Raw genomic sequence first — 72,089 nt, 5'->3', positions numbered from 1 at the left:
ATTTTAGCTTCTAAAGTCTGGGTGTTATGATTTAGATGTGGTGTTCCCCAAAAGCTCACCTGTGAGACAATGCAAGAAGGTTTGGAGGAGAAATGATTGGGTCATAGTCTTAACCTAATCAGCTAATTGATCCCTGATGGGATTAACTGGGTGTTAATCAGAGGCAGGTGGGGTGTGGCTGGAGGAAGTGGTTCATTGGGGGTGTGGCTAGGGTTTTCTTATATCTGAAGAGTGGAGTCTCTCTCTGCTTTCTATTAACCATGTGAGCTGATTTCCTCTGCCACACTCTTTGGCCATGGTATTTTGACTCACCTTGAGCCCCAAGGAATGCAGCCAGCCTTCTATGGACTAAGACCTCGGAAAACGTGAGCCCTCAAATAAACCTTTCCTCCTCGACAATTGTTCTAGTCAGGTCTTTTAGTTGCAGCAGTGAAAAAACTGACTAACCTACTTGTTTCCTTATCTCTTCAATTTCTACCCATGTCTAAAATTCATTGCTTCCTTACAGCTAAAAGGCTAAATGGACAGAAATGGTCTGGTTTGAATGAATTCAGTATTTATGGTGGTTAACTAACTGGCTCCAATAGCCCCAACTTTGTAGTTTCTTTTATGACTTCAACTTTTTATTTTATTTTGAATGTCTGGTTTTTTATAGCATCATCTTTCCTGATCATTTTGCTCCTCTGTATAATTTGACATAGAAGCTTGATTATACAAAGTACTGATAGAAGCAACAAAGATGAGCATAGAAACCTGGAATTGTGTACTTGAGGTATTACATTGGAAAGAGAACTTAATTGTTATATCCATTTTTTCTTAAATAGAAGTGTTTTTTTGTTTTGTTTTGTTTTGTTTTTGGTAGAGTAATTTTAGGTTCACACACACACAAAAAAAAAAAATTGAGAGAAAGGTAGAGATTTCCCATATCCCCCCCCCCTTTTATAACTTCCTTATCACCATGTAAAACAATCATCTTTTCATCTGTGACATTTAGGCATTCACTAATTTATTCAGATTATTATGAATACTTGTCAACCAAGTAAAATCATAAATTTCTTCCCATCTTCTCCCTGAAACTGTTCTTACTAAGATTTATTTAATTCTCATTCTCTTTCTCTCTCTCTCTCTCTCTTTTTCCTTCCTTCTTTCTGTACCAGGGATTTAACCCAGGGGCACTTAACCATTGACACACATCCCCAGCTCAATTTTTATTTTTTATTTTGAGACAGAATCTCGGTAAGTTTCTGAAGCTGGCTTAGAACTTGCAATCCTCCTGCCTCAGTCCCTTGAGCTGCTGAGATTTACAGGCATGTGCCACCACTCCTGGCTCTTAATAAGATTTCTTAAATACCATATTCTCATTTCTTTTCCTTCCTTATTTTACTGAATGTAGATTTGATATTTACATTCCTTTGAATCTTTTTTCCCTTAACTTTCAAAATCTCATTCCCCTGTCCTCTGGTCACTCTGATTCAGAATTCTTTGCTTGCTCACCTTCCTAGTGCCTTTCCAGTATCTTTCGACTCTGAGTTTTTAAATTCAAGACAATGGGCTTCAAATAGTTATCTTGAATTTTAAACTTTCTCCGAGGTCCAGATCCCTGTTTCCAACAGTAGCCTACTCCATTCAGATTTTCTACAAGACCCTTAAGTTCAACACAGATAAAGTAAATTTTAATACCCACCACCACCAAAGGTTTCTACCCTTCTAATGCTTATTTTTAATACTAGAAAGCATCTGTTCTAGTTTTCTGTCACTATAAGGAAATACTTGAGAAATTTATAAATAGAAAAGATTTATTTTGGCTTATAGTTTTGGGAGTTCCAGTTCATGATCAATTGGCTCCATTGTTTTAGACCTATGGTAATGCATAGCTGGAACATGTGGCAGGGCAAAACAACTCACCCTATGAGCCAGGGTACAAAGAACAGGAAGAGGAAGAGGAAGTGGCCAGGGTGCTTAAACTCCTTCAAGGACACATCCCTAAATGATCTATGGATCTCTCACTAGGCTCATTACCTCCCAATGGTACCACACTGGGTATGTTAGTCAGCTTTTCATTAACTGATAACATACTTGGTAAGATCAATTTAAGAGGAGAAAATGTTTATTTTGGTTCATGGTTTAGGAGGTTTTGTTCCATGATTACCTGGCTACATTGTTTCAAGCTTGAGGTGAGGCAGTATATATGGCAGAAGGGAGTCAGGGAAGAAAGTGGTTTACCTCATGGTAGATGGGAAGTAGAAAGTGGAGGAAGGGAAGGGGCTGGGGACAAGATGAACCCCTTCCAGGGCATGCCCCTAGTGACCCATTTCCTCCAATTAGGCCCCACCTCCTAGTTTCCATCTCTTCCAAATAATGCCATCAAATTATTAGCCCAATCACTTCCACAGATCTCTACCTCTGCACATTGCTTTACTAGGGACAAAGACTTTAATACAAGAGTCTTTGGGGTACACATTATATCCAAACCATAATACTGGAGACCAAATGTTTAACATGTGGGCCTTTTGGGGGCATTTATTATCCAAATTAAAGTACCATCTATGCAATCATGTAAGAAAGAAATGGGAAAGGGAACTCATGCTCTTATTTCCTGTGGAGTTCGTGTTTGAGTTTGAATTCAGCTCTATGTATTCTACTTACTATTAGTGTGACCTTGGAGAAGATAGTTGCCTTAGTTTCTACAACTGTAAAATGGGCATTTTAATAAAATAAACCCTTCCAGGTTACTCTGAGCTTTAAATATGTTAATAAGATATGAAGTTCTTAGAATGTATCTGACAAAGAGTGAATGCAATTAAGGGTTAGATATTATTATTATCATTTTCTCCATTATTACTTTAAGTGTATTCTGAATCACTGCTATTGCCTTGGGGGACTTCATGATCTTTGTCTTGGATTGCTGAGCTACTCACTCCTCAAAGTTTCTCTTATTTTTGGTCATTCCCGTTCTTAACTTTTATACTTTGTTCTACCACTTGACTGACCCCTCAGACTCTGTAAAAAGTCCACCTGATAAATCAATGGATGTGTAACTGATGTGATTCTGCAATCTGTATATGGGGTAAAAATGGGAGCTCATAACCCACTTGAATCAAAGTGTGAAATATGATATATCAAGAACTATGTAATGTTTTGAACAGCCAACAATAAAAAATTAAAAAAAAAATCCCATTTTTAAAAAAGCAAAATGAAAAAAAAAAAGTCCACCTGATAATTTGCTTTAATTGTTTGCATATTATTCTAGCTGAATAATACTAATAAGGAGAGAGATAATGTCCTGCACATCTTTGTATTTCTAGTGCTTGGCATTGAGCTAACATAAAGCTTTGTTAAAATAATGAATGAATGGTTGTTTATTTAGGCCTTAAGATGTAATGCAAAGCTTAAATTTTCAATTATCAAATTATACTTACTAAATAGCATACTGAACAGATTTTTTTAAAAAAAGGTCTATGGTGCTATTACTCTATATGCATTCAAAGCATATAATGCATAATCCAAGTTATTAAGTTTGAATTTCCTACTCCATTTTGAAGACTATTACACAGATTGCTGCAGCAAGTTTCTAGGTCTAATCTTAACACTCTTTTGTGTAAATAAATGATCTTTGTTTAATCTTTTACTATTGGACAAGGCCAATTAGAAGCTACTTTTTATTGTTTTCTTAAGAGAATTAAGAATCCATGATAGGCTGTCTCTAAACTTGTAATTCAAAAACATAACGATTGTTGAGACGAGCTTTAGAAGAAAAATATTTAACACCTCCTTCTTCTCCAGAGCACCCAGGACAACACACCAGAGTTCTCAGTAGATAAGGTATATGCTAAAACTTATAATCCATGTTTTATTATGGTTTGTTGGCCACTAATTGACTGTTAATCTTTTGAGAAAATAAAACAATTGGTGAAATCTTTATAACTATGATGATCTGTTTTGAAAATACTGGCTTCAAGCATAATTTCTTCTGAATTTCTTCTATGAATATGCTATAGCTGTGCCAAAGAATTCATTAATTTAGCAGTATAAGCATAAATTCCAAGACATCTTGGGAAAATTTGTCAGATTATTTGATAATTATTGACTTCACTTCAAATTTTGATATGATCATAAAATTATACTCAGAGCAATACTCCAGAACATTGAATGAATAATGGGTTTTATTGGGCTTGAAAATTGATTGGGGCTTTCTGAAAATAGAATCATATATTTTTCTTTTGTGGTGAATCATTGTTTAAGATTGAAAAGTCAATTTTCCATGGATTTAGATGCCAAGAACATTTGCTTCTAAATGAATAGGGATTTGTACATAACTACCTTAATTATAAATACTAATTTAAGTTTATCAAATTATCTATTCTGTGTATTAGTCAAAACGGGAATAATCATTATGTCTTTTGAAATAATTTAAATTTTTGTTATTTTGTTTCTGTGTTAGAATATTAAGTTTGTTCCTGTTTATGCTTTGGTTCTTTACTAAATTATATGTTTCTTAATTGAGGGACTCTCTCTGGTATGTCTTTATATTGTCATCCCACAATGCTTTTAACATATATCCAAAAAATCAGTTTCCATTTAGATGTATAAATTTGCTGTTTATATTTCTTTAATTCTTAGAACAACACTATGAGATAACTATTATTAGCATATTTTATAAATAAAAAAATCAGATGTTCAATAAGTTGAAAGAACTCCCTATTCTGTTTCACCTGGGCAGAAAATGCAGAGCATGAATTACAGCCCATGATTACTCTGCATTGCATATTGATTATTACTACAGGCAGGAAATTTAAAAATATATATAAGTTCTAGAAAAATCTTTGGGTAAAGGATACTCAGCAGAACAATCAAAAACAATTCCTTGGAAGCTATGATATTCATTTTCTCTGCTATACAAGGATTTATTACTATGGTGGATGAATGAGAGGGATTATTCTCTACTAACCTGGCTGGATTTAGAGACTAAGGTAGTTTTGATATTCCAGCTAAGGTTGAGAGATTATGAAAGTGTTAGATTTGATTGGATGGGTAAAGCTACCTGAGTTCTCATTGTGTAATGGTGAGGAGCAGTAGGAGGTGATCAGTGGAAGCACTCCTTTAGGAAGGCTGTTGTATCTTAGTTCCTGGTGGATTAGTTAGACTCATACTCAGCAGGTATGATGCTATTACAGAATCTAGTTCCCAGATGCTCCAGACCACCTTCATGAGAAGAGTCAGATAAGGCTGGGCAAGGTAAGACAACATACAAGTTGACTTTGATTCATGTCAGAGTCTCATTTCCAGTGGAGACCACGATCTTCACATCAGAATCTCCCACTGAATTACATTCCCATCATGTAGACACGTACACTAAGATCAATACCCTTTATAGTGATTGTTTCAAGGATATGCCCATAAATCAGGCAAGGACACTCAGACTGACTTGTAGTCTTCTTTCTTTAAACCATGGAAAGATAAAACATGTTATTATTAGCAAGGGTATTTAATTAGGACATTTTTCATTGTTATAACAAAATAGCTAAGGCAGGCCAACTTCAATAAAAAACAGAGGTTTATTTAATCACAGTGTTGGAGGCTGAAAGTACAAACAGCATGGCACAGGCTGGCCAGGCTCCCCCTTCATTGCTTCATTGTGGATAGCAATGACTGACCCATACTTGAATGAGGGCAAATGACCACATTGCCCAATAGGAATCCAGAAAGAGACCAGGGTTCCACAACTCCTTTTGAGGGCATGGTTTCACTAGGCCCTGACTCTTAAAAGTCCCACTGCCTCTCAGTACTGTGACCCTGGAACCATCTTTCCAACACACAAAGCTTTGTAGGAATACACTTAAGCAATTGACAAAGCATAGCTGTAGTGTAAGTTAAAGTGTCTGGGGTCACCATATCAACAATCCTGAGAATATAATCAATACAGAGAAAAGCTGATTGGTGAGAAGAAACAGAAGAGATGGAAGAAAGGAAGTAGGGAGTAGGGAAAGAAGAGCCTGAGTTTTCTTATATTGTTTGAATACCTACTTCTAGACATTTCTGTTGTGCTTCTAAAGTTTTTAGGTTCAAAGACTGTTTTGTTTCTTTACTTTGGTTTTATAATGTACAATCCTCATTGTAACATTGGAGAAGTGATTTCATGTGCTTATAATATAAACAGAGAAAATATAACAATAAAAATAAATAACATCAGCCCAACATAACTGTAAATGATGAAATAATATAATACTTACGAAAATTAGAAGCAACTGATAATTGTTATTGTTATTTTTAAGTGTTATCTGGATTCTTTGTATTTTCTGGGGGCATACAAATATGTCTAATATTGGAAAGGGAATAAAACTGTCATTTTGCAGATGATAGGATTGTTTAGTTAGAAAATCTCCAAAATAAAAAAAAATAGTTTTAGGGAAAATGAGGTTTAAGGAAAAGAATTAGATACAAAATTAAAGAATATACATTGCTTTTTTGTGTCTTATGTTCGTCAGCTTTTCATGACTAAAAAAACACCTAAGATATTCAACTGGAAAAGCAGTAAGGTTTATTTATGTTCATAGTTTTAGAGATTTTAGTCCATGGTTGATTGGCCCTGTTGCTTTGGGGCTTGTAACAAGGAAGTACATTATGGTGGGAATGTGTGGTCAAACTACTCACCTCATAACTGGGAACAGAAGAGGAGACTGGTGTTCTATAATATCCTTTGAGTGCACAGCACCCATCACCTAAAATTTTCTACTAGGTCCCACCTCTTAAAGGTTTCTGTCAATAGTGCCAAGCTGAGGACCAATCCTTTAATACAAGGGCCATTGGGTGATAGTCCATATCCAAACTATAGCATGCTTCCAGTTGGTATACCTCTGCTAACACCTGAAATTTGAAATCAAATAGAAGGTACCACTTGCTGTATTTTCAGAGATTATCAAATACCTAGATAAATCCTATATATAGTGTGTAGGACCCCTATAAAGAAAATTTTAAAACTTTATTGAAAGATGTGAAAAGTATCAGTTAATATTAATGTTTAATTTAATATTTAATCATTATTAATGTGTAGTTAATATTTTGTAATTATTTAACACCATGCTTACAAATAATGTGAAGTTGATATTCAAACCCCCCCCAAATGAATTATTAATTGAAAGTAATTTTAAATCAAAATACCAACAGTGTTTTTCATGAATTTTGATAAGATTTATATGATAGAATAAATGTATAAGATTAAGAAGGAGATTACTCAGGAAGAATAGGAAATGGAATTTGCAATATTCAATGTCAGAACTTATTACAAAGCTATAGTCCATTAAAAGGAGTGGCAGTGGGTGAAGGTAAAAAAATGACCAGTGGAAATCTCAATCAAGAACAGTGACTGGGTGACTGTGTCATTTTAGTTAAGTTGGAATTGTGAGTCCCAAAGTTCCCATAATTTTGCTTGGAATAAAATTTCTGAACCCTTCATTTATGATACTGGTTGAAGAGCCAATTCACCCTTCTTCTGGTAAACTTTTGTTGGTTACTTAAGCCAAAAGTGGACTATTCCTGTACCTCTGTACTAACTCCTTACATGTTATAGGGAACAGACCATCTCTGGAAGGGTTATCATTGTGCCTGATTTCTAGGAAGTAAAAACAGGGTGTCAGAGGGAGGGAAAATCTAGCACAATGTAGAAAGTAAACATTTCTAGTCCAAGAGATTTTAAAATGAACTTTTGTTTTCTTTGGACAAATTATAAAGATCTACTGAGGACACACTGAAGGCATACCATAATATTTATTCATCAGTTAATAACCATAAAAATGATAAATCCAAGGCAGCTGCTTTGTTGAAAATTTTATCAACATAATATTTTAGTATGTAGAATTGAATTTCTTGATTTCTTGATGACAAAGATTTTCTCACATTCTGTAGGCTCTCTCTTCAATTCTTAATTGTTCCCTTTGCTATGAAGAAACTTTTTAGTTTGAATTGATCCCATTTATTGATTCTTGATTTTACTTCTTGTGCTTTATGAGTCTTGTTAATGAAACAAGATCCAACAATATGCTGTCTCCAGGAGTTTCACCACATAGGCAAATATATCCATAGACTGAAGGTGAAAGTATGGGGAAAAATGTATCACTCAGATGTATTGTGTAAACAAGCAGGGGTTTCTATCCTCATATAAAGTAGATTTCAAGTGGAAGTTAATTAGAAGGGACAAAAAAGGACATTTTATATGGATAAACTACATTTTATCAAAAATTATAATTAGCACACAACATAATCTTGAAAAGGTGGCCATTATCTTGAAAAGAATACCTGTTTAAACTTGACTTCGCAGAGTTGTCTACAGAACATATTTTTACCCTCCAATGTCTTAAATTCTATAAGATTCATAGTACAAAGTTCTTATTAAAACCATAATTTTACTAAACTTTAGTTGAATTCATTTAATAATTATTTAATAAACTTAAAAACTCAGAACAATGGAAAAGCATTTCATTTAGATTTTCTGTCCCTATACTCATTTATCAATTTCATGCATAGCCATGTTTTTAGATTATTATATATGCTTCCAATGCTTATTCAAATTATACATTTATATGTATGTATGTGTACATATAACACATATACACAATTATATGCATAAAATTATTTATATACAATTGTATATGTAAAACTATATATTAAGTTATATAATCTATATAATTTTATATATATAAAATTTCTACTGCCTACTCTGTCTTCACATGGTCTTTCCTCTGTGGTATGTACATATGCATATGAAATATTTATATGAAATCCATCACCTTTTTTATAGAAAAGCATATCAAGCTATATACATTGTTCCATATTTATATGTACATGTCTTTGATTTCCTTTCATATTAATACATAAAAGCCTTCCTTATTGTTTTTCTAAGTGCATAATATATTCCATTGAGTACATGCATTATGGCTTACATAATTGGGTCTCTAAATTTGGATAATATGATTGTTTTAATACTTTCACTACAATTCATGCTGTGATGAATGAGCTTGTATGTTTGTCATGTCATAAGTTTGTTAGCATATCTATATGACAGATTCCAAAGAGTAGAAGGTAAATGAATGCATTTGTAGTTTTGTTGAATGTTGCCAACTTGCTCTCTATATGTAATCATATTCTGCATCCAGTAGCCTGTTTCTTTCTAACTTTGACAACTGAATGTATTGCAAACTTTGAAGTTTGTTGATGTCACAATCAGAAAATATTAATTTAAATTATATTTTCTAATTGTATTATTCAGGTTGAGCACAATTTAATATGTTTAAGGATCATTGAATTTGCCTTTCTGGGAAATATGAATTCATACACTTTGACTATTTTCTGTCATAGCTTATTTACTAATGAGATGAGTCTTTTGTGTATGAGATGAGTCCCAATCAACCACCATTTACCCTTAATTCTCTTTTACTTATGATGATATTTTTTTGCCATATAGAAATTATCAATGTTTGTGTATTAAAAATGTTTAAGTTTTTATTCTTGTTTTTGTTTCTGAATTTTTGTTTTGGAATATTCTATATTCCTGAATTATCACAAGATCTTTCATTCTATATACTCTTTATAAAGTGTTAACTACTAGATTTCTAGGGCTGTCATAATGAAGTACCACAGATACTTGGTTGCCGCTATGGTTTGGATCTGTAATGTCCCCAAAGACTAACATGTTAAAGGCTTAATCTCCAATACAGCAGAAGTCAGAGGTGCAGTTTTGGGGAAGTGATGGGATCATGAAGGCTCAGACATCATCAATAGGTTGATCCATTGATAGCTCAATGGACTACTGGGAGGTGCTGGAGGCTATGGGACCAGGGACCAGTTGGAGGAAGTAGGTCACTAGGGGGTGTGTCCTGTTTTTTTGCCAACCCCCTTCCTCTCTTGCTCTCTGCTTCTTGCATGTCAGGAGATGAGAAGCTTTCCTCCACTACACATTTATACCCTGATGTTTCTGCCTTAGAGCCAGAAGACCATGAACAGAAACATCTGAAACCAGGAGCCAAAATAAGTCATTCCTCCTTAGGTTGTTTTTATTCACATATTTGTTACACGGATGAAAAACTGACTGAAACAGTTGCCAGTCTGTGGTGCTATTGGGAGGTGGTAGAAATTTTAGGAGATGGGACCTAGTGGAAGGAAATAAGGTACTGGGGGCATCTCCTCAAAGGGGAGTATAGGACAGGGCTCTTCCTCTCTCTCTCAGATTCCTACCAGCCATGAGGTGAGCAACTCTGCCTTGTTGTGCACCCCTGCCATGATGATCTGCCTCTTTACAGACCCAAGAGCAATGGAGTCACATGACCATGTGCTGAAATGTCTGAAACTATGAGCCAGAATAAAGTTTTCCTTGGCTGGGGCATGTAGTTTAGTAGTAGAGCAATAGTGTACTATGTATGAGGCCCTGGGTTCAATCACAGCAAAAACAAAAACAAAACAAACCACTTTCTTTCCTTAAAGTTGATTTATTTCAGGTATATGTCATAGTTATGGAAAGATAATTAGCATAATACCCAGAATACCTTCAGTTTCAAAATTATTTGTCTTTATATTTTAAACTTGATGGAGAGATTGCAAAATGTGAAGAAGATTCATGTGGAAATGTTGTGTGGAAATTTTTGATGTTGGCTTTATTGTTTTTCTTATATATGTGACATAATCATTTTTGTGTAGATTCTTTAATTTGGTGGTACAATAAAATTTACAAAGAGATACTTCATTGATCTGAGTAGATTTTCCTTGGCATAAAATGTGTTATTGCAATATGTGGAGGTGATGTAGTTCTAGTTCAGAGTTTTTTTTTAATTACATATTTGATTTTTTATTTTGTCTTGTTTTTTTTTTTCCTGGTTCAGACATTTCAGTTATATGTATGATGATTTACCTTTTTCTGTCTTTTACATTTACCATTTGTCTTTAGTATCTATTCTCCTTTTCTTTCTGTACTTTAAGCTATTATTTTTAACTTGTTTTCCTGGTTTTTGTTTTTTTTAATATTTCCATATGAGTTCTCCCATTTTTCCCTTGCTCTTTCTCCTGTTTTCTGTTTGTCATCTACTGCTTGATAATTCTGTACTTTTTTTGCATCAGTCTCATTGTCTTGGACAGAAAATACATAGCACAAATTTTTCAACAAATTTCTGAGTTCATATAATTTTTGTCTTCTATTATATCAAAAATTGCTACAATAAGATATTCTTTTATTGTTGTTGATATTGTTAATGGTATAATGTTATTTTTGAATCTTTTTTATGACTGTTTTACTGATTTTTTTTCTAATGAGTTTTGTATTTATGACAATTTTATAACTCTTAAGTTTTTATTGTTACATTGTCTTTTAGTTCCCCTAAAAATATTTTCCTGGATAAACTGTTAGCCGATGAGTCCTATTTATGTGGAAGAGGGATATACAGGGAGGCAAAAATGGTCAGGGTGTTTTCAAATACAGGATCCTAGCTCTTTGTCCCTCTAGGTGTATAAGATTCTATAAATTGCTTAAATTCATCTTTGTACAACTGTATATTTCATTGTTCCACTGTGAATAATTCCAGTATGGTGCTAGTTATATAATGATCCTGCAGTGTATGTAATTTCTCATTCCAGATTTACTCTGACCTATTTCTCTGTGACATGAAAGTTAGAAAATGATTGACTTCGATTTTAGCCCACATTTAAACATAAAAAGCAAATAAACACTAAGTAATACAGAAATAGTCAAAACCAAGCCTTGATGACTCTGTACTTTTTGGAGTCAGGTTCATTGTCTTGAGTAGAAAATTCATAGTAGCTTAAGCTCACTCCATGAGCAAAGTATTTTGGTACTTGTTAATCATCCAAGTGAATGGAAACTTTTGTGGATGCTGAAGGAAGGATGGATAAATATCATGTCAAACATCTCAATCCTTATCAGCACAAAGATTGACTTCAAGTAACTAAAAATTCTTATATTAGAGCATTCTAATTTATCATGTTTGTAATAGTTCAGTGGAAAATAATAGTACAATCATTAATAAAGTTGCAAACTTTGACATGTAATGGAATAATTAATCCTTCAAATATGTTCCCTTAAGCAAAGCTATTTGTATATTCAGTAATTAAAATATCTTTGATAGTTAATGTTATAATGGTTTAGAACAACAAAATTTAAATATAAATTAATCAAAATTATCTCAATCTTTTAAATGCATGTAAAAATAAGGTCAGCACGTGCACTGTAAGGCAAATAGTTACTATGTAACATTTCTTGGAAAGCATTTCTAATTTATAAAAGTATCTATGTTCATTCTAGTTCATGTATGTAACAATGTGGAATTATTTTGTTTATCTGTTTACTTTTCAGTTAAGAACTACGTTATCTTTATACATAAAAGGCAGAGCATTTATGGATAAACTTTACTAATTAGCTACATATATTTCAGCCTATTTAAAAAATATCTTTCAGGCCTCACTTTGGAAAATTTTGATAATTTATGAAATTAAACTTGGCAGCTCAATACAGAAAAAGCACCATACTTTATGTTCTATGACTACTTCATTAAGTTGCTTAAGAAATAGCTATTGCAATTAAACAATTTCTTGAGGAGAAGCTTTAAAAAAACACCTCAACTTTTTTTTTAATCACATTAAAGACTGAAATATTCATAAGTGTTTATCCAAACCTCAATGTATTTATTTTTGAAGCTAAAAGCTTGATGTAAATGAATTCTTCTTTTTCAAAATTTTATAATTCTTCATTTTTCATTTCATAGGAACAGAAATGCTGAAATATCATTTTCCTTTAGAGTACAATATTTGTGTTTCAGAGCCAAACCAAACTAAAGCCATCTGGGAACTTGCCATTCCTCACCTTTCAATCTATTGACTGAGTGAAGACAATGACCCACAGCTCTTATTGTTTTGACACTTAAATTCACCTCAACAACTTTGAATGAATGCCATTCATTTGTCCATGTGATTTTTATCTGTCTTTATTAAATTTGTTCCCTGTACATCTATTGCTTTATCCAACAATACTGTAAGTTCTTAACAATGTATCTTTTTTTTTTTAACTCATCTCAATTCCTAGTGTGATGCTAGTCACACTATTATACATTGATAACTACCTCTGAATTCAATAAAACATGATGGCTTAAAAGACTTAGAAGATTTAGCTTTCACTTCTAATAAAGAACATTTTAAAACATCTACTTTCAAATTCCTATTGTATGTAATTTGAACTGCACTGCACGTTATTGCATAGACCTCCTGTGTTCTCCTTCTGAGACATGTTTTCTCCTCTTTGTGCTCAGTCTAATTCTAGGGATCCAAGAAATAATGATCAACCAGAAGGATAGTGATCCTTCCTTCGTAGGATTCAGCCACTTAGAAATGATAGACTAAAAAAATTGTCAAGGAGTGAAGGAATGGAGTTGGAGAATATCATGCTATGCGAAGTAAGCCAATCCCCCAAAACCAAAGACCAAATATTCTCTCTGATAAGTGGATGCTGATCCATAGTGTGTGTGTGTGTGGGGGGCGATGGTGGAGGAACTTTGGACAAAAGGGAGTGAGAGGTGGGGAGGGTTCATGAGGGCAGGAAATACGGTGGAATGAGATGGACATCATCACCCTAGGTACATGTATGACTGCACATATGGTGCAATGCTACATTGTGTACAACCAGAGAAATGAAAAGCTGTGCTGCAGTGGTGTACAATAAATCAAAATGCATTCTGCTGTCATATATACTAATTAAAATAAATAATTTTTTTTAAAGTGAAGGAATTAAAAATTGTGACTAGTGCCATTAAGTAATAAATTGGATACTAAGAAAGTGGTAGGAGGGCCTATTTTTGATTGCATAGTTAGGAAATTATTTGAGGAGGGGAATTTAAGGGTGTTAGATGAAAAATGAAGAGCCAGCCTTGCAAATAGCTTCATTCACTCTGAGGTTACTGTCAATATTAAGATTTTCTTACAACATGTTATTACCGTAAATAGCTTTCCTCGGGACTTCTTTGATTTTTGTGTTTTTGAGATAGCTTTCCTTCACTTTTTCATTCATGTTAGTGATAACGCCAATTACCAGTGATGAGTTCTGCTCCCTCACATGTTGAAGTATAACCTTAGAGAAGCAGGCCGAAGCAAGCATATAAAGCAGAGTTTATTTAAAAAGGGGTAACACAGACTTCTCCCAAAAGTGGGCCATAGATGGTATCCTGGTATTCCCAGAAGTGAGGGCATTCTGCCTTTTTTCTCCTGCTCTCTTCTCCTTATCTTTCTCCTTCCTATATATGTGACTAGGCAGGACCATCTGCCTGTATAATTCTGGCTTCATTAGGTTTTGTCATTGAACTCTGTAAATAAGAATTAAGAACAATCAGGGGCAGTGGCACTCGCCTATAATCCCAGCAGCTAGGTGGGTGGGTGGGGGTCTGAGGTAGGAGGATTGACAGTTCAAAGCCAGCCTTAGCCAAAGCAAGGTGCTAATCAACTCTGTGAGACCCTGGCTCTAAATACAATACAAAATAGGCCAGGGATGTAGCTCAGTGGCTGAGTGCCCCTGAGTTCAATCCCCAGTACCACCCCCTCAAAAAAGAATTAAAAACAGACCCTTATTTCTACTTTAACCTCTTCCTTTTCTCTCAACAACTTTTATGTATTCATTATGTACTCTCTGCCTGGTCTCCAAATCTTTTCATGGTCTTTTTGATCTTATTACATTGCTTTTTATTTTACGTTTTTGTCTGTGTCAGGATGGCTTCTTTAGGAGCTGATGCCACCTAAGAAAGTTGCATGTTACGGGGACTATTGTACCATTTGGCAGTTATAAATTTAGTTTTTAAATCATTCCATCTCACAAATACAATACATTTTCTAAGCGAAGTGTGGGTTCCCCCCAGTGAAAGAGACTCTAGGATGGAGATTAACGGGTAGGCAATTTTTTTGGAAAGTGTTCTCAGGAGCAACATCTCTGAGGAAATGAGAAAATTAAGTCTGGGCAAAGGAAGGAGTTTAGTGGTGATGGAGTAGAGTTAAAACAAGGGCTTGAGTTCCTACTGTGCTCTGGAGCTAAGTGTGTTTTCAGAATTGACTTTTTTTTTTTTTTTTTGAGATAAGAGGTTGTTCTTTTAATATCCTTACTGTCCAGTCATTTGGTAAGGGCTGAGAACAATTTTCACATGACTTCAATTAGAAGTCCTAATCCCCAACCTCTGAAAGCATAAGCACCTCCCTCCCTTCTAAAAGGGGCTCAGACTACCAAAGCCCAGCATGGGATCTTTCCTTAGCCCTAGCACTTGTTTAACGGGAGGAGGGGCAGGGGACCTGAAGACTGTTTTCAGAGGCCACTATGTATTTTTACATACACATATTTGAATCTCATTCAATGTATAGACCTTCTTTCTTTTTTTTTCCCATAAATTTCTTACAATTTGCGGGGAGAAATGAGTTAACAATTAGTTTTAAATATTTCTACATGTATCTCAGAAATTGAAGAAATAAGCAGATATATAAGTCCTGTAACTTGTAAATCCAACAATAAATTCATTAAAAAACCCAGTGTTCAGTAAAAAGAGAATATTCATTCTTTTCCCCATATTTTGTATTGGTGTATTACAGTTGTACATTATGATGGGATTTGTGGCTACATATTTATACATGCACAGAAACAGAAAATGTATATTTTTTTAAAGAATGAAGGACGCACCCACAAAAGTTCATCAAATTCTAGGTCAAGAATCAATATTAAGTAAATTCCCAGGAATTAGCATTCTATAGATTAAGTTGGCTGACTATAATACAGAAAAGTGGGTAGCTTCAAAAGATTTTCCATATATCTACTAATTCAAAAGCATATTATTAAATAACTATTGTGTTAAGAAGGATAAACATGCAGAACTTGACTATACTTAAAATCTAAAAAGTTTATACGCCTGTAATCCCAGTGGCTGTAGAGGTTGAGGTAAGAGGATCACAAATTCAAAGCCAGCTTCTACAACTAAGCAAGACCTTAAGCAACTTAGGGAGACCCTGTGGTGTGGGGATGTGGCTCAGTGGCTAAGCACCCCTAGGTTCAATCCTTGGTGCCAAAAATAAATTAATTAATTAATTAATAATAATAAATATGCAGCACACAGCTAACTAGGATTCATAATACAGATATGAATATTGAAAAACAAGAAATATTTTTAAATAAGTGAATTACAAGTTCAATTGTAAAAGTTGGAACAAAATCAAAAAGCTACAAAAGAAGAAAGTTAATTAAATGTCAGAGGAAGAAATAAATAAAATAGTGAAAACATTTTTTTTAAAGAGTAAGAAAACTAAAGACATTTTTCCAAAAAATTAACAAAATAATGACATTAGTTAATTAAACAGATTATAAGCAATTAATTCAATTATGAGCAAAAAATGAAGCACATTGATGATAAAAAGTAACTTTCAAAATGACAAATTTGAAAATCATGCACTAGCTATTTGAAAAAAATGGTGAAATAAAATTCTGGAAAATATTAAATTTTATTTTAATGAACTATTTTCCATTAAGAAATTTCCGGAAATGAATGGTTTCATAGGCATATTGTTTCAATTTTCATATATTAAAAAATTACTGCTTATGCAAATTTTTCCCAAAGAATATAAATATAAAATATCTGCTGTCCATTTTTGATGTTAGTGTTGATTCTAAAACATATACAGACATCATATAAAAGGAAGAATTACAGTTCTACTTCAAATGAGAAAACAGATTCTACTATTCTAAATAAGAACTCAATTTGATTGTTAAAATATAAAAATTAAAAAATTATAAAGTTTAGTATAGAAAAGGAAGTATAGTTTGACATGAACAAAGCATTTATTACAGCTGGCCAAAAGAATTTGGATTTTATTTTTTTTTTGTTTCTGAAAAATATTAAGTTTTTTATAGGTTTCAGTAAGATATTAAAATGTAGAGTTTTTCATTTGGAAAAATCACTCAATTTATCATTTTTCTGTCATTTCAATTGAGTTGTAATAGGACTGAAAGCTTGGAGATCATTTAGTAAATGATTGCACAAATCCATGAAGTCATAAGTAGGAATTTAACTGGTAGTATCCTTGGCTATGAAAAGGATGACAAAGGAAATGAGTTTGAATATATATTGTTGAGAGCCACAGCCAAGTCGGAATGGCCCCTGGCATTTTGCCAGAAGTAATGGTTGAGAGGTGAGCCATTAAGATGATGCTGGCTTGATTCAATTGTATATTAGACCTTTACTATCCGCCTCAGCCCTGCTACTTTGGAGTTCTCCTGCTTTGGAGTTCTCTTGGGGATTCCTGGAGAGTTCGCATTGGTTGGGGAAGTGCCAGAGGAGGGATTTCTGGTTGGTGGTTCCTGAAGGAGCTGCGTGGGCATTTGGGAGAGTTCCCAGAGAGTGTGCATGGAATGCTGTTGCAGTTCAGGCAATAAAGTTTCCTGTTTGTAGATACAAGTGCTTTGTGGCGGCTTGGTGATTTGTGCCCAGCTGGACTGCGGCAATATATGATATTCTATCATCAGGCTTGGACTATGTTTTATATTTATGCTCTTGAGGTTATTTACATATGTTGTGTCACTTTGGTGAAATTAAGCTCTAAGGGTGTGTTACTATGTATCTATTCCTAACTCAGCATTCAGTAGTACAACCCTGGTAGATCTGAATCTTCAACTGTTATAGGAATAGTTATAGCATAGAAAGGAGAAGGCACTACACATCAGGAATTGAAATCATTGTTTTACTGATTATCTAGACCTGAAGTTGGCAAACCATAACCTGTGAACCAACTGCCTATTTTTAGATTGGAACTTATTCATCCCTTTATTTATTGCCTATGTCTGTGTTGGCACACAAATGGCAAAGTAGAATAGTTTTGACAGAGGTATTGGCTCCCAAGCACAAAATATTTATTCCATGTCCTTTTAAAAAAAAAAGTCTGCTCACATTTACATGAGGAAAATGACCAAAAATAAAAGAGACACAAATAGCAGTGGCCATTAGAAATTTTATCAGAACTATATTTGCAAAATTAGGTGGTAGACTAGATTTGATGTGGCTTGCTGTCCACTGGTCTAGATTTAAGAAATAGAGAGAAAAAAGGATAAGCCCTCAAATTGTGCATATCATAACAAATTGAAAAATTACTATTTTATTATTCAAACATTATTGTCTGATTCAACAAAGAAGTTTCTCAACACCATTTCCAAATGAATGAAAGTGTACTAAACATTTTTATTGTTTTAAGTTCATCTTATTAGTGTAAGCAAAAATATGAACCACTATTCAATGAGCAAAAAAGACAGTTTACTCAATATCTTTCATATATCTAGTATTTTCTCAAAATTTTATACACAATATGTTTTTACCTTTCTGGGCATGGTGGCGCATGCCTATAATCCCAGCAGCTCTGGAGGCTGAGACAGGAGGATTGTGAGTACAAAGTTAGCCTCAGCAAAAGTGAGGTGCTAAGCAACTCTGTGAGACCCTATATCTAAATAAAATACAAAATAAGGCTGAGGGTGTGGCTCAGTGGCAAAATCCCCCTTAGTTCAATCCCTGGTACCAAAAAAAAAAAAAAAAGTTTTTACTTCTAGATTTATTCAGTGGGCTCTACCTTATGACCTAATTACTTCCCAAAGGCCTAGCCTCCTAATACCATCGCATTGGTGATTAGGATTTCAATATATAGATTTTTGAGAGGACACAAACATTCAATCTATAGCACTGTGATATTATAATGTATGTTTTCTGTACTTCATTCTTGGTTCCTGGCTCGTAACTTCCTCCTTAAGTCAAGGCAAGCCATCATAACCAAAACTTCTCTTCCCCAAGTCAGGTCATAAAGACTTTACGAAGAAATTCTCTGACCCACCCTTGTCTCATAGTAAGTCAAAAGACCCTTTTCATTACAGGGGAAGGAATACTTAAGGGTTCAAATAGAAAGACCTTGTGAGGGTTCCCACCCAGTCTATTAGCAGGCATGCCTATGCAGAGAGGTTTCCATAAAAACCCGTAGGGACAGGGTTCTGAAAGCTTCCAGATAGTTGAACACATGGTTGTTCCTGGAGCATGCTGTGGGAACTCCATGCCCTTTTCCCCACTCCTTGTTCTATCTTTATCTACATCCTTTATAATATAACAATAAACATGTCTCCCTGAGTTCCCTGAGCCACTCAAGCAAATGAATTGAACCCAATGAGGCAGTTGCAGCAACCCCACTTTGTAACGGATTGGTCAGAAACAGATGCAAAACAATCTAGGGCTGTGACTCTAGACTAAAGTGGGGGAAGGGGCAGTCTTAGAAACTGACCCCTCAACCCTTGGGATCTGACCCTATCTCTAGGTGGATAGAATCAGAATTGATTTGAAGGGATACCTAGCTAGCATCTGCTTCAGAATTAATTGCTTCCCTGCTGGTTAAGGAAAATCCTCACACCTTTTAGGGTCACAGAAGTCTTTGGTGGGTGTGAGAACACAGGAAAAGCAGGCAATTTTTTCCTCCAACAGAAACACCTCCCTAGATGGATGTAGGTTTGTTGAAGAAAGGAATTATGTCCTCTTAATGTTTATAAAGCTCAGAGTAGCTTCCAAAACACCCAGGACCGAATCTTGTACTCAGATGCTTTATATAATGTTTCTTAAATGAATGGAATTCTCATGTCTATGTATTCCCTACAGCACTAAGTGGCCCTGAATGCATTGTTGTCACTCAATAAATAGTTGCTGATTGATTGATATGTTAGTGAAACATAAAAACTAGGAGTAGTTGAAAATTAGACATATTTTTTGAAATGCAATAAAACTATCTTCAGTTTCTAAGTATTTTAATGCTTTCAACTGTTGTTTCATCTTTTCATCACAGCTAAATTTTTATGCAATGTCATGAGGCTGTTGTCTGCTCAAATTTATAAGACCCTTAAAAATGCTGAAGCCCCATAGCAATGCCAGGATCTAGGAAATCTGCAGTCATTTATGATTAATGATGCTCTGTGTTTTGTGAGGCATTATTAAAAACAGAAGCCTATGACTTCACTGTTTCTGACAATAACTTTGAACACAGGGTCAGTCCTTCAATTTTAACATTTCTTTGTAAGATTAAAAGAAAGTAAAAACAATTGCATTGGGAGCTTCACCCAGATGTGACAAAATGGGAGACACAAGTTTTCAATCTGTTTCTTCCAATGAAACGTCACCTCATTTCATAGAATATTGATGATGAGCAAATGTTACTGAAGGGCAAATCTAGTCATCAGGAAAACATAGAGTTCAGGACTCTATCAGGCATCACATAGTCAATTCATAGAAGATGTTTAACCAAAAGACTTAAGAAGAGCTTAAGAGCCGACTCATAACAAATGCAGTTTAATATTTGTTTTTCCCTCCAGATGAATAATTGGAAAGAGACTTATCAAGCTTAAAAAAAATCAAAGTATTTAAGGTTCTATCAAAAATGTAAGCAAATACTGGATGTTTCCTGGAAAAAAAAAGCTGTATAATATAAGAACATTTTTATTCAATTACTTAAAAATAGTCATGTGTTCCTTCCAGAACACACACACACACACACACACACACACGCACACACACACACACAAGGGAAGAATACAGTTTGATTCTAAATCAAAATTTCAGATTTAAGGACCCACAATTTTTTTCCCCTCTATGGAGAAGATACATATCTCTTTTGTAATAGACTGTTTGATTAAAATTATTGGCTTTCTAAAAGGAATCCATGCTTTTACCAATATATATATATATATTATATATATATATATATATATATATATATATATTTAAAATATGTCAACTCTGCTTACAGACAAACTTTACAATCTACAGGAAATAAAAACTAGTTTCTTAAAAAAATCTGTATGCAACATCATCACACTGAATCCCATCTCCACTATCATCTGAAAGGACTTAATTGTCAGGTAATTTGTGAGGATAATCTGAGTAGCTGAACAGTCGTACAACTTCTGTGTCCTAAGCACCTCTCTGGTTGCTAAGCCACAATCTGACCTTAAATTTGCATGAAAAATTAAGTGGAAGGCCAACAGTTGAGTTGTGGTTTTTCTCAGTTTAATATGATTTCCCTGGAGTCTACAAGGAAGGTGGGGCTGGGGGGAGAAAATCCACTGCTGGATAGGAATTGTCACTTTTCAGTACTTTGGTGAAACAACACCAAAAGGATTGTGCTGGAGCCAGCTTTCAGACAATCCTTCTCCCTGAAAAAGTGATGATGTGAGGATAGACAGGCCCAAAGGAAGAAGTAATCCAAAAATGAAAAAAGTTTTTTCTCCATTTATTACTAAACGTTAACTTCTAGTTTAAAAAAGGGGGGGAGGATCTACTTGTCCAACTTGCTTCAAAGAAGCAAAATGATGTGTCAAAACTATACAGTTAAGCACTCCTGAGCTGTAAGAACAAAGTTACTGTCACATTATGTTTCCCCTTGTCACAGTAAGCCCAGTTTAAGATAATCAGACAAGAGTACCTAAAAAACAGCATCCATTCTTAACTTTACAACTTAAAAACATCTTTTCTATTTAGCTGAACGGTATTTATGAATTAGGAAGTGTGGTATACACCTACTGAAATAAAGTTCTTTCTAGTTAATATCACAAGGAAGTGAGTTACAGGTTTTGCAGTAAAACCTCTCTCTTTTAAGTAATAAGAGTTGTGGTCTTGCTTTCTGCTAATGAAAAAATAATCCTCAATGTATAAATTTGGGGAATTGTTGCTTCTTTTTATTATTCAACTTTTCCTTACTTCTTTACCTTCAGTATTTGGCCAGTTACTTTCAAAATACTGTACATTGTAAATAGTTCCAAATGTTCACAGTGTGGATTTCTAAGTATTGGTTAAATTCCAAGAACTGGAAAATATAAATAATTGGCTCAAAAAGATTGCTGTTAGTATTTCTCCTTTATAGTTTGTGGGTCAAACAAACTAGAAGCAAATGAATAGAAATGTAAAATACTTTGATGTGGTCTGAAAAATCCTCCAAGACACATGAAATGAATCAGCAACATAAGAATTCCTGCCCCCATAAAGGAATTAGGATTTGAAAAAAGTGCCTAGACACTCAGGGCTTCTATTCTTTCACCCCTTCCCACAGCAAAGTGTTTATTGGACACTGACCATGATGAAGTATTACCCTAGGTCCTGAGTATGATGTAGTGAAAAAGAAGGCAGGCGTGGTCTCATTCTCATGAGGCTTAGAGTCTACTAATACAAAAATGATCATAAACATATGAATTAACAATAACAAAATATTTAGGAAGCGAGTCTTTACCATGGAGATAACTTTTGCCTGAGATCTGAATAAAAACAGGTCACAAGTTACATGAATATCTATACAGAAAATTCCATGCAAAAAATGCAAAAGTCCTGAGGAAATAAACTTGGTGTATTTTAGAAACTGAAATAAAGTTAGGTCTGGTCAAAGCCCAATAAGCTTGGGTAAAAGTTTTGGGAGAAGAAGTCAGCAGTGCATTTGTTGGTTTTTCATTGCTGTGACAAAATACCTGACATAAACAACTTAAAAGGAAGTGACTCACAGTTTCAGATGTTTTAGATTCTGGTCAGCTGGCTACATTGCTATGGGCCTGTGGTGAGGCAAGATGGAGAGAGTTTAGTGTTGGAGAGAAGCTCACCTCATGATGACCTGGAAGTAGAGAGAGAAAGGAAGGGGCCATGGACAAAAGAATGAACCAGGGTCAGAACCCCAAGGACCCCTTCTCTCCAACCAGATTCTACCTCCTATAGTTTCTACCATCTCCCAATAGTCTATTCAGCTATGAATCTCTCAGTGAATTAATCCATTGATGATGTCAGAGCCCTTATAATTGATCACTTCCCCAAATTCCAACATGTTGTGTTCCTGTACATGTACAATGAATACCACATGCTTAATAACATATGGCTATGTTAGAACCTTTAAACACAATAAAAATCTACAGATTATGGCTTTGTATCTAGCTTGTAAATAGTGTGGTGACACTAAGCTACCATTATTTGTCACTATTTGCTTAGAGTAAATGATAGACATAGCATCATCCAATTCAGGGGCTGTGGTTGTAGCTCAGTGGTAGAGCACTTGGGTAACATGTGTGTGGCACTGGGTTCTATCCTCAGCACCACGTAGAAAAGTAAATAAAGAAATTGTAAAAGAAAAAAGAAAAGAAAAAAGAAAGCATCCAATTCACCAAAGCAGAATGGATTGGACAAGAGACTGATCCTATTTTCCAAATTCTCCGTTTCACCACCCCATCTCTTTGTGGCCTCATAAGATGAAAGGACAATAAGGGAATAAATAAAGCAGTTAAATTATCTATGATTTGGACAAACTTTCTAAATTTAGAGTTCTTGCAAAATGATGTGGATGATTCCTTATTACACTATACCAGGGACTACCTTTGGGCCAAGGGATTTGATTATGGTACATTATTTTCCTCTTGACTGATTGGATTCTGGTTGCATACTTTGCCAATAAACTATATAGAGATTTCTCCTGAATCAATAACTTGAGGTTGATTTTCTTAATGAAATGCTGGAAGGCATATTTATTAATCAGTACATTTATAAAACTGAATTGCCTACTAAGTGTTAGCCTTGATTTTATATTTAAATAATGCCTAATTTCAAAATATATTTCACTGTTAAATAGAAAAATTAAAGAATATAACCACTTTTGATATCATAAAATAAAATAAAAATATTATACATTGCTACATAACAAAAGCAGTTCTATGATAAATTAAGAGTGAAAAAAACTTAGTAAAAAATTGTGCCCTATTTTGAATTGCATAATATAATATTGTCTTAATATCTTCCTTTTATTGATTTCTTCCTTTTACTACTGGAAAGCTAGTTAACTTAAATTCAGGTAACTAACTTAGAATTAGTTTTCAGAAACACTTATCTATTGATGAAAAACTTTATGAGTATTTTAAAATACATAAAAATTCAAAAGCTATGGTTTTCCACCAGTATAAGTCTGGGTTCAACACTTGGAAAATGGGTTGATTATTCCAATAGAATTGGCATGACTTTGTTATGTGTAATCACTCACAGTTTGTCCTGAGTCAATTAAATTTAATAGAATAATTTTAATGTTGCATTGAGGCCACTTTGCATTACATAACTATTTATTTAATACTTTGACTTAAAATTGTTGAGTTTCATTGGGACTTTAGAAGAGAAAAAAACTGCTGCATCATTTCAAACAACAACTTGAAAGAATATAGTTCAAAAGAAAAAACTTCCTACATTTCCACATTAAAATGGAATATTAAGTTACTCATCTGATTGTTTGGTTATGTAATATCAAAGCCCAAGATATTAGGGCACTCAAGGGCACTTAACTACTGAGTCACAACCCCAGCCCTATTTTGTATTTTATTTAGAAACAACATCTCACTGAGTTGCTTAACACCTCACTTTTGCTGAGGCTGGCTTTGAACTCAAGATCTTCCTGCCTCAGCCTCCTGAGCTGAGGGGATTATAGGTATGCACCACCACACCTCGCTAACAGACATTTTAATTGTACCTTAAACTTAGATTATTGGGCATTATTTACAAAAATGTCTTGAATTAAAACATAGGTAAATAATTAAAGCAGCCACACTTAGAATAAGAAGCCTCTCTCTTTTCTTCTTTGAGAAGAGCAGTGATTCTCAAACAGGGTTGACTTTGTCCCTAAAAGACATTGCTAAAATCTGGAGATTGTTTTTGGTTATCAAAACTGTTAGGGGAGCACTACTAGCATCTGATGGGCAGAGGCCAGGGCTACTGCTGGACATCCTTCATTCTGCAGACAGTCCTCTACAGGGAAGAAACAATGTATCACGTGTCAACAGTTCCAAGTCTAAGAAACCCTAAAGCAGAAGGTAGCAAAGCACCTTAGTACTCGAGAGTATATTAAGTATAAATAATGAGAATAAACACTATGAAGTCAGGCACTGGATCTAGAAGGCTAACTTTTGTGTCTTGCACATGGTAGAGACTCAGTAAACATTTATTGAATAAGCATATTAATAGCAGGTAAAATATAGTCAATTATTTCCCACAGACTACTTCAGTTTATTTACATGTGAAATAACATAGTAAATTTTTTTCTATACCAAATTAGTAATCATAACTGTGGGAAAACAGATCCTATTTAATGTAGGGAAGCACTTGTAGGATTATGTTTATGCCATACTTCAGAATGCAAGTAAATGAAGAGTTTGAGTATGTTTAAACTCCCAGTTTAAGGGACATATTGAGATGGATTTGGTACTACATACATGTAGCCATTTTATTATACTGTGAAATTACTGCTCATTCTTATGGAATAATAAAATTTGTGAAAAGGGCCTTTTTACAATTTTTAGCCATAAATGATAGAATTTTTATATACCCCAGTCAGTAATATTACTTATAAATGTATACCATACATCAGTTTAACTTGAACTTTTTTATTAAGGGGACTGATTGGAGTCAAACCATATGGTGTGGCTTTTGCCTTATGGAACTTTCAAATATACTGTGAGAATAATTATTCCTACTTAATGGAGTTACAAAAGAGAATGTGGTGCAGGACGGCAAGACATCTATAATCTAATGAAAACCCTCTGTAAACTCTCCAAAGGCTTGTGCTAGGAGTCTTGCAATTTTGTGGGTTTTCTCTTATTAAGAGACTATATAGCTGTTGAAATCTCTTAAAAGAATAAATGGATGCTAAGGATTCAAAAACTTTCAACTCAGGGGATTCCATCATAAGTATATAATAAAGAATTTTGGTCCTTTGGGAAGTCAGTTCTGTTGAGGGAGTGTGAGAGGGAGAGTGCGCAAGCATAAGTGAGCTTATTACATTTCTTGAAAATACATTTTGTATAATTTTTTCTTTATTTGGAAACTAAAACAAATTTAGACTCTTTTTTAAAAAATTTTATTTTTTACTATTATACTATATATTATAGCACCAGCCTCCAAAGTGTATTTTTGCAGTTTCTTTTCCATCTAGCCCATTTCCAAAGCTTTGTCTGTTTTTTGTTTCCAAAAGCACAGATCTGAAATTATCTGTCCCTACTACCTTCAAGCTATTGAACCCCCTCAGCAAGGCAGAAAAATTCTTTTAGACTTGCTCTATTTTTTTTTTTTTTTTTGCCAACTGCATACATATATACCCCACCACTCAGGTCCTCTCCACACAAATCTTCCCTTGTCTCTAAAAGTTCTATGGTCTTTTTTGCTTTCATGCCTTTGCTTTTTTTTTCTTGCTAGATAATGTCATGGTATCTTTCCATGCCAAATCTTTAAAATGCTTCCCTTATCTTTCTTTGGTTTCACGTTCCCATGCTCCTAAATGCATTTCTATATAGTGTTTAGTAACAAATTCTATTAAGTTTCTGGGTTTGAGTGTTTGTTTTCTCATAAACTACCGTATCTGTGAAAGAAGAATCATGTATTTTTAATCATTGCCTCACTACTGCCAAGGCCTGGCACATAGTAGGTGTTTTAAAATTTAAAGGTGAACTGTTAAATGGTTAAATAGTGAACTATTAAATATACCTGTTAAATGGCTCAGATTATACAGACTAAGAAAATCATGCAATTTGAGTCAAAGATGTAGAAGAACTGACACTCCTATACACTGCTGGTGGGGATGAAAAAGTATAATCACTTTGGAGATATTTGGTAACTTCTTAAATAGTTAATCATGCATTTAAATATGACCTGTATATTCCATTACCCGAAATAAAGCATATGTCATATAAAAATGTGTAGAGTAATGTTCCTAGGTATTTCATTTTAATAGCTTCAAACAAAAAACAATCCTGCTTCTCATCAACAAGTGCATGCAAATTTCTACCAACAAGTAAACAAGTTGATCTATCCACTCAAGTAATACTATGCTTGTATTTTTTTTTTTTTGGACAAAACCAAACATAGCTAAAGAAAATGCAATTTTCATACACAATGTAGTATACAGCCAAAAAATCCTGTCATTTGGGCAACATGAATGGAACTAGAGGACAGAGTGTTAAGGGAAGTAAGCCAGGCACAGATAATTACTGTTTGTTCTCAGTCATTTCTGGAAGCTAAAAAAGTTGATCTCATTGAAGCAGAGGATAAAATAGTGATCACTAGAGGTTAGAAAGTGTAGGGAGGAGGTAGGCAGAGAGCAGTTAGATAACAGATACCCAAAACCAGACAGGAGGAATTAGGTGTAGTGTTCTGCAGTACAGTAGGGTAACTATAGTCTTCAATAAAGAGTTATATATTTAAAAATAACTACAGAAGAAGAGCCTGAAGGTCTTCAACACATAGATAAGACAACTGATTGAGGAGATGGAAATGTGTTACTCTGATTTCATGAATATACACTGTATACATGTGGCAAATTATTATACTATACTCCATAAATATGTACAAATATTATGTGCCACTAAATATTAAAAAATAAGAAACAAGTACTTGCTGTATAATTCAATTTTTATGAAATCTTACAAAATGTGAACTTTTATTTTTATTTTTTGTAGTGGTAGGAAGCAAAACAGTGGTTACTAGGTTGGGTGGGGTGAACAGTGGAGGGTTGAGGGAAGGGCCAGGAAGGAAGGATTAAAAAGGGGCCTGAGGAAACTTCTGGGGTGATGGACATATTCACTGCCTTGATTTTGGTGATGGTTTCATGGATATAAACATATGTCAAAACTTATCAAGTTGTATATTATAAATGTGTGCAATATATTCTATGTCACGTAAACATTAAGGGAAAAACAGTGAAATCATGATGAAAAGATATATTTCCAACAATTTTACAAGGTACAATGCTACTGGCTTTATTAGGGTGTAACACGATATATAGGGTGTGTGTGTGTGTGCATATGTGTGTATGTATATATATATACACACACACACATACACATACCATACACCAGTTTAACTGGAACTTCTTTTTTATTAAGGGGTATAGGAATAGGTAATTCTCATGATTTCTCAAGCAGTTTAAAATCTAAAAGGGAAATGAGGTGAGTTAAAAAGTAATAGGTACAAGCGGGCTATACTGTAAGCAAGGTAGGAGCCCAAAGCTCCTAGTAAGGTCCAATTAATTTCTAATCCTGCTGACTGGAGGCTACAGACAGGTTGTGAAGACTATTTCTTTGGAGCCATCCCTTAAAGGATAGGTAAGAGTCCAACAAGATGGAGTTTGGTATTGTGACCAAGGGCTTAACTATGAATGAACCTAAGAGAGATGGAAAGAAAGAAATATAAACACAGTTGACTCAACAGATGAACAGGTTTGTTAAGTGAGAATTACTGATGTTGACTGGAGCAGGCTCTTAAAACACAATTAGGAATGTGGGATACACTTGGAAAAGTGTTGGTGCAAAATTTCAGGGGCTTTGATTACACATGGTTGGTTCAGAAGTTGGGAAGTTCAGACTCATACTTCAGAAAGAGAGTTCACGAAAGCTTGCACTTAAACAAAGCCAAGGGGTAAACATAAATATATTTTTTAAATCAGTTTTCCTCCACCTGGTTTAGAGAGCATTGATGTGAGAGAGCACACAACTGAAGTGTCTGGTTTTTAATTCAGTTTCAGGGATGCTGAATTTGAGGTGCTGGGGCAACAATCAGATAAAAATGAGCAACAGACATTGAATATTTAAAACTTTAAATTAAGCTGGAGGCTAGAGAGGTTACTACGAATAAAAGTATATACAAGTTTTATTGATTGAATATTTATAATATTCCAGGCATTGTTTTAAAAAAAACCCTACAATTTATATACCTGTTAGCTCATTTATGTTCTCTCAATATATCATGGAGTCATATTTCTGTCTCCTTGACTGGTTTTACCTCATATCCCTGACCCATAAATGTGAGAATACTACAGAGTTCAGTGGGAACCACTTTCTAAGTATGCTTGTGCTCTAAGTGTCCTTGAATCAAGTCTTATGACTAGAATTTGAAGACACCTACATTAATGCATGTGGATAGACATGACTGGGACTTACCATTCCTAATAGATATCTTGAACTTGAGATGGTCAAAGGCAAAGATTTGATTTCAATTTTCCCTCATCTTCTATCCACCTAGTTTGTGAGGCAAAAATGTTAAAATTAATTACTTATAAGTAATAAAAGAGTTGTCCCTAGCTTATTTTCCTCTATCATTCTTCCCATCCACTCCCTAGAAAATTCAGTAAGACCTGCCTTCAAAATATGTCCATCTACATCCATCTATTTGTCACCACCCTCACTACACTCAGTATAAACCAATGTCAGTTCCAACCTAGATTATTACAATTGTTTTTATTGTTTCTCTCTTAAACTTTTCAAATCTATGAACTGAGCAACAGAGTTGTCCTTTTAAAATATGTATAAGGTCATGTCACCCCTCTGCTAATAATCTTAAGAATAAAAAAATGCCAAAGTCCCTACCAAAACCCCAATTAATTGTCTAGATACTCAAACTGCTATACCCCTTGTTTCAACCAGAGATATACCTCCTACTCTTCCTGGAACTCATCTTCAGGCTTCACCCATAATTCTTGGCACTTGCTGTTTGTTCTGCTTGGAGAACTTTTTCTCTGACATTTCCAGGGTTGACCCCTTCTCTACCTCTAGGTCTCTGCTCAAAAAGTCACCTGAATCAAAGAGGCTTTGCTTAAGCATCTTATATAAAGGAAAATCAATCACTAGTGCATAGTAGGTTCTAAAAAATATTTGAATGAATATTCGATTTCAGTGAATAATCAACAACTTGTAAATGAGTACCTTGGAGTTTAAATAAATTTCCTAAAGTTTTATATTTAATATGTTATAAAGTAGGAATTTGAGTTCAATTCTTTTCTGACTTCAACACCATTTATCTATGAGGATGTAAACCCCAATGTTGACTTGGAAATCTTCAAAGAGAAATGTTTGAAACTAGGGAGAAAATGGAATTATATTCGCTAGATTATACAGATAGATTAGGGATAGGTGCTAGAGTAAGGATTCTTCTTCTCTCTTTCAGATCATGGATTTCCTTAAAAATCTAAAGAACCTCTTTAACCTTAGTCCCCCTGAAGCCATTGTGAACATATAGCATAGTCATGCAAACCACTGAATAAGGTTTACAGACTTTATATTGTGCTCTAACTGAAATCTACAGAAGATGGTGGGAATGGGTGAACTTGAACATGGTTCGTGAAAACTACGCTTTTAGGAAGGTTTTCAGTAATCTTAAATGGAGGGCAAGTGGGTCTTCCAGATCCAAAATTCATGACTCTGACTTTACTGTTATGTATAAATTACACAAATATCGTGGTCTCTAAGGGGCAAGCTATAAGGAACAAAAGAAATCATCCAACACCTTAAATTTGCACACAGAACTGCTAGGGAATCAAAGGTGCCCCAGTGGCTTGCCCACTGCTAGGGTGGCAGAGCAGAATCTAGATTTCAAGTTTTATAAATCCATGCTTTTTCTGCCACCCTATGCTGCTTCCTCAGAACTGAGCTGTCTTTCTGATCTGTGTGATTTTTAAGGTGTTTCAGCATACAAGATGTAGGTGTTTCTCAGCATTGAGACACATATTGAATATAGATGATGAATGATGCTTTGCAGGGGAAGTTTTCTTTTATATTGCTGAAATATACTAAAAAAATCATTATGTAACTAACTCTTGAATTTCAGGAGTTTACTTTTTGGTTATAACTGCTGAAAAAAAATGCTTGATGGTTAAGTGAGAATATAAAAATCTAGACAAGGCTTAAAGTACTAGTGCAAGAATTTCCATCAGTCAAGACACTTCAATCTGCAATTTGGTTTTCATTGTGGAGATGGCTGAAATGGTGCAAGATTGTGACATTGTGGTCAATTGCATAATTACAAGGAATGTTATGTGTTCCAGATCTTTGTAAATATAGTAAAACAGTGCAATTTCATTCACTTGGAGAATCTTAAATTACATTTAAAATGTTCAAATCTGAAGGTACTACTAGGTAGTTTTTAAATGGGTTAGTTAATTTAATTGATTATATATTTATTCATTTGTCCATTCATCCACTGATTCTAAAAGGCAGGGCTTGGCTGTTACAGTGGGAGTCCTCATACATTATTTATGGACTTTCTGAGAGTGACTGACAGGACTACCCAGAGTGCCAATGTACTCTTTGCTCCAGCTTATCAGTTAACTAGTGAAATTTAACACGGATGGTGTCAGCTTTATATTTAGAGTGTTACTATAAAAACAGAAGAAGCCACTCAGAGAATCTTGTTTAGGAGTTTTCACCTTATTTAAATTCTTAATTGGTCCCTGCAGTTTAGAAAAGGCTATTTCAGTGTGGTCCTGCTTCCAATTAATGAGCTCCAGAAAAGGATTAAGTCTGCCTCACTCAGTCTTTCCAAAATAGACTAACCTTGAATCCCACAAACTCCAAGGAAAGGTAAATATTCTATTCTGATTCAAATTAACTTAGACAGGGAAGACAATCCTAGGTTGTTTATTTTATTATAGCCTGCACTTCAAGACCCAAAAGTTAAAGTTAATAAAAGAGATAGGCATTTTGTTGAAAGTTAAATAGAAGAGATATTAGTCTAGTACACATGTTGCTTCCATTCGATTGTTGTTTTTTTTTTTTCACATATCTAACATTTACCATTTCTACTCATTCAGTAAAATGGCAGTGGTAACTTATAGTCTATACTGCTGTGAAGAAGGCTAAAATATTTGGGAGATCTTGTTTTGTGACAAAAAAAAAGTTGTTTAAAAAATTAAATATTAGATATTTTAGCATATTATGAGGTTATAAAAAAACTATAACTGTATGCATATTTTTAAGGTAACATTAAGGAAATTCATTCCCAATTCCCCTGTAATGACCTTTTTGTGGGTTTCAAAGAATTTGGGACATCTGATCCCAATCTAACTTCTTTTTGCATGAATGTTGTCAGCCATCATTCTCTCAAACCCATCCTGATGTTCTCATCCAAAATAAAGATTACATGTAGGAGAATCCAGGATGGCATTATTATTATTATTTAAATATTAACTCACTTTGGCAATTTTTTAAATGTATTTCTACCTGAGTCTAATTTATAAAGTTTATTCCTGCATTCTTTCACTTCAAAAATATTTTGGTTGTGCTCACAAGAACACATATATTGTAGTGTCTTCCCATGATGAATTAAACTCAGTAGTTTATTTACACAAGAAAGGAAGGTAAAAAATCTGGTTGGTGTCTAATTATTAAAGATCAGTTGTTTTTAGAATAATAAAAAATAATAAGAAATTCATGGATTTAGGTCAAATTAAATAACATTGTAAAAAACATAGGTTCTACTCCACCCCCCCCCAAATAAGTTACTGAGTCTAAAGCAATCAACAGAGTTGTTAATGAAAATATTTTTGAATTAAAACAATTAGACTTGTTGATCTTGTGTCTTGCATCTCACAGCAGGTGTTTAAGCACACCCCAAACTTAGATGTGCTGACACCTGTAATCAACACAAAAGGTCTCTTTTAAACTAACAAGTCACTCTACCCAGTGGAAGTATAAACAAAACCCTAATTGGAGATTTTGCTAACTATTCTCCCCTGCTGTGAACACTAGTTAGTATCTGGTGTTCAAGCAGTAACATCAACTACAATGTATAACTGGCAAAAGGCAAGAACCAAGTTTTCTGACTCCGTAGATGATACTGAGCCTACCCATTCAATAATTTCCTAATTACCAGCTAGTATTAATCATCTTGAAACAGTGCTTTAACTGCAAGAAGACAAACAAATAATAACTAATTCATATAGTGCTGATGAAGGGCCAAACTCTGTTTTAAGCATTTTTATATAGTCAAGTTCATTTAATGTTCACAAAATACATTTATGTATTTAAGATAGATACCAGTATTATTCCATGTGTACAAATGAGAAAAGAGAGGCCACATAGTAGCTTGTCCTAAGCATAAGGGCTACTAAACAGAGGACCTAAGAGTGGACTCCAGGTAGTCTGAGTCCAGTGTGTGCCTTGTCTTCTCACTAAGAGTAAATATGTAAATAAATAAAAATAACAGGCATCCATTTCATACAATTAAACTGAAAAGACTTCTTCATGCATGCTTCCTAGGTCTTACACATTCCCACGGATTCTGTGATTCATAGTTTATAAGTCAAATTATAGCACTGATTAAAATAACTGCAGGAATATAATGAGTGGACACATTAATAAAAATAATACAAACTCATGAATAATTGTTTCCTTTCATCTCAGAATACAACTTTTCTTATACTATGCCAGAACATAACTTTCTCCTCTACATTTTTATCATATGGTTGACTTTCCAAGTGCTGTAAGGCTAGATTTTTCTATTCCCTACAGTAGCTCTTACTAAGATGCAACAATGGGATTATATAGAATTAATTGAAAATAGATAGTAAAAATGGGTTTAAAGTGAAGAGGATGGTGACAGGTGGAAGTGAGAATATAGAACATTTTCTACAAGTTCTGGCACATGTGTCAGAGGTAAATCCAAATTTTGGCTTTCAGCCTGTTAGCAGACCAAGCAGAGACCATCAATTGATTTATAGCTCAGGATGAAAATTAAATTTTTGCTCAAGAACTGTTCAGTTATGACTGAAATTGGAAAATATTTTTCAAAACTCCTAGTAAAGAAGACACATTATGATATGATAAAATATATCCTCAACATACTTCTTAAAATAAACATAGTGATAGGTCCTGCATAATGATTTCACATACTTAACCTTTTAAAAAAATAAAGAGATAATTATAAATATTCTGGTAAATTGAGCGAAAAGAAAAAGAAAACCACCAAGGACAAATCTTGGAACAGAGATGCACACATAAACACATGCAAACATACAAAGAGACAAATTAAACACAGGACAAGATTATATCAAAATTCCAATTTTATACATAGAACTTTCAGTATCTGTATATTCTATTGTCTTCGTGTGTATGGTACTACATAAGCTACATATGGAGGGGACCTGCCTATTCAAGGAACCAGTTTGATGAAAACTCTACCATCTATAACAGTGGCTTAGAAAGTTACCTTCAGTGTCAATATCCAATTGGTGAGGTGGTGAGAGAAATGGTAGAGAAAACATACTGTTTTATCTTGCCCACAATGTGACTAATCACTTTTATCACTATTCCATTAGCAAGAGTTAACCATGTGGCTCATCTAATTCTTATTTGTACAGCCTTGGGAAATTTGCTTAATCCTTCTAAGTTTCAGTTTTTCTGTTTGTAAAATGGGGATAACAATGGCAATTGGCTCCCAAGGGAATTGTGAAGATTAATATATGTGAAGCAGTTAGCTCAGTGTCTGACTCACAAGAATGGTTTAGTTAATAATAATATTTTAACAACATTCTTTTCATTTTTAATATTAAAAATACATACAACCAGGCATAATATAGAAAAATATTACAGTTGCATATAATTCACATTAAAAGAATCTCAAGAGACAGGAAAAAAATACCTACTAAGAAAACAATGAAGTCTTCTCTCCAAACTCTCTATAATACTAAATAACCTAAATATTGTTTTAAAATGGAAAACAAATGTTGTGGCCAAGAATTTGATTAATTTATGAGGCAACAGGAAGACTTGCTTATATGTTTAGCTATGTAGCTACATGGAAAATACAGACCCTATGTTTCATTTATAGCACATGAAGCTAACATTCAAGTTACGAATAAAGAAGAGATTGGATAAAAGGGATGGTGATAAATTCTAACTTTCTGATTTTAAGGATCACTATAAAATATGAGTCTGAAATAATTTAAAGGTTCAGAATAATTTTTGGAAGTTTATATGCATGGCACGAAATCAATGAAGTAAGTCGGATGCATGAGATTAGCTAAAATAAAAAAGGAGAAACATGAGGAAAGATGAAATGAAGGCTGGAGTATCACTTAGGGATCAAAATAGAAAGGCTTTTATCAGAATTTGGAGAAAAGTATTGAGTTATCATATATAAACACATGAAAACACATTCATACACATAAATACACACACACATGCATATATACATGGTGGAAAGTAGGGTCACTTGATGAGATTTGAGCTTTTCCAAAGAAACTCATTCTGGATGTATTTTGTGAATGGATTGGAAAGATTTAAGAGTGAACAAGGAAAATCCAGTTAGTAAGCTGTAGGGGGAGTCTGGGTAGGAAATGCTAGTATCTTGTACAAGGTGTTTGATATTGGAAAGGAGATAAATGAAAGCATTTGAGAATGCATTGACTGCAGAAATGTTAGAACTTAGTAATGGATGGAACTTCTGAATGAGGGAGAACATTGGGAAGAGATGACCGAGGATCTGGTCCTAGGGAGTGGGTGATGATGACACAAAGATTGTGGTTGAGGACTCATAGGGGAGAGTTTGACATTGGTTTGTGACAAGTTGAGTTTCAACGGCTTTGGGAAATGCAAGTGGAGACCCTATATTATGGATAACTGAATCCATATATTAAAGATTCAAAGGAATTATTTGTGGCAAAAAGTTAATGTATAGTCATATTTATGATAAACTGAAGTTTAATCAGACTTTCTTAACCTCAGCACCACTGACATTTTGGGCCAAATTATTCTTTGTGCCTGACTGTCCTGTGCATCATGGAAGGTTTAAAACAACCCTAGGTCTGCCCACAGGTGCCAGTAGCAGCCCTCATATCATGACAACCAGACTATGTCCAGATTTTGCTTAATGTGCCACTTGGGACCAAATCATCCTCTAATGTAAAACACTGCGTAAATAAGAGTAGCTAAGAAGAGAATATAGCGTTAAAAAAAAAAAATCATACAACCATGTTGAGACCAGAAACTTCAAATTTAATTTGGTTCCAAAATATATGGCTTGGGGTATTTTCTTTAATTGGAATAATTGTCATGGATATAAGAGTGGTTAACAAAAACAAGAACACAACATTTTTTGTATATACTATTGTGAGACTAGTTAACGTAGGATCCAGGGTAGAGGACGGAATGAAGCCACAAGAATTAAAAGATTTCTAAGTGGCTGAAGATGGGATTTACTGGAAATAGGAAAGTTTAAAAGGTATGAAATATTTTAAAATTCTAATCTGGAAGTGTCGTATCCTCTTTATATTATTTGTTAATCCTGCATGTTCATCAATAAGCTTAATGGAGAGACAAGTTCTTGCTGATTTCATTTGCAAACAAAAGGCATGCTGGACTATATAGCTCCAGTATATATCTGGGCATAGATTGAACGGGAATCTTTTTTCATTTGTGCCTTTTGCCCCATTATTGCCAATACACTCCAGCTACTTCATAGAGAGTCTTTGTATCTTTGAAGGTTAATGAAATATTAAGACTTTTTTGAACTAATAATGTTGAAAGCATTTCTAGTGAAAGCAACATTTTGAGTTACATGGCTCTAGTAGCAGTATTTCCAATATATAATTTTTTATTAAACTTAAAATTTATTAAAAATTAAAATTTTTATTATACTCTTAGGTTATTTGATGGGGATATAAATTGTTTTACTGCTTTAGTTATTTTGTTGATAGGCAAAATGATTTTATTTTCTGAAAGAGATGTAAAGATAATCGTTTTACAAAATGAAACTACTGGAGGGTGAAGTAGTTAAACTGTGCAACGTTAGTTTTTTCATTATTTTCTTCACTTACAAATATTGATTGTAAGTGTCTTCTAGCCTGTGTGCATTTAACTTTCACTTGATTGTTTGTACTCCAGGATGTTTGTAATGCTACAAATCCGAGTTATTTTGCTGTATAACTTTCATTTGGTACACTTAGCATGGAAAGTTATAATTTGCCTACAACTGCCAACTCTTTTGAAAGTAAGAGTGAAGAAAAAAAAAGAGAGAGAGAAATAGAAATCTCTTTTAAAATAATTTAAAGACCCCCTGTTTCCCCTTAATTACCAGAAATTTCTAAAATCCTGGTTTCTAAAGACCATGCCATTTTGAAATTTCCCTGGCGGACAGCACTGTTCTGCTGTATTCCATGTGGTTAATGTTAGTCACATCCTTGATGTAACATAACACGAGCTGGCTAAGGTAATCCAATGTGACATATGACAGCATTGTAAGCCAGGCTGGGATATTTGAAAATATGCCATCTTTCAAAGACCATGGATAGATAGCATGGTAAACCAAGACTGTGAACTCTGCTGCTTTCGTTTTGAACAGCCTAGGCAAGTTCTGTGATAATTAGAGGGCAATTTCTAACCTGGTAGAGTCTAACAAACACTAACAAAAGTACATTTTTTTTAATTGCTTGTGAGTTTATACTTGAAACCACCTAAGTCAAACCATCAAAAAAAAAAAAAAAACCACTAAAGAGATGTGATTACACATTATTACAGGTATGAGAATGAGTGAAAATTTCTCAGATCGTGTAAAGATGAACTATCAATATGTACTAACTAACATAAGAGGCGACAAGCCAGCATTTGATACCCAGTTAAGAATCGTTTGTTAAAAGTGCTCAGGTTGAATCAAGTGTCGTGTTATTACCATTAGAGGAAAAACAACCTAGACACACAAGCACCCAGGCAAAAATAAAAGTTTTCTATATATGTTGCTGAGTTTCTCTGTAAAAAGTTGTTCTGTCCTCAACCTAATTTATTGTGCAGGCTGTGGAGAATTTGAAAACCATGTTTTCTTGTAGGATTACTTCAAGATCAGCTTCTTTGGTTTTAAATTTGTTTCACATTTGTTTAAGCAGAAAATACTAGCACTAATAATTCTTGATGAACAGTGATGAGTTACAGAAATGAAAATAACCTGCATACTAAATTCAATAGAGGATGGAAGAGGAAATTGAACATAATATGTACATCTTAGAATGAAAAGGTGAAACTGAACTACTAGGTAAAGGATCAGCAAAGCTGTTCATTTTTGTGAGATGGACGACTGAAAGTTGGAAAGAGCTATTGCCTTACTCAATTGTACTTTTAAATGCTCTAAACTCATAAAAAAGATTTCTTATCTTTCCATCCAAGTCAAAATCATCAAATTGTTCCTGCACGATCTATGAAAAACCTCTGAATAATTGAAAAACAATTCACTTTCTTGCAAATTAAAAAGTGTACATTTATATGTATATAAATACATTTAAGTAATTTTTTTCAAATATAATCTACTTCCGAATGTTAAGTTTAAGTTGACTAAACTTCTGAAGTGACTTTGGTTACAGGAAGAAAATGATATTTATTTTATTATCTTGGGTACAGTAACAAAAATTCCTAACACTTTAATATTACTCTTACAGTGTTTAGTTACGTTTTTCTATGTTTTCTCATCTGCAACTCAGAAGCACATTGTATATTATAAAGACGTATTATTTTTTTCCAATTTAACAGAAAGGAAAACTGAGACTTGAGGTTGTTCTAATAATTGATGGAATCCTCATTTTGATCCAGGCTTTAAACTTGAAGTCCACTACCTATCTTTTTATGGTGCTTATAAAATTAAAGGTTTGTTGAAGTGAGCCAAGATAAATGAGTGACATCAAAATTTAATGTAATGATAATTTAATATTAAATAGAAGATAAATCTTTGTAATTCTAATGTTTTACTTTAATAATGCACACCGAAATTATTTCTGAAGTTGTGGTTGACAATTAGATTAAAACAGGTCGTAGCTAAAAATTTTATCGTATTTTACAGTTAGTGCTATAGGATATGTTTGAATAGAAACATAATGATCCCTAATGGATCAAAAGTACAAAATCTGATACCTTAAATTTAATAGAAATAAATAAAATATATTGCCAAATTTATTTATAAAAATCAATCTACAAAGCTCATTAGAAAAATTAAACAAGCTTGTCTCTAGAGAAAACTAAAGGTAAAGAAGTATAAACTGAGAAAAATCAAGGGGAAGCAAATTATTTTATTCACTGGGTTGCTTTCAAAATTGTTATGCAAACATTTTACAAAACCAGCTGTTCATGTCTCTTGGCAATATAGTCTAGAAAGATGTTGTCTCATTAGAAGGAGATATGGGATACTAGGGGAAAATTGTAAATCTTTGTTAGGAGCCTGTTATAACTACATCTTAAGTGGATTATTTCATCTCACTGAGAGTCTGTGATAAGTATTATGATTTCATGGCATAAACTAAGTACTGAGGCTCACAGAAGTTACACGACTTGTTCAAGGTCATATAGCTAATAAGTTTCAGAGTAGGGATTAGAACCCAGTTATAAAATTGAGCATTTGAATCTGAAATTAATGAAAAATATGTCTATTAATCTTGGAAAAAAATTGAACAGATGATAAATGACAGAAATTAGAAAAATGAATAAAAGGGAACAAAGGAGTTTTTCAAACTGATGTTCTAGAATTGATAAGGGCTTATCCAGGAAGAGCTGTATGATTCAGTTGAATGATAGTTTTGTGTTATCTAGGTAAATTATGCAAATGAGGAATCTCCTAGAAAATGTGTTGGCATGCATTTTGACCTCCTAAAATACTGTAAGGTAGAACATGGGATGAAGAATCAGACAATTCTGGTCTCATTTCCTTACTGTCTGATTTACTAAATGTGTTATGTTGGGCAATTTACTTTAATTCCTCTGATCCTCAATGCACTTCTCTGTAAAATGACTATGAATTTTACTTACCTATGATAGGTTAAATTATATCTCAGTAAAACTGTTGCCCAAACCTGTGTCGCTCCCACAACAAAGTTCCATTTTCTCCTTGGATTATAGATCCTTTTCAGGTCAGCTACAACTCTGCTCCTTGTTTTCTTCTTTCTGGAAGAAGAAGCCAACCTTCCTGAGAGTTTGTTTCTTAGAGGGAAAAGGGAGATGCAGGAACACTGGATGGCTCTGAGGGATCTGCTTTAATGGTAGTTGCATCACTCTCACTGACCTTTAAATGGTCCAAGGAGGTCACACAAATGACAGAAATTAGAAGACACAGGCCTCATGTGAGTGGGGCAGAAGCATATCATGGTCTCAGTGAGAATAACTTGGTTCAAGCCTACAGTCCACCACAACACCCACAGGATTGTTGTGATGATGAGTGATGGCATCCAACAGTGGACTTCCTGGCACAGTTTCAGGCACATAGTATATGTTCTGGAAATTTTATTTCACTTTTGTTCCCAGTTTGGGATCCAGAGTCAAGCTAAACAGAGACAAAACTCATAAAATACTGGGGCTGTATGTAACAATTATCCAGTGTCCATTTTACCTATAACCTTTACTATAATAACTGAACAGTGCAATTAAGTAAATTACTCTATTTCTCATGAAAGATGACATTTCCAGAAAAATGAAGGTCATATTTGAAAAAATATCACATTAAGTTAGAAAGAATTTAGTCCTTCTATTTAGCTATTTATTAAACAAATAGTTCATAGAGGGAAAGGGAATGCAGGAACTATTAGATAGCTCTGAAGGGATTTGCTTAAATGGTTGGTCCATCATCTTTCTGGTATTTAAATTAAGACCTGACTTTTAAAAGTACACTTCTAATTTCTCAAGAATTGCTAAAGTCTTAGAAACATTTATTTTGAAACAACTGCACCACAGAAGAGAGCGTTACCCACATATGTGTGTGTGTGTGTGTGTGTGTGTGTGTATGAAACAATTAAATGAAAAACATTAATAAAATAATAAAGCAAAGCTTCATTTGGAAGGTAGCATTTGGGGGCAAGAGTTGCAAATCAATTTTGGTGAAGATTATATTCCACTATGAAATCTCTCAGGGATTTTGCAAACTTTAGGACAAGAGGAAAATTCCCTATTGAATGTTTCTGAAAAGGTCTCTTTTCTGTGTCATGTGGTCTATTCCCACAAGAGTTTTTTATGAGTAATGGATTTGGTCTTAGAGATTTTGGGATGAATCCTTGAGGAAAAAGCCAAGAATTTTTCCTCCCCTTTCTGAGATCAAAGACACCACTGTGTTTTTGGTATGAAAACGGTTTTGCCATGGTTGCCAAAAATACGCTGTTTCGCCATCAGCTGTGTAGTGGTCAAGCAATGATTGACAGCCCATGCTGTCTCTCCAGTGTGGCTAAATTTCAACCCAAAGGTAGTGCTTAACTTGTAAAGTACTTTGAGTCCCTTTTGGATAAAAATTATAACAGTACAAAAATAGTTCTTTAGCTGACAGGCAACAACACCCACTGTGTGTTACTGTCGTACAAAATGGCCCTTTGTGAATACTTGGGATAAATTTATGCCTGTGTAAGACCAAAGTACTTAGTTATGGTGATTTATTTACTGATCTTTTATCAAAATAAAATTTAAATCAAGAGAAAAGGTAATTTTGGGTGAGGATGAATTATTTAAATTCTTCCACAGAAACAAAATTTTGAAGAAATTTTTTTGTGTGTGTGGGAGGAATTTATGAGGTTAATGGTATGCCATTCTCCACCAAAAAATTATTAAATGGTAGAGATCTCTTTTCACATAATTTTAGATGAACTACACTGGAGATGCATCATCTCTAAATATAGCACAAACTCATAAAACTCTGATGTTAAATGCAGAATGACACATGGATGTTAGTTGTATATTATCTAAGAGATCCTGAATTATGTAAACTCCACTTTGATATTATTTATGTGATAAAGATCTTGAGAATCCATTTATTTATAGTGTGTGGCTTTTTAAAATTCAATATATCTATTACATTGAAAAATTAAGTAACTCATATAAATTAACAAAGGCTGATGAGAAATACTATCAGTCATTTGATGAAGGTTTTTACACACACACACACACACACACACACACACACACATACACATATATCTTCTTAAAAGAGTTCACCCTTTGATCTTAGGTTGAACATATATGAAAGTGAAGAAAGTGAAGAGCTCATTTGACTCAGGAAAGGAAGGAAGGAAGGGAGGAAGGAAGGGAGGGAGGAAGGAAGGAAGGAAGGAAGGAANGGGAAGGGAAGGGAAAAAAGAAAAAAAAAAAACACCGGAAACCTTCTCTGTTAGGAACAACCTGCTTTTACACTGTTTACAACTTTGAGATATGACGTATTCTGTAGCTTTTCCCTGAATCTCATTTCAACTAAATAAAGTAATGTGAAAGAAAACACTTAGGTACTTTATACTTTAAATCATGAAGCTAAGGATATGAGATCTTGAACGATTAGAGCTAATTGGTGACTGTACACAAAGATCCATTTCACCAGAAATCCGCCTTGCTTTTTGCTTCATTCAGTTCAGAGGCACTGTTTAAAATCAGGAGTTAAAAAAGGATTGCATGTTGTGTTAATTGATTCAGGAGTATGTTTTATGCTCACTTTTGATGCTATGAAATGAAATGCAACAGTTTGGAAGGCAAACCGAAACAAGGGGTTCTGGGGGTGTGGCAGCTTCACAGCCTAAATCAGTTTATAGTTTGCCAGGAATCCATTCATTTATTTCACCTCTGGTGTTTGGGCCTGGATTTAGGGGTACTTCTTAGAAAATATAAAATGTTTTGTGGGATATGAATAAATAATACACCAATTCAAGTTTTGAAAATTTCATTGACACTTCATGAATTTTATTTCACCCAAATTTTCCAACTTACTAATGTCTCTGCTTCAGTTTTTATGTATCTAGTCCTTAATAGTCTGTGGCTTGCAGAGGACACTTAGGTCTATATTCTGCAGTATTGTTTATTTTTTAAAGTCTATTTTGTACAGACAATTTATTGTTTTAATTGTTTTATTTAAAAATGTAATCAAGTTTTTAAGTGAAATTCATGAAAACATTAAAAAACACACTTAATCTGAAAATCTACTTAACAGTAATTTTATTGACAAATTATGTTACTTATAAAAACAATGCTGATGTATAATGCATACATACAAAAGTGAAAATTGATAAACATCTTTCTTTCAATTCCTGCTTTGTAATATTCAGGATCTGAAAAACAAGATTTTACTTTATACCAGAATGATCTATCACAGAGAAAAACATCATGCTCTTTGACAGAAATGTATGTAGAGGACTTAAGTTGCTAGGTTTTTAAGAACATTCAAATGATGGTCAGCTATTGTCTAGTTTCTTCTGATATTTGATCTTGATCATTACTGCCTGAATGATTATCAGAGGATGCCTTTTTAAAACATTTCTCTAAATTAGGAAGCTTTTAATCAGTCTTGATTCTATTATGAAATTAAGCCCTTCTATTGAAAATAACCAACATGAGTAAGGTAGAGATTTTCATGCTCTTAACAATATATTTATTTTTAAACCAATGCTATTGAGTCAGAAATTAACAAAATCGATACAATATTAGTAAGATACCTTATTAACAAGTTTAAAATATCCTGAAGTGAAACTCAACTCATTTTGTGTTTAAATTCCTAAAGCTTTGATTAAATCCTAATACATAGCATCCAGCTGCACCAAATTCATTTGATGGAAACACTTGATAATTGTTCACCTTATACCCTCATCATCTGTACACATTCTCTACCACTTTCTCCTTGAAAAAATAAACTTAAGCACCAAAGTAAAAAAAAGAAAAAAAAAACTAAACAGCAGTCGGGACACTGAATTTAAAAAAAAAAAAGTAGCAATCTCTGAAAATAAAAACAGGGACCTCTAAAATAATGTTTTATTTATCACATACAAACGTGTTTTCCTAAGAATTATTTCCAGTGTGGGCCACCATATGGAAGTAGAAATCCATCATGGGAATGAACTAAGATGGTTTGTATCACCTGCATAACTTGTTTTGTTCTATGCCTTCAGGCTTCAAAACCCGCTTCCCATATTTTTTTCCTTTCTTTAAAAATAATGTACATCAGTTTAATTTATCCCAGGTCCTGACAGAAGGATCGGATTTTAAGCATTTAATGCTGTGGTTTCAAATCCAATTTCTCAGTGTTCATCATTTCAAAAGTGGCAGAATTCAGTTTTTGAAAAGGTTTAAGAACTTGGGAAGGATTGGCATACCTTCTGAAGTCCCACACTGATGTTAAAGGCAGCACTGTACAGGAAAGAAAAGTTTGGTCTGGATTTTTCTATACCGCTCCAGGAAATACTAAACCCTCCACCTACTCCAACAAGAGCCTCTTCTTACTGATGTCTACCTAAGAAATACTTTTTAAACTCAAAAGACATATTGAATAAATCATCTATTTACAGGTCTTCTGAACTAGGACACTGATTGGCTGGTGCATTTTCCTAAAAGGAGGGTATCAATAGATCTGCTTAAGGCTTGATTCCACCGAGTGTGTTTGGAAACAACTTTCCTTGTGACCAATGGAATTTTTATCCATTCAGACACTGAAGCATTAGATCTTTGCACAGTAAATTCATTGTAGGCTCTCTTTATTGGTGGTGGGGGAACCTCAAAAGGTCAGGAGTCCAGATTGCTTCAAATAAACAACCAGAATCTCAGATGATTTTCTGAAATGGGCCCAAGTTTATTTGAACCTCTTTCTTTGGTTTGGAAATCAGGCTGAAAATTTCACAGAAACAGATTTTCTTGTGAGATCTCAGAATGTTGTGGTTTAAGTAAAGTAATAAACAAACTTGAAAAATGAAAGGCAAAATTGGCTGAACCTCACCTGGTTTCATTCTGTTAAATGCCTGAAACTGAGTGGCATTGTGCAATCTTTAAAAAAGAAAAAAAAAAAAAGATAAACAGAGTTTGGCTGTGGTCAAGCCTAGAATTATCAAGTGTTTCTCCTGAGGGGGTTTAAGACAACCCTTTGCTATTTTATCCTCCTCTGTCCTTGTACTTCAGCAACTGTCATCTATGTCCCTTTATACCTCTCCTTAACTTCTGTTTGGTCTTCCACTTTTAAACTGTTAATAAAGAAAAATTCTTTGACCACTTGAATGGAATAATTTCCATTTATTTATGGGTGTGATCTCTTTGAAATGCATGTTATGGTATTTGCATGGTATATATAACATGAAAAAAAGAAGTTAAGAGTTTTTCCAGTACTTATTATTAAATACCAGGCACAAGAGATACCCATATTGTATTATTTAATCATCACAACAAAACCATTAGGCAGGCATTTGTATCTCATGATTGATGAAGGGGTAACTTGCTGTCTTGTGCACATAAGTTACTGTTATTAGGAAGAAGCAGAAGCAAGACAGATATCTGACCTCAAAGACCATATACTTGACTACTGATTTATAAAGTTTCCTATATAATTGTTAAGGGTTTCCCAAGAGTGTTTTGGTTTATTTCTTTTTTTATCTTTTTTTAAAAAACTCATTTATTCCTAACTAAAAACTTTAATCCTACCATTCTACTTAATGGGTTATATATTTTATATGCTATCTGGAAAGAGTTCTTGGCTTATAACTGTGGATGTAGATAGAAAACTTCTGTAGTTAAGAAAGTATATGATAATATAGATCTGTAAAGCACTCTATAGTATACAAAGACCTTTTATATGTTATTTCATTCTGATTCTTCCAGGAAGTACATGGATAGACATCTTGATCTACATGTACAAATGAAGAAAAGTGAGGTTCCATAAAATTAAGAGAATTTCCTAGTCATGAAATTAAGAGGCATCAGAAGACTCTTCAAGCCAAATCTTTTACCTATGTAAACTGCTCTTTGAAAATCATGCTTCAGATTTCCACCTGGTGGCCTTTTTTTAAAATATCTTTTTAAATTTTCTCACTCTTAACCACTTTCCAATCACACTGTATTTTTTCCACAGTACTTTTGCATAATTCTGCTTTGTACATATATTTTGCTTTTGATAGAAAGCACTCTGCACACACTGATAAAATCCAAACTACTCTTGCAAAGCCCAAAATAGTCTGGACACATGATACCAATGCTGTTCTTGGGCTACCCATTTAAGTTATGTATCAAGTCTAAATTTAATCAAGGCCACATTTTATTTATACATTTCATGCATTAAACTCATTTAAACTTTTAGTCAGATTTCATTAGAAGAAATACTACCGTGCACATCATGCAGTAGTAAAGCTAATGTGCTTCAGGAATTTGAAAGGAGTTAGAGATCGGGGGTCTGATTTCAAATTTTCTTTTTCTTTCTCTCAGTGCTTGCAGCAGGTCTGTGAACGGCCACAGTTTGTTTCCTAGGACACTAATACAGTCAGCATGCTCTGTACAAATGTGTAAACACAGACATTCCCTGTAATCAGGGAGGTTGGTGTCTTAAGGCAAGATTATGTTTTTTTAGGAAATGCAATTTATGTTCAGGATTAAGTTTCGCTTGCAGACTGATAACGTCTGAGGTTCAGGGAGATGATAGGTATTGTGTCCTAACGGCCTGCTCTGCATCTGTAGGCTTGAGCCAGTCTTCCTAGAGAGTCCTCAGTCCCATGATCTCTCATAAAACCTTTTAGATCCTTCACTTCTTAGAAGGATGGGGAAAGTAAATGATAGGAAAATCATTTTAAAAACTATGCATGGTTGGTAAGTGCCAGGAAATACAGAGCGACAGGAGGAAAACAAACAGATGACACCAGGCTGAAATCCTTCTTCACAACTCAGGAAATTTAAATTTATGTCTGGCACTTTGGTGTTCTTGAGGTTGGTGTTGGGGGTAGGTAGCAAGTTAGACCCGACTCCTAGAAAGTAATCATTTTAGTCTGCTTGTGACATGGCCTTAATATTATAAAGCAAGTTAAGGATATGACAAATATTCTCTCTCATTTTAAGTAGAAGTTGAGATCAATCCGCCCAGAATTTATAAATCTTTATAAACCCTTCCATAGAAAAAAAAAAAAAAAGTTCTATTTCTTTTCCAAACCAGAAGGAAAAAAAAGTTTTCACAAGTTAAAAGGGTAGTTTCCATGCCAAAAGCACATTTCTTTTTGGCCTAATACTAAATTCATGAGATTTCTTTCTTCTTTTCCTCCCCCTTCTTCTTTCTCCTCTTTCTCTCCCCCTTCTCCTTCTCCTCCCTCCCCCTTTCTTCTTCTCTTCCTTTCCTTTCCTTTTAACCTCCAGAGTTAGAGATCTGAGGCTCCCCCAAGTCTCAGGATAAAGATCATACAGAAGGAAACTAAGGCCTTCATCAGGTGGCTGAGTTTTCTCCACATTAAAAAAAAAAAAAAAAAATCCCAATGAATTGAGGACTCAGAACTGGGACTTTTCTGACCACAAGGAAGAACGACATGCTCTTTAAAAAAAAAAAAAATCATAGTAACAGGTACTACGTGGAGAGGGGCTTTACCACAGAAACCTCAATCAGCCTGCATCATGACTTTGAGAGCCAGAGTACCGCTGGACAGCGTGAGGGGAGCATTTGCTTGTTTGTTCAAACATACTTTCTAAATTACCTGTTTGTGTCAATTAGGAGGACAGGCCTAGGGAATGCTGCTTTGACCTGATTTTCACAAAATGAGGTCTTTGTGCACCATTATAATAATCTGAACAACTAGATATGCTCTTCAAGGCAGGGATGGACAAAGTTTCTCTATTCTGGCTCCTTCTTCTATTTTCTTTGCAAATATTTAAAAGAAGAAACATTGCAGTTGAGAAAGAAGTTCCTTCACCCTTTCTATTGCCATCCCCAATAGAATTTTGTGACAGTCGATCTAACTTCTTTTCAAGACCATTGATTTAATAAGAAGAATGTTCTGGTTTTGGAGGCAGTATAACTGACGATATATATATATATATATTTGTTCATTGAGTTAATGTTTACAGCAGAGGCTGAAGTATTGAAAAAAACGAGCTGAAATGGAAACTCTGACATCGCCTTAGCTGCAGGCCTGCTGCCTTCACTGGGGAGAAAAATATTAGCCTTTGTCTAACTTACCTTTTCCATAAGGTGTAAAAAGCACCCTACACAAAGGGAGAATATGAAACCCAGAGCTCGTCTTGATTGCTTGCATGTTATTCATATACACGCCCCTTCTTGCGAACTGGCAGTGGGTGAACGCGCTGATTCTAACCATATGGCCGCAGGCAGAAGTGCACTGAGGGGTTTCCTCTGGGGTGCCCACAAGGTGTCCTGCTGGCTCCCCAGGCCGCAGAAGAAAATGAAAAATGTGAGTTCTCCCATTATGAGATTTCATCCAGATGCTCACGAGGTTATATATTAAATAATGAGCCTTGAACTTTAAAGATTACCATTTCCAAACTTTGCAGACCATATGCATTACTCCACTGGGTGGCGCTCAAAGGCCATGATACAGAAGCCAACTCAAAACGGAAATTGAAAATCTAATTTAAAAGATATCACTTAAGAGTGGATTAATTCAGAACTACTACTCTTATAATCATATTACCACTTTATAGTGTTGAATTCCATTCAGACTGTTACTTGTACTGACTGCTGAATGGTTGAAAATAATTCTGTATTACAGAGAAACTTGAGATGTGGAGTTTTGTGCTGGGAAACTGGAATTTTCTTAATAATTATCAAGAATAAAATAGTTTCTCTTCAGTGTAGGTACTGAATATTCCAACTAAAAGGATAATGTTTTTACAATCAAGTTTATTTTTGTTTCACAGTTTTTAAGAGTTTCTTGTCATACATATATCTGATACATATTTTCATATATATTCCATACATATTATATATATGTATAATATATATAATATATGTATATGTATATATATATAAATAAATAAATATTTATTTATTTCACCCAGGGCCTCGCTCGTGTCAGGCAAAGGCTCTACCACTGAGCCACATCCTCAGCCCCTTTTATATATCTTTTGAAATTCCTTGGTTCTGACCCAATAATAACCACTCCTACAACTATTTGGTTATTGCTGGAACTGGAATTTGAGGACTGTATGGGACATTCATTTCAGTGTAATGATGCTCAACTATTTTTTGCTACATGATCCATAGATTATACATAGGAAATCTCACAGAGATTTAGATTCCAATGTGCTATGCTCAAAGTTCCTATCAGATATGTGCCTTAAGTTTTAAACTGCCAAGTTGCTGATTTCTTCTTTCTTCTGGCATTAAGTTTGGTTTCCTTCCGCACATTGGCATGTACAAATCCTACTTCAGGACTTTCTTGTTGAACAATCCAGAAATAGTGACACAACTAGAACACACGGAGCACACACCAGGGCTAAACTCTCCTACTCCTCTAGAACAGAGTTACAGCCCCTACCCTTCATACACATTCTAATCACCGAACAGAGAAAGATATAGGCAAAATTGTGAAGTAAATGACGTCATTTTTTAAAATTTATAATCACCTCTTCTTTCCCTGATGTTTTCTGTACATCACATGAAATGTAGTTGAGAAAAGAAAAACACAACTGTTAATTAGGCTTGATTAATTAAAATTAGCCAAGGCTAATTTACTGAATATCTCCATATTTCCAATACCTAATTAGAAAATGGGAATAATAATCCCTAAAATAGAGATTTTTTTAGTATCAATTTGGATCAAACATAAAGCACTTAATGGTTGGGCCTGTGGTAAGGTCTCAATAAATAGTAGCTATTGTTGGGGTAAACATGAAAAAGTCTAACTCTGTTTGTATGGCACTGTGATGCATTGAGGTGAAAAGATCACGAGGTATACTTTCTGTCCTATAATATATAGAGATGAAAGCCACGCCTGGTAATGAATGCTTGTAATCCTAGCTACTTGAGAGGCCAATGCAGGAGGGTGGAAAGTTTGAGACCAGCCTCAGCAACTTAGTGAGACCCTGTTTCAAAATAAAATAAAAGGGAATGGGGATGTAGCTTAGTGGCAGAACTCTTGTCTAGCATTCATGAAACCTTAGGTTCAATCCCCAGTACCATACTTACCACCTGTACCCCAGTATATACTTTATACTCATAGATGAGTGGGGATAATCATTCACTTACAACAAGTATTTATTGAACACTAGTTATGTACCAGGATTTATTTATTTATTTTGGCAGTACTAGTACAGAGAATTGAACCCAGGGTATTTTACCAATGATCTACATTCCCAGTTCTCAGCCCTCTTAATTTTTTGAGACAGGGTTTCATTAAGGTTGCCTTGAACTTGGGATCCACCTACCTCAGCCCAGGAGTAGACGGAAATACAGGAGTGAGCCACTGTGATTACTACAGTAATTGTTTTTGATGATAACATTATAATAATGAAATACAGAGATATAAAACTTGCTCTCAGAAAGATTATAGTTCTGTGGGAGACACAAATGTCAAAATTAATTTTTTGATTACAGCTGTAATAAGTACTGTGAACAAAATTTACAGTCAGGGAAGGCCCATATTTCAGCAGAGGTCACAAAATTTAATTAAAAAGAAATATCAATCTGTACTTCTTTTACCATGCTTTCTACAAGAGCCAACAACCACCTCATGGCCGTCCTGATTCTTATGGACTTATTTTCTGAGAGTCACTCCTTGCTCTAATTTCACATTCCTACTAAAATCTTAATTTCTGTACAATCTTAATGCCTTCAATGTTTTTCACCTCTATGCCTTTTACAGATGGAGGCAGATTACTTGATTCTCCAGCGAACATCACAAATACCACAGCACCATCCAGAAAACAGTTTAAGGTTGAAACAAACTTTTATTAAAAGCTATTTGCCCAAAATTGACCAAACACAGAATGTCTAACTCAGCAGAAAAAAGAGAAAGCCAAGCGACTCTGAATCAGCCAGAGGATGTTCAAAAGAAAATGGTTCAGGAGAAGCCTTTTTGTGTTTGCTTCTATTATTACAGTTTTTAAAAATGTTTTGTTATGCTTTCATTGTTTTGTGGACAGAAGTTTTGTGGACCTAAGCTAGACTGGAAGCTGACACGGGATTGGATTTAGAATGAAAAAAGACTTTCCTGCGGGAGTCACATTTAAGCTTAGAATTGTGGGATGTGAAAGGAGCTGGAGAAGTCATAACAGAACAGCATGTAAAGATGGTGGAAGATTTTTAGTGGGCTCCACTTTATCTGACCCTGGTCATATTGAGAAAATGTAAAATAGAAATAACTGTTAGCTCAAATTCACTTCCTAACTACTTTCCTAGGGAAAGCACCAGAAGTTCTAGGACCTGAGAACTGAGTTAGGACTGTGATCCTGAGGAGAGGCTATGGGGAACAGGTGTGATTGGAGCTGAACCCTGAAGGAAGGGGAGGATCCAGATAATGAGAGACGGAAAAGGACAGGAGGAGGCAGGGGAGCTGGAGGCTGGCTGGAGGAGTCAAGTTTGGTGAAGCAAAAGGAAGTCACAAGGATTCTTCTGGAAAAGTAAGAAAAAGCCTAATTGAGGAGGCTTTTGAATGTTTTCTAAAGATAGAGTTTTTGAGTAAAGGAACCATGTGCATAAATCAATGTTGTAGGAAGCTGACGTGGGCTAATAATTGTACTAATAAGGGCTTAATTCCCCAGGAACATTTTCATACTAGGAGACAATGGTGCAGACTTGTTAGCCTGCTTGGATTGGATTTAGAGAGATCCGAGTTGGTCCTTTGGTTTTGCCTCTTTCTAGCTGTGTCAGAGTTGGTGGAGCATGGAGGGTGGCTTATTTCTTTCTCAGGTATTGTGGCTGCACAACAAAATATTTAGAAAGTTAGTAGCTCAAAGGAATGACAATTTGCTCAGAAATCTGCCAATTTTTGCCAGTTTTGACAGGTATATCTTTTCTCTGCTTTACTTAGCATCAATCAGCTGGGGTGGATTAAAGGTAGGGGCTGGAGTCATCTGAAGACAATCATTCATGAGTCTGGCTGATGATGCTGGTTGAACCTGTAGTTGAGCTGGTGGCTGAAACAGTACTAAATGGCCTCTCCAGGGGCTGTGGGTATCTTACAACAAGAGGGTGGGTTCTAAGGCTGAGTGTCCTGAGAGAGTCAGGCAGAAGCTATATGACCTTATCTAAGCTGGCCTCAGAAGTTCCAGTGTCAGTTTTGCCACATTTTATTCATCAGGATTGGCCCAGGTGCAAGAGTGAGGTTGGGGGTGGGGACCCCATAAGCTTCTTATGGGTCGTTTCAATGTAGCAGAAGAGCACTAGGTTCTGCAGATATTGCTTTAACCATGTATGAAAAATATAATGTGCCACATCTTCTTTATGCCTCAGTTTATAAATAGAAAGATGACTTTATTTAAAGGCACTGGATTCTGTAGAAAAGAAAATAGACGTGTTCATTAATGTGATCTATACAACATTGCCTCTGACAAGTTTTGCTCATTCTAAGAAGTTTTCTTGTGTGTGTATATGTGCGAGAATTTTACACAATATTTATCCATTGATAATTTGATGAATGAGGAGGCTTATATTTACCTCTTAGTAATATAGGCGTCTCAAAGGAAAGTTAACCTTGGAATGTTAATGTCTGAAGCTCTGGCTTCTTCTTCACTGTATAAGTGATTGTGGGGGGGGGAGTACTATTGTTGCACTTTGTCTAATGAATTAGCACAGTTAAGAAAGACAGTTGGACTCTGGACTCAAGTAATTGACCTTTGCTAATAGTAGAGGTGAGGTTGGAACCATTGAGTAGGAAAGAAGGTGGCTTCAGGCAGGAGATAGAGGAAGGGAGCAGTTAAGAAGAGTAAGACTCAGAGCATTCACCTAATAAAGAATTAATTTTTCTTAGGTGTATGATTTTTAATTTTTCCTATGTTATAATTTGATCCCTTTTAATAACATCTCAACATGTCAATACTGATACATATGTATGTGTCTGTCTTGGTAGTGGTTGGTTGGAAATCAAGGAACAGAGCAACATGGCACCCAATGATGTCAATTTCTAGATAGGGAACAGAAGGGGCCTACTGCTCAACTCCAGTACAACAGAAACAGCTTCCACGTAAATGGCTAACAAAGGAAGTAGAATTCAGAGGCAGCATTTGCATTAAATATGCAAAGTGTACAGCCTAATGACTAATAGCTAATAAGCAATCACTAGTGGTAGCTATTATTATAGCCAATAGTAAAGACAGAACCCCTAATGTGTGATGTTTTGCTTTAACAAAACAGAGTTCTAAAGCTGAAGTTGATAAGTGTAATTGCTATTTCTAATGACAGTGGTGGTTTAAATAAAGGTTTATAGTGAATACTGATGACAGTGATTCAGCCTGCAAGAAAATTATTTTTTGACAGATGTTCCTTTTGGTGCCTCTCAAATCACATCAAATAAATTTGTTTACCAAACTTATTTGCAAAGTAGTTTCCACTAAATTGAAGAAAACTTAGTAGTAACAATAATAGAAAAACTTTAAAACAAACCTAAAAAATCCTGAAAACTTCAATTTAACTTTGTTCTCATTATTTTCATGATTCTGTCGGGTAGGAAAATTCATGAATTTGATGAAAATTTTTGATTAAAACAATGATATTTTAACTACTCCAATAATAATCACATATGGAAATTTATAAGTAAATTGAATCAATATGAATAATTATTTTTATAGTAGTGCATTCTGATGAGTAAGAAATTTTAATTAATGTATTTCCAATCATCTATTTTTCCCCTCAAACTTTCTGTGTCCATTTAACAAAATTTTGCCAATCTCAAGATCATGAAGATATTATCTTTTCTCTAAGATTTTTCATGTTTTATAACATTAACTAGTATTAATCTCAGTGGAGATTTAATAAATAATAACTGACAATGACGGGCATTATGAATATCTATATTCTCCACAGATATGAAAACAAAAGGAGAAAATTTTGTTTTTGATGATTTTGTTTTTGATGAATGTGATATTTCAGAATTCTTATAAAGTATATATTAATTTCATCACTTGATAGCATCTTTCTGGTATGCTTTCTCATAAGATATAAAAAGCTATATGGAAGGACAGATATTGCAGTTGTGTGGATTTGTTGTTGACTAAAGAACGGCATGAAAGATCCTGATTACTTAATTTGTGAACACCTTAGGAGATGCCTTTCTTTCATCAGGACAAAGTACCTGAGAAAATCAACTTAAATAAACAGAGGATTTATTTCCACTTATTGTTGTGGTAGTTTTACTCCACGGTCACTTGACCTCATTATTTTGGTCCTATAGCAAGACCAAATATCATGATGGGAAATTTGGTAGAGCAAAGGTATTCATATCATGGTGGCCAGGAAACAAAAAAGAGAAAGAAGGGGCTGGAGTCCCAACATACGCATCAAGAGCATGCCCCCAATGATGTAACTTCCTTTCAGTAAACCCCACTTCCAAATGTTTTCATCATTTCCCAATAGAGCCATTCTGGGGACTAAGCCATCAACACATGAGCCTTTGGAGGACAGTACAGATCTAAACTTCAGCAATGTTTTTTGTAGCACTCTTGACCATCTTATCATCAATAATTGTAGCCTCTCTCAATATATTGATTTCAAGTATCCCTTTCAAATATCCCTTTCTCTGAACCATGCCCTACTGTGTAATTTAATATATTTCTTCACCCTAATTAATATTTCTTTGATTTTATCTGAGATTGCAAATCCACTGAACCCATCACTTTTTCCTTATGCATCTGCTTATCATGCATGCCCTTATGCCCTACTGTTACAATTTGTATTCTGTAGTCCATAATTAGGATTATGCTCTACCACTATTGGCTAATTCTATTGCTGCTGTGTTCTGAATGTGTATTCCTACAAACTTGATTCTCAATGTAATACTACCTAGAGGTGGGACCTTGGGAGTTGGATAGGTTGGGGGGGCTCTGCTGTCCTGAATAGGATTAGTGTTCTTATTAAAAGCCCCAGGGAACTTGTTCACCCTTTCCTTTTGACATGTAAGTACACATATAAGACATGGCCTTCAACATATACTGAGTCTTTTGGCACTTAGACTTCAGAGCCCCCAGAACTGTGAGCAATAAATCCCCATTATTTATACTTTATGCAGTCTTACAGTATTTTGTTACAGCAGCCTGAACATACTACAGTAATAGCATATAAGCATTGTGGGAACAAAGAAAAAAATAACATAATCCAAGTAGTTCAAAAGGAGGTTAAGAAGTAGTTTTGTATGTAGGTATCTGAGGGAAGACTGTCCAGGCAGACTTAAGTAGACTGACTTTTCAGGTGTGCAACCTTGCTCTTGAAAAGATCCAGTGCACAAGACCCTTGTCATTTTCAAATTCATAATACATTTGAACAAGGGGCCTTACATTTTTATTTTGCACTAGGGCACCCATCATACATTGCCTTAAGGAACTGTACAGGAATAGCAATGTGGTACCCATGGACACAGGGGAGTGAATAAGAAGGAAGAGTAGTAGCTAGCAGGGATGTCGTGAGGCAATGTACTTTCTATATCTTGAATGACCTGAATAATGTTTAAATAGAATCTCTCTAACTGCAGTGTTGAAAATAGAAAGAAAAGATCAAAGGTGGAAATAAGGGTGATTGGTTTTAGGAGAACTATTGAAGTAAAATCTCAGCAGTACTTGATGGTGGGGGGTAACATCTGGTCTTAAATTTAAAATTCCATTGTGTCATCCTGTTTTAAATTAAAGACTTGCAACATTGAGTGCATTTAGATGACAGTTCAAGGACAAAAGGGAGAAAGCCTTCTTAGGAAGGAATATTTGTTGGGGGATGCAGGACTTATAAGAGGATTGTCTCATGTCAACTTATGTCTGGGGTCTAAAAGTCTCACAGATATTTGTGAAAATGTTTAATAGACTATATGAAGTTATTATTATCATTATTATAGTTGGGGAGAATGAACTAGCTTATCTGTAAAGGCTCTTTCTAATGCTTATTTTCTTTAATTTATACATTGTCTTTTGACATTTAATACTATCTTAAATCTGATTTCATCTTACCTTGGTCCCAGACAGACTGGGTTTATTTCTAATTCACAATTAATTTTGAGGGTGGTGGAGTTGTCATAGGCTTTACATTTTAATATAATTTTATATATTTCATCCATTAGAATCAAATGAGATAACGTATATGAAAATGTTTTGGAAAGCCCAAATCGCTCTATAAACACAAAGGATTAAGTAGTATATTAGGAAGGTTGTAGTTTAAATCTGTTTAAAATAATTTGTTTGAAAGCTCACATTTCCCAACAATTTGTGAGAACTATATACTCTTTTTACTATAGCTAAAACATAGAACTTGCTTTCATTTTATAAAATTAAATTTTTGGAGAAGGATTAACTAGCAGTTTTCTACATAGTGTAAAGATTGTTCTTCTGATATTGGCATTTGTGGGCTGTTTAGAATTTTCCTGCCAAATGTGCAGTTTCTTGGATTTTTTTTTTAAGTGGGTGGGAGAGAATTACTTTTCTGTGCTCCTGCTTGTTTCCAACTTGCGATTTCAATTTACAAGCATGAAAATAAGTCCCACCCCACCCCTATTCCTACCTAAAATGTTAACTTTAAGTACTTACTCACTGGATCAAGTTGTTGGCAATTACAATGTTGGCAAGAAAATTCTCTGGGTACTTATGAGCCAGACAGTGATGTAATTGTAAATATACTTCTTTAGGAAGATGGTGATCTTTGAAAAGGTTAAGTCTTCCAAAACTGCTCTTGAGCCCAGCCTCAAAAATCAAGTATCAACCTCACTTTCTGCCCTCCCTGTGTTCTCTGACCAGGTCACATCTTCTCAATGAGCTCCACTCTTCCTCCAGGGAATCCATCATGATTGGATTGATGTAGTTTTTGCTTATTTGCTGGCTCCCTCATAGGTTCCTGACTTAGTTGGAATTGGATCAATGCCTGTTTGTTCTTTCACTTCTATCTCATTACTTGGCAACAAAGAGCAAACTCCAAATGTGTTCCTTAAACAATTAACACTAGGGTGCCTGCTTCAGGAGGGACTATTGTACTCATTTTTTATTATGATAATATGTGAAAGATATCAATATCTATGGAATAAATAGCAATAAACCTGAAAAATTTTACCTTTTTAGAAATAAAATATATTTAGAATTATCAACTTTACTGATTTAGTTAATCAGGATACATTAGCTGCTCTAAAATCTTGCCTTCCAAGTGATAACACATATTCTGTGAGATCAGTGAGAGCCAATGCTGCAGAAAGTTACTCAGAGAAAGCAGGGGACTGAGCTTCCACTATGTTGGGACACACCACCTTGAATGAAGCACGCTTCTCTCCCTGTCTATCTGTCTTTCCTGGTGTTCATGTCTCCATGTTGTAAAGCATGCCACAATAACTGGGAAAAGAGAGGGCACTAGGAATTCCCACCATTCTCTAAAGCTCTGGACCACAAATAGCAAGTGCCATTTGGCCAATACTTTTCATATAGCCTTTTCTTAAAAGTCTTGTGTGCAAAGGAAAGAGAAGTAAAGCAGATAGAGTGAGAACTAAAAAACAAAAACAAAAAAAAAAAACAATTCCTGCGAAGTAAAATGTTTATGCTATAGCATTTATTTCAGATGTTTGAATAAGTAATTGTGTTTGTGATATACAGTAAGTAAGGAGGAAGCTCATTTTTCTATGGTAGTAGACCTTGAACACAGAAAATCATGTAAAAGTCCAGGTGTCTTAAGTTCATTTTATTAATGAAGGTCCCACTGCCATCTGACAATAAAATTGCTAAATTATTTCAGATCTTTCTTTCCTTCTCTCCCTTTCTCCTTCCTTTTTCCTCTCTCTCTCTCTCGCATATATACAATAAATTAGACAGTTAAAATTTATAAACATACATGCAGCATAGATTATGTTACATTTTAGATATTAAGTATCCCCCAAAAGCTCATGTGTGAGACAATTCAAGAAAGTATACAGGTGAAAGGACTGGGTTATGAGAGACTTAATCTAATCAGCACTTTAGTCTCTGGTAGGGATTAACTTGGTGGTTAACTGTAGGCAGGTAGAATATGGCTAGAGGAGGTGGGTGATTGTGAGTATATATTTTGTCCCTGGAGAGTTGAGTGCTCTCTGTTTCTGTCTGTCTGTCTGTCTGTCTGTCTGTCTGTCTGTCTCTCTCTCTCTCTCTCTCTCTCTCTCTGGTGTCCATGTACTGAGCAGCTTTCCTCAACCACACTCTTCCTCTATGATGTTCTTCCACACCTTGGGCACAGAGCAATTGTGGCTGGCCATCTGTGGACTGAGACCTCTCAAACCATGACCCCCAACATTACCTTTTCTTCCTCTAAAATTGTTATTGTCAAGTCTTTTGGTCACAGCAGCATTAAAAATAAATAAATAAATAACCTGGCTTAAAGAGATTATTTAGGGTTTTGTACTTTTAATAAATATTGTACAAGTTAAAAATTTGACAAATGTGTACAAAATATGAACTAAAAATAGTTAATGACATTACTCTGTTCTTGAAAAATATTCAAAGTAGCTCACAGTCATGGCCACAATAGAGGTTGTGACTGGGCTTGTGGGAATGAGGGAACAGTTGCAATCAAAGTCCCACCCTCTGGGAACTTAAGTAACTATTCATAAAAGCGGGAACACAGATCTCTATAAAGTGCCTTGCACTGAGTCTACATAATCAGTTTTGACATTTTAACTAATTTAAGGGCTTACTAACTACTCATTTTTCAATTTAGTCAAATAATTGACTAATAACAAGTGTGTTTAGCCAAAGTAGTTAGTAAAACTAAGCAAGTAGTCAAATTGATAAAACATATAGTTGTAGCCTCAAATCATATCCAAAAGATTCTGACAGAACTAAATGTGACCAAAAGTTGTTTTGGTTTGGATCCCTGATCCCATTTTCAGTGTAATTGTTAGAAATCTATACACTCTGGATTGACTTCAGGGATGGCTTACTGAATCAGACAGACAGACTCAGCCACAACAGCTTCCTCCAGAGTTCCACACACAGACTAGGCACAGATACCATATTAAATCCTTTTTATATAAAACCAAAAGTCGAAACCAAATATAAACATGTGTAGCCTTTATGTGAACAAATACATTTGTGTTATAGAAATACAGGTCTGAGGAAACCTAGCTTAATTCCCTGTATCATACTTATTCAACTCCTACCAACTTCTATGGAGGAGAGTGTTTATAAATTATAGCATGTAATTCCAAGTCAGCCTTGGCAATCTTTTTTTTTTTAATTGGTTCTTTTTAGTTATATATAAGAGTAAAATACACTTTGATAAAACGTATACATCTTATTCTAATTAGGACCCATTCTTGGGTGTGGGCATGATGGTGAGAATCACTTAGCTATTTTCATAGGTGTACATAGGAAAGTTATGTTAGATTTATTCAACTGTCTTTTCTATTCCTAACCCCAATTTCCTTTTGCCTAATCTACTGAAATTCTCTTTTTCTCCTTTCCCCTCCTTTATTGTTTAGCTTCCACATATTAGTGAAAACATTCAACCTTTGGGTTTTTTGGGGGGATTAGCTTATTTCACTTAGCATGATATTCTCCAGCTCCATCACTTACTGGTAAATGTCATAAATTCATTCTTCTTTGTGGCTGAATAATATTCCATTGTGTATATATACCACAATTTATTTATCCATTCATCTGTTGATAGGCATCTAGGTTTGTTCCATAGCATACTATTATAAATTAAGCTGCTATAAACATTGATGTGGCTATGTTACTGTATATGCTGATTTTAAATCCTTTGGATATATGATGAAGAGTGTGATAACTAGGTCAAATGGTGGCTCCATTTCTAATTTTTTTGAGGAATCTTCGTATGTTTTCCAGAGGGGTTGCACCAATTTGCAGCACCACCAACAATGTATGAGCATTCCCTTTTCCCTACATTCTTGCCAACATTTGTGGTTACTTTCATTCTTGATAATTGGAGCCTTGGCAATCTTTAAAGATAATTATTTCACTTGTTATTAGAAATGGAAAATATGTTTATATTATGGATTGTAACTATATATATTTTGTATTGATCAATGTCAATAGGTATTATAATTCATATCATATTTTTTCTTTTGTATTTCTATATGCAGAGACCTCTGTAAACTGCAAATGAAACTTGTTTTGGTCAAACACTAATCATCGATGGAGTATAATTCAAGCCATTCGGCAAGTTTTTATTGATTACTTACTAGTGCCAGTGTTCTAGAATGATGGTTTGAATTGACTAAATAAACAAGACCCCTGCCCTCATGGAGTTGAAAGACACATATGAATACTGGTAAGTGAGAGCCAGGCACAATGGCACATACTTGTAATTCCAGCAACTTGGAAGGCTGAGGCAGGGGGACAGCAAATTTGAAGTCAGACTCAGCAACTTTGCAAGACCCTAAATAATGTGGTGAGACCCTGTTTCAAAATTAAAATGCCAAAAGGTCTGGAAAATGTAGCTTAGTAGTGAAATGCCCCTGGGTTCAATTCCCAGTGACCATCTCCCCCAAATTATAAGTAATTTATAGTGTGCTAGAAACTAAGTATCACACAGGTGTTGAAGAAGTGGGTGGACAGGTCAGAACTCAATGAGAACAAAGATATGAAGATGATTTGGGAGTAGACTAATAATAATTTTGGGAAGAGCATTCCAAGTAAAGGGAATAAGTGGAGCAGAAATGTGCGTCTGGTGTGTTGGCAGAAAACCCAGGAGCCCAGTGTGGCTTGAGCTGAGAGAGAGAAGAGAAGAATGGCTGGAGCTGAGGCCTGAGGCCTAACAGGAATGCAGGACTCAGAAAATGGAGTGCCTTGGCAGATCTTGAGTAGGGGAGAGACATGCTCTGCAGGGTGATGCAAAAGATCTCTGCAGCTGCAAGGTTCGAATAAACTGCAGGGACACAAGGGCTGAGGCAAGAAGGTCCCTTGCTGATTAAGAACAGGACATTGGCAACAATGATGACGAGAAGTGGTGATGTTCTAGAAATACTCTCAAAGTTGAGTCAACAGGATTTGCTGACATACTGACTGTGATGAGGGAGAGAAATATATAGCAAGAAGTAAATAAATAAATAAATAAATAGAAACCTAGAGGATGTACAGCAACTTGTCAGGTTTGGGCCTGAGAAAGATGCAGTTATTATCAACTGAGATAGGAAAACTGTGGTCAAACAGATTTGGGGGAGGATCAAGAATAGGAGTTCAGTTTTGGACATGTAGAGTTTGAAATGACTGTTACACATTTATGATGACACATTGGGTAGTTAATTGGATATGAAGCTGAAGTATTGGAGATAAACATATTCAAATAAAATAAGAAAGACACTAAAAACAGTTATAGAGGCATTTATGTGATTCTAATTCAAATAGGAAAGCATCTACCCTTTGTCTTATATACTGCATCTTATAGTTGTGCATATATAAAGTGTGTGTGTGTGTGTGTACACATATATAAATTCCCATGCTACTTTTTATGGATTTGCTGGTGGGAAAACAGCACCACCTTGTGGTTAGCAATAAACAAATTTTCTTTTTAGAAAAATGTGAAAATGGTGTATATGGTATATTTTCCTACGTTCTGAAACTTTTTAAAAACCTTTTTAAAAAACAAATCTAAGTATTTTTAAACTGATGAATAGTAATTGTATGTATTTATGGGATCCAATGTGGTATTCTAATCTATGTGTACATTTTAGAAATATTAAATCAAGCTCATCAGCATGTTCACCACTTCTTCAACTTATTTTTATGATGTTAAAAATCTGTATGATTTCTTTGATATGTGGAATCTTAGAAAATGATATAGAAATCTAGGGAGTGGGAAGTAATTACCAGAAGGGAGAATAGCAATTTTGATTTTGGAAATAACCTATTGATACTATGAAAGCTCACCAAAATCTCTGTATTAATTTGTGTAAGGTTTTGTCTAACAGGTGCCAAAATAAGTAACAAAACGTGTCAATTAGGTGACTGAAGAATTCAAATTAATGTCAAGTCAAGAAACTTTCTCATAAAATCTTCTAAGGACTCAGAGTAATAATGTAAATTATAATGTAAATAATTCATAACTTTAAAAATAGGAGTTAATTACATATGTGTATATATAATTTATTAAAGAACATAAATTCTACCACCTTCAAGATCTTTCTTGAAGCCATTTATTTATTTATTCTTTCAATATTAAAAATATAATTTTCTGTATATGCATAATTCTGTCAGGCCTACAGGGAATCCCCAAAATATTACATATATAAATGTCTCTCTTTCCTGAGGAAATGTACTACCTGGTTGAACTTACTACCTGTTAGAATAAGGATCAGCCAGGCCTAGTGGCCCTCACCTGTAATCCTAATAGCTTGGGATGCTGAGGCAGAAGGATCACAAGTTCAAGGCCAGCCTCAGCAACAGTGAGGCCCTAAGCAACCTAGCAAGACCCTTTTTCTAAATAAAACATAAAAAGGACTGGGGATATGGCTCATGGTTAAGCGTCCCTGGGTTCAATCCCTAGTACTGATAACAAAACAAAACAAAACAAAAATTAAATAAAACATGGACCATCAAAACTGCAAAAGGTAGCAATAATACAATAAATATACATAGCTATTTATGACTCAAATTACTTGTTTAGAGCCTTGCTTCTCAAATACATTGTATCAAAGATACAAGAGTGATTGTATAAGAAAGTTTACTTTGGTTTTAAGAATTACTATATGATATGAATTATTTAAAATATTATATTTTAATTTCAAAGCAATTCCCATCTTTTCATGTAACTTTTGTTATCCTACAAACAAGTAAAAAATATGTATATTTAGTTCATTATGTATGTTTAATATACATTAACATGGATATGATAACATGGATATGTGCTAAAATTTAAACAAAAATTCAATAAATAAATATAAGTTATCAGGCATCACACAACTCATCCTGGCTTTTTTTTTAATGCAAAAAGGAAATTCAGGTAGGATGAGCTACAGATTAATTATTTGCTGAAATTTCACTCATGTACAATGGAAATGGAAAGGGCCAGTCTCCAAATACATCGTTTTATAATGTTTTATTTTGAACTATGCAAATGTTTTCAATTTTTTAAAAAAATGAATTTAAAAGGATAAACAAAGACATCTTAAAATTAAAAGCAAATAAACATACCATTGTATCAAACTGGTAACATAATCATTCAAAATAAAATGGTAGACTTTGCATACAGTATTTTGACTATGGTTTTAGTGGAATGTCATTCTAAGGACATACTTGTGTACACACACAAATCACACACACAAATGAAAAGAAATATGGAACCTTTTTTGTTTTTGCTTTTGGTAGTTGCCCTGGTATGGTAATTCTAAAGAAATTTCTTGTGAATTGTAGGAGAGAGTAAATGAATAAATATACAGATGCTGGTGAGAACCAGTATTTTCACTGTGGGAAAGGAGATACAAATTTAGAATGGAGAGATTTGGAAAAGAAGTCTGTGATGATGGATTTTCATTGGAAGTATAAATAGGAGCTCTCAAACACACATACATATACTTCTAGTTCCAATTTAAGAGCTTTAGTGTACACACACACACACACAAACACACCTATATGTATGTATTTTCTCTTGCTTTATTCATAGAGATATGAAAGCATAACAGCAATGATAGATGAATAGAATGAGCACCCTTAGTTCCCAGATCTTGATTTCTAATAATTATGACCATTTCAAGAGTCTAGGACAGCTTGCTGAAATTAATGATATCACCCTGGGCAGAAAAAGAATGAAACATCTTTTTGTGTTAGAAACCAAAGAATGATTTTTTTAAAGACTAATGGGGTCATAAGAAAAGTATGGAAGAGCCAAACTGGTCCTCCTTCATTCTCCAAGTTTGGGAGAGTTTGAAAATCCATAGAATAACTAAAAGTAATGGACAACACAATAATGTAATCTAATAAATTAGATGGAATGACAGGAATGATGAAATTCAGAAAATCACCATTTGATAATCACTAATGTAATAACTATTCAGGCAAAGAGCATCAATGCATGCTAAAATCATTGAATTAAAAGTTGTTTGGAAACATGAAGGTCAATTGGGTCACAAATATCACCACAGATAGCACAGGAAGTAAAAAAGGGAAAAGTTATCTACAGTGGAGAAATCCAGTCAACATCACCTTTAACAAATGACTAAGATCCAATTCCCCAGAGAAGATACAATCAGAAAGATACATTATCACCTATAAAAACTGTATGGTGGATGTAAACAGTTCATCTGACTATAGTCATGAAAAGACAGCTAGACAAACCTATAAGGTATTCTATACTACAGATGGTCCAGACTCTGTAAACATGTCATAAAATATATCATAAAATATGATGTTCTTGATTAAAGAGACAAGACAACTAGATGTTTTATTTAATTTTTATTTTATCCTTGATCAGAGGAAAAATAGAATAAAATAAAATATTGTTGAGATTCTTGGGGAAACTTCTTATGAAAGACAATTATTGCATCGATGTTAAATTTATTAGGTGTGATAATGTCATTGTTGTTTTGTAGAAGAATGTCCTCTTCTTATGAGACATTGAGTAAAGTATTATGATACTTAGATAATTAGGGATGAAGTTTCATTGTGTTTCCAATTTACTCTCAAATTTCTCTGGTGAAAAAGATAAATCTGTACCCATCTATGCTTAAGTCTATTCCTCTGTCTACATCTCTATGTGTAATTCTATGATGTCTGTATCTATACTTACATTTTATATATATATATAAAGAATTGGTGAAGCTAGATAAAAGGCATATGGGAGTTCTTTGACTTGTTTATAAGTTAGAAATTTTTCAATCTAAGGAAATTTGATTAAAAGCGCCTTGTTATTACATATTTTTTTCTGAACTGCCTTATATTTTTAATAAAACAGGCTATAGACAATATGCTAATTGAAACCAATATTCAAAATATGTCCTGTTATTTACCCAAGAACACAAGGTGTGATGAGGACAAGGTGTGATCCAGGCTTCCCTTGCCACAATTTTATATTTCTTTTCATGGCACACCTAATCACAATCTTTGAACTGGTCTATGGAATTCTAATTCTATTCTTTAATCTCCTGATCACAGCTCTCTTTTGATGTTTTGTTATGACTTTATCTGAATATTTTACTTTGTATATCAATTTTTAAAGCACTCTTATTCTATAAAATAAGAGGTTTAGACTAAATGTTCATACTGCAACTAATTTTAAGACTGAGCTCTTATGCATGTTATATATTCTTCATATCAAAGACAGAAAAATAAGCTCTGATACTGTGTGTACTATGGTCTTCAAACCTGGAAGACCATAAAATGCTTTCAGAATTAATAATAGTATATAAAAATTCAGTAAGTTTTAATAATACGATATATGTGCTGTAGTATTTTGAGTATTTAAATAATATTATTTGTATAGATTCTGTTTTTCAATTTAGTCATATCTCTAACCTTTTCAGAGATTTCAGCTTTTGGCACTGCATTTTAAATTGGAATTTCAGAAATATGAATGTAAATGTAACTCTGTTGGAGTTATAGATAGATTTTAAAACTCTTTTTTTAAATAATATAATAATCCTAAAATTGTTTTCAATTCCTCTGTGAATTGACTTCTCTCTTCTTTCATGAGTCTTTAGCCTCTGTCTTCACCTTGCAATGAAAGTCTCATTCACTAGTGAGGGAATTCTGGAAGCTTTTACTTTGTTTCTCTTGTAGATGGCCACTTCCTTTGCATTAATTAAATTCAGCAAATCTGCTTTCCATTCCACCTTGCCTTAACAGAGAAAGCATTGAGGAATGGGGTGGGAGAGGAAAGGCAGATCCAAACAAGGAAAAGCACTAACAAATGCAAGAAAGAATGCACACAATGTTTTGGTGAAATAAACTAAAAATCACTTTAAACTGGGTGGGGAAATTTTGTGGACTCTGAACAGGCACTCTGATTTATGGGACTATGTTAACTAAATTCCAATGCAAAGTATTCCAGTATATAAAAATCTAGTCAAATTTAAATCAATGAAGCAAATATTCAGAAAATAAGAAAATTGTTAGTTTCCACTAGGAAGTGTATAAACTTATACATATGATTAGCTTATATATGAGATAGAATGAACACTATGTGAGAGATCTATATCTCTATTTTATATTTATTGTGGATATACATAACAAAGTGGTCGGTATTATATTGGCCTGACAAATATAAATATAATGAAAATTGACGTATTTAATACAAACAAGTTAAATTGACTTTTTTTTTTAGTATCAACTATGTATCAAGTATGATGCTAGACACATTTATATAATAGAAATGATCCCATTAGTGTAGCCACATGGCAGAAACTTCCAGATAGTTATGCATGTGGTGATCTCACCTGCCACCGCCCCACAGGTTCTGAGTCTCCCAGCCCTCACCCAGAGTTCTCCCCAAAAAATTTAGAAAATAACTGTCTGAGAAAGGAAGCCATTGCCCTCACAAGGAAGCAAGAAAGGAATTGAGACATGCTGATTATTGTGCCTCCTCTTCCAGCAGAGGTCTGTTATTTTCAGAGGTTTTGTGGGAATCCATAATTATGTGTGTTTTAATCATATGTTTAGATAGAAGTACATTTCAGACTTGATGGCAGCTTTTACCCTTAGAATTCTCGGATGCCATCTTCCATCTTCATTCAGACGTGGATCATGAGAAATTAAATACTATTCTTCTAATAGTGCTTCTGCCACTTTAAACTACTTACTGTTTCCTTTCTTGAAGTACAATTAATTTTTTTAAAAGATTCACCAATGAATAGCAAGCTAAACAGCATGCAGAAAAAGAAAGAAAACTTGACATGGAAGAACCTTTTGGAAAAATTATCTAAATAGATTTTTGACAAATCTAATAGCACAAGTATTGTCGTGAGTACTGTGACCCAGCAAGAATGTTAAATATCAGCATGCAAATGGATTTGGCCACAAATTCATTTCTGGAAAGGAGAGCAAAGTCTCACTTTTTATTTATTTTTCATTTACACAAATGATTTTCATGCTATTGTAAAATGCATATTACCTTTAGATGGTGATTCTCTTTTGTTTCTCTGACCCTTGTTATAGCATCCAGGTCTAATGCATTAGATAAAATTTGTCAGATAAGTGTCTTCAAAGGGCTTCAAAGCAAATATCCCCAAAGATCTTAATTCAATATGCTATCACTACAACTTGCTATTTGTGTTTATTCAGTTTCTAAGAACCTAATCCAAAATAGCAATTCGGGTACTAATAACATGTTCAGTGTTATACAGTCAAATAAAAATAATCTGAACGTGCTTGATTGGAGCAAGATGAATCTAAAAACAGTATTTAAAATAGAGCTCATTTGTCTTTTCTGTTTCCTTTAAACATCCTATCTCTGTACCATTTTCTGACACGGCTATTTAATTTTCCTTTGTGAGAAGGGCAAATGTTTTAAATTATAAGCATTTATATTCTCTATCGTCTTTGCTCTGTGAAGAGGGTGGGTTCTAATAGAAGAGTTTTTTTGTTGGATGGGGAATCAAATAATAGAGTCCTGGGGGAAGGCTAGATGGTTTTGTGTCAACATGTGGATCTTGGAGAGGTGGAAATTCCATGGGGGGAGAGGGAGGTCTAAATTCTGCCTCAACCAGTAATGTGTGGCAAGATAGGGCAGATCCAAGTGCATGGACAGCATGAAACTTCTGAGGAGGAAGCAGTAACTTAAAAGTAGTTTTTGACACGTATCATGTGATTTAATTCCACTTTTGTGTCCATTGTAAGAATTCATCAGTAAAGACTTACATTATTTTTTAAAGCATATGGAGCCAAGATGTGTACAACTTTTAGTTGAGTTGTGGGGCTGAGAATATCAGTATATTTTTGTACTTTCAAAGCTTTCCATAATTCACCTACAATCCTAACTTTTCCCTGCTCCATCCCCTGCATATTTTTATGCCTTTCCCATCCCAACTTACTTCTGCATCTCTCTGGCACTTGCCACTTTTACCTAAAGTATACAGGGAAATGATTTATAGAAAATCACTATGCAAATGTTCAGTTCTTCATATCTTCTACATACTTATGAGTTTCTCAAGTGAGGGATTTCATCACATGCAGCCTTTCTCTTACTTTGTGTTTATAATAACTCTATACGGTCTAAGTACCAAATTAAGTTGTTGATCTTTTTATAGATTTGACACTACCCACTTGCTCATACTCTTGAAATTCTTGTGACATTTGGCACTTTGTGGTAATATTATAGTAAAGAATTTCTCCCCTTTTTGTTTATTTAACACGGTCAGACTGTCTGTTAAGCCCTCTTCATGTATAATAGCCCTAAGATGTAGCGACCTTATTATAGTGATTTTATGTATAAGAAAATGGTGACACACAAGTTAACTAAATCTAAGATTGAATGATGCTTAAGATGACTTGATATTTAATACAGACATTCTGCTTCTAGAACCTACTCAGACACTCCACAAAAAATTCACAATTATCAGATATCACTTTGTAATATTTAAGTCTGAATAAAATTATTATCAAAGTAAGTGATAAAGTAAAAGAGAAAGAAGAAAAATACTATTTAGGTTATCAATGTATACTAAAAAGTTATAATACTGATGTCTTCACTTTCTTATAGAGAAGAACAACACATTTCATCCAATGCAAAGAGGAGAATAAGGTTATCCTTCCAGATCCGATTGTAATCTTTTAGAACTTTAACAATTTAATCTTGATCTTGAAATTAGTCTTTCCTCCTAAATTGTTCAATTGCTTAGGAAAGCAACTTTTTAAAGATTTTAAATAACACAATTGACTGACAATTACTTTGAGTACACTGAACAATTTTCTTCTACTCAGAAAAAACTGAGTCTTTCAAAAAATACAAAATAGAATTAAAAACTCTCTGAAATATATGTAACACACTGGAACAACAATCCCAAAACCTAGTAACCAGAAATCCTTTCNAATTATGAATAATAATAATAAAACAGAAGAAGAATAAAGAAAGGCATACTAAACATACTGCAGGTGGCAAGAATTTATTTCATAGGTTTGTCAGTGAACAGGGACAAGGAATGTGTCTCAGCAAGTCTAAAGTGAAGAACTCAATTATGAGTCAAGGTCGTATCTCAAGATAGTTCTAGATGCTTGGCTGTCCTCTAACAACCTTGTTCTTCTCAAAAGTTGGCATCCACTGTTGCCTCCAAGGTCTCTGCCACTGCAGACAATCAACTAGGCCACCCTGCTTTGGACTTCCCTGTTACTGCTTCTTCCATCCAAGTTCTTGCTCTCTTTGGTTCTGTTCATGGCTTTGGCTGACTCAGGGCTCCTCTGTTGGGTCTGTTCAGTGGGACTTTTGTGGCCAAATAATTCTTTGTTGTAGGAGTCTGTCCTGGGATTATAGGATGCCCAGTAGCATTTCTACTTCTGCCAGAAATATTCCCCCCAAGGTGACAACATAAAGTCTTCTAACATTGCTTAATGTTCCCGAGGGGAAAATTTCAAGTGTTTCCAACCACTGATTACTTACACTTTTACACTTTCTCTCTATGCCATTCCCCCAACACCTTTGAACTCACCTCCAGAGAAAAAGAGCTGTTCAGAGGTGGCAGTATGCCCGGCCAATGTCTTAAATGGCTTCCACATTAGAGCTAAATAATATCTTAGCTCTAAACCTATGGGACACTAAATAAACTAAATTAGAGGTACAATTTCCCTTCATTCTATTACTGTTTATAAGGATTTATTTTTTTTTAACTTAGAGGGATCTTGTAGAAATAATATCTGTAGTGGTGAAGAAAAATTTAAAGTTAACTAATCCCTTCATCTTTACATCTGTTTATATTTCATTAAATCATCCCCAAGTAAAATTGACTACTTTTAATTTAATATAGAGTTTTAACATGTGACTTAATTTTTTACAAAAGAAATTCTATCTTATGATCTATTTCTTCTGTCAGTATATATGTAAAAAGACATTATATTTGCATGAACCATTTACATTCCAGAATGCCTATGTTCAAATTCAGATGAACTCATACTAATAAAATGACCTTGGGCTATTTTTTTAACCTATTTTTTTAACCAACTTTGTAGGTGTTATTTAGAATGACCAAATAAGTCAAAGTTTATTTAAAAAATTAAATTTCAATTAAATGCACAGTTAAAGTAATGATTTTTATATCCATTACCCTGAAAAGTTTTCTCCTTTATTACTATATTGATTGTAGTGATGGTTTCATGGATGTAAATATATATCAAGCTCATTGCATTGTACATTTTAAATATGTGTATTTTATTATGTGTTGATCATACCTTCATAAAGCTGAAAAAAGTCTACTAAATAAATAAAAATATATTTGTAATGCTATTTACCTAATGATAAAAATGGTTATTTATGGATAGTTATATTCTGTGTGATTTATGATTTAACTAAGTCTTATTGAGTTTAAACTTATACTTTTCTGTATTAGTTAGATTTTCAAGTAATGACTCTATAATATCAGCAGGAGGAATTCATCCTAATTTCTTAGAGGAATTATTTTGAATATAATAATGTATTAAATATCCATTCCTTAGTCTTTCATCTGTCACTCTTCATTAGACAGACTTCTGATTTCATAGTTCTCCTCTAAATGTCTGAATGTTGTTATTGCATTGTTTTACATTTGACAGGTCCATATGTCAGAGAACACAACTTTGCTACATTTCCATTTGACTATGGAAACTCATTCCATAACTTTACCATATTTTGTATTTTTCTCCTGGGCTCAGAAACAATTCATACAGCAAATGAGCCTTTCCTTATATATAACTTAATAGCATGCTGCTGGTTATGTATATTGCTGATTCCTGTCTGTGGAACTCAACTACTGCTAAACAATTTGGGCTTAGCAATTTTTCACATAGAGGAAATGTTAAATTCTTAAATTTCCTTTTAGCTTCTCTGAGTCAGATTACTTTTGTTTTCCCTTATTGATTGTTTCTTTTGGTTTCCACAAGCTGCAAATAAATGTGGCATATTTTGATGAACCGTCTCTGAGTAGGCCAAATTATTTCAATTTCTGAAGCATAATGGCAAGAACCTCCCTCTCTTCCTTCCGCTGACACACAATAAGTAATCCTTTTGTGCTTGAAACTATGAGCAATTTGAAGATTTAAAATATTATATTTTTGGTACAGTACAAAACATCTTGCTTATAATGATGTGGCTACCATTACCTCTTATATTTCTACATTTTAATCGGTGCCTATGTTAGACACTTTGCAAAGTTACTTTTATTTATGATTAAATTATACATTCATTGCAAACATTTAGAAAGTACAAATGATTGTTTTATTTTTCCCATGATATTGACAATAACCATAGCTGTTCCAAATGTCTGCTTCTGCCTATGGACACAGGGAAATACAATAGATTAAAAGTGTCTATTCTTTTCTTTTTTTAATGAAATAAGCAAATAAAAATAGCTATATATTTCTAATTTTTGCCTTAAGAAAAGCCTAGAACCAGTATGGCTCTATTGTGTTTGACACAATTATGTTCTCATTCAAAGCATACTATTTGAATAGCTACCATTGTCAATAAGAAGTCTGGTCCATTAAAGTACCAATTTGGTTCCCTATATAATTCATTTGCATCTTATTTCCATAACTACTTCCCGGATACTTGGTTCTTCCTGTGTTACCCTCTAAAAGTCTCATAAAGATGTTGTCAAATGTTTCACCCTGATTTTTAAAGCATTTCATGGTCTCTTCTTATCTACTGCCTCTGACATTGGTCATTGAGCAAACATCATGGCATGTCATAATCAAATGGACAATGTCATACCATTCAATGCATCCGATTTCTATGTTCAGATACCTTTTTGTTTTTATTAGACACTCTTTTTTTCTTTATTAAATTGTTTATTAATTCTAATTTGTTATACATGATGGAAGAATGCAATTCATTTCATATTACACACATTTCATATTAGAGCACAATTTTTCAAGTCATTGATTGTACACAAAGTATTTTCACATAATTCGTATCTTCATACATGTACTTAGGATAATGATGTCTAACCCATTCCACCATCATTCCTACCCTCTTGCCCGCTCCCTACCAATCCCTCCCCTTTGCCCTATCTAAAGTTTCTCCATTCCTCCATGCTACCCCCCACCCATTGCCATTATGAGTCAGCATCCTCATATCAGAGAAAACATTCGGCCTTGGTTCTTTGGGATTGGCTTACTTCACTTAGCATTATATTCTCCAACTCCATCCATTTACCTGTGAATGCCATGATTTTATTCTCTTTTAATACTGAGCAATGTTCCATTGTATATATATACCAAAGTTTCCCTATGCATTCATCTACTGAAGGACATCTGGTTTGATTCCACAATTTTGCTATTGTGA

Source organism: Marmota marmota, unplaced genomic scaffold (assembly GCF_001458135.2).
Source record: "Marmota marmota marmota unplaced genomic scaffold, marMar, whole genome shotgun sequence".
Classification (NCBI taxonomy): Eukaryota; Metazoa; Chordata; class Mammalia; order Rodentia; family Sciuridae; genus Marmota; species Marmota marmota.
The sequence above is the reverse complement of the archived record's forward strand: the minus strand, read 5'-3'. Positions refer to the sequence as shown.